Source organism: Mesoplodon mirus (assembly GCF_964341445.2).
Source record: "Mesoplodon mirus genome assembly, chromosome: 1".
In the NCBI taxonomy this organism is placed as follows: Eukaryota; Metazoa; Chordata; class Mammalia; order Artiodactyla; family Ziphiidae; genus Mesoplodon; species Mesoplodon mirus.
Window position 1 is genome coordinate 111508393 of NC_138976.1, and position 72089 is coordinate 111580481.

Consider the following 72089-nt stretch of genomic DNA (forward strand, 5'->3'; position numbering starts at 1 on the left):
CCATGGGCACTATCACCGATAACACTGTCACCATAAGTACTGTCTGCATGGGCACTGTCACCAAGGGCACGGCCAACATGTGACCTGTAACCATTGTCAGTGTCACTGTGAGAAGTGTCACCATGGGAATTAACAACATAGGCACTCTCATCATGAGCACTGTCACCATGAGCACTGACACCACGAGCACTGTCACCCAGGGCAGTGCCACCATGAGCACTGTCACCACAACTGTTGCTATGAGAATTGTAACCATGGGCAATTTCTCAATGAGTAATATCACCATGTGTATTTTCACCTTGGGCACTCTCAAAGTAAACAGTATTACCATGAGCACTTTCACTGTGAACACTGTCACCATGGGCACTGGCACAATGTGGTGTGTCACCATGAGCCATGTCACCATGGGAAATGTCACCGTGAGAAGTGTCACCATAGGCAATGTCACCATGGGCAATGTCAGCATGGGAACTACCATTTTGAGCACTGTCACCATGGGTTCTACAACCATGAGTACTGTCACCATGAGTAATTTAACCATTGGCAGTATGACCATGTGCACTGTCACCATGGGCACTATCACCATGACAACTCTCAGCGTGAGCACTGTCACTGTTGGAAATGGCATTGTGTGCAATTCCACCATGGGCAATGTCACCATGGACATTATCGCTGTGAGCACTGTCAATATGAGCACGTCAACATGAGCCCTGTCACCATGGGCAATGTCACTGTGAGAAGTGTCACTATAGGCAATGTCACCGTGGGCACTGTCACCATGGTCACTGCCACCACTGTCACTGTCATTTTGAGCACTGTCACCATGGGTACTGCAACCATGAGTGCTGTCACCATGAGCACTGTCACCATTGCAAGTATCACCATGTGCACTGTAACCATGGGCACTATCACAATGAGAACTGTCAGCATGGGCACTGTCACTCTTGGCAATGTCACCATGGGCACTATCACTTTGAGCACTGTCAACATGAGCACGTCACCATGGGCACTGTCAACATGGGTACTATCTCGAAGGTCAATGTCACCATGAGCATTGTCAGGATGGGCAACTTCACCGTGAGCACTGTCACCAATGGCACTATCACCATGAGCAATGTCACTGTGGGCCGTGTCACCAGGGGCACTATCACCATGGTTAATGTTATCATTGGCAATTTCCCCGTGAGCACTGTCACCCTGGGCACTGTCATCATGGGCACGGTCACCGTGAGCACTATCTCCATGAGCACAGCCACTGTGAACACCATCACCATAATCACTGGCCTCATCGGTACTGTCACCATGACCACTGCCACAATGAGCACTGTCAGCATGGGCACATCCCCCATGAGCACTGTCACTATGAGAACTGCTACCATGGGTATTTTCACCATGTGTACTGTCACCCTGTGTATTGTCACCATTTGCACTGTCACCATGAGGACTATTACCGTGAGCGCTATCACCGTGAGATCTCTCACCATGGTCACTGTCACCATGGCACCTTGCACAATGGGGGCTGTCAACATGAGTGCTGGCACCATTGGCACTATCACTGTGAGCATTCTCACTGTGGTCAGTGTCACCATGGGCACTGTCACCATGAGCACTGTCACCATAGGCAATATCACCATGGTCAGTGTCACCATGAGCACTGTCAACATGGGCACTCATACAGTGGGCACTGTCACTGTGAGCACTGTCACCTTGGGTACTGCCACCATGAGTGCTGTCACCATGAGCACTGTCACCATTGTGAGTATCACAATGTGCACTGTCACCATGGGCACTGGCACAATGTCGTGTGTCACCTTGAGCAATGTCACCATGGGAAATGTCACCGTGAGATGTGTCACCACAGGCAATGTCACCATGGGCAATGTCACCATGGGAAATGCCATTTTGCACACTGTCACCATGGGTACTGCAACCATGAGTACTGTCACCATTGGCATTATGACCATGTGCACTGTCACCATGGGCACTATCACCATGACAACCCTCAGCGTGAGCACTGTCACTGTGGGAACTGGCATTGTGTGCAATTCCACCATGGGCAATGTCACCATGGGCACTATCACTGTGAGCACTGTCAATATAAGCACGTCAACATGAGCCTTGTCACCATGGGCAATGTCACCATGAGAAGTGTCACTATAGGCGATGTCACCGTGGGCACTGTCACCATGGTCACTGCCACCACTGTCACTGTCATTTTGAGCACTGTCACCATGGGTATTGCAACCATGAGCACTGTCACCATGAGCACTGTCACCATTGCGATTATCACCATGTGTACTGTCACCATGGGCACTATCACAATGAGAACTGTCAGCGAGGCCACTGTCACTGTTGGCAAGGGCACCGTGGGCACTTCCACCATGGGCAATGTCACCATGGGCACTATCACTGTGAGCACTGTCAACATGAGCACGTCACCATGGGCACTGTCAACATGGGTACTATCTCGAAGGGCAATGTCACCATGAGCATTGTCAGGAAGGGCAATTTCACCATGAGCACTGTCACCAAAGGCACTATCACCATGAGCAATGTCACTGTGGGCCGTGTCACCAGGGGCACTATCACCATGGTTAATGTTCTCATTGGCACTTTCCCCGTGAGCACTGTCACCCTGGGCACTGTCATCATGGGCACGGTCACCGTGAGCACTATCTCCATGAGCACAGCCACTGTGAACACCATCACCATAATCACTGGCCTCATCGGTACTGTCACCATGAGCACTGCCACAATGAGCACTGTCAGCATGGGCACTTCCCCCATGAGCACTGTCACTATGAGAACTGCTACCATGGGTATTTTCACCATGTGTACTGTCACCCTCTGTATTGTCACCATTTGCACTGTCACCATCAGGACTATTACCTTGAGTGCTATCACCGTGAGATCTCTCACCATGGTCACTGTCACCATGGCACCTTGCACAATGCGTGCTGTCAACATGAGTGCTGTCGCCATTGGCACTATCACCGTGAGCATTCTCACTGTGGTCAGAGTCAACATGGGCTCTGTCACCATGAGCACTGTCACCATAGGCAATGTCACCGTGGTCAGTGTCACCATGAGCAATGTCTCCATGGGCACTCCTACAGTGGGCACTGTCACTGTGCGAACTGTCACCATGGTTACTGCCACTATGAGCAGTGTCTCTGTGAGTACTGTCAGCATGGGTTTTTACCGTGAGCACTGTCACCATGAGCCCTGTCACCATTTTTCAGTGCCACCATGTGCACTACCACCATGTGCACTCTCACCATGGGCACTATCACCGATAACACTGTCACCATAAGTACTGTCTGCATGGGCACTGTCACCAAGGGCACGGCCAACATGTGACCTGTAACCATTGTCAGTGTCACTGTGAGAAGTGTCACCATGGGAATTAACAACATAGGCACTCTCATCATGAGCACTGTCACCATGAGCACTGACACCACGAGCACTGTCACCCAGGGCAGTGCCACCATGAGCACTGTCACCACAACTGTTGCTATGAGAATTGTAACCATGGGCAATTTCTCAATGAGTAATGTCACCATGTGTATTTTCACCTTGGGCACTCTCAAAGTAAACAGTATTACCATGAGCACTTTCACTGTGAACACTGTCACCATGGGCACTGGCACAATGTGGTGTGTCACCATGAGCCATGTCACCATGGGAAATGTCACCGTGAGAAGTGTCACCATAGGCAATGTCACCATGGGCAATGTCACCATGGGAACTACCATTTTGAGCACTGTCACCATGGGTACTACAACCATGAGTACTGTCACCATGAGTAATTTAACCATTGGCAGTATGACCATGTGCACTGTCACCATGGGCACTATCACCATGACAACTCTCAGCGTGAGCACTGTCACTGTTGGAAATGGCATTGTGTGCAATTCCACCATGGGCAATGTCACCATGGACATTATCGCTGTGAGCACTGTCAATATGAGCACGTCAACATGAGCCCTGTCACCATGGGCAATGTCACTGTGAGAAGTGTCACTATAGGCAATGTCACCGTGGGCACTGTCACCATGGTCACTGCCACCACTGTCACTGTCATTTTGAGCACTGTCACCATGGGTACTGCAACCATGAGCGCTGTCACCATGAGCACTGTCACCATTGCAAGTATCACCATGTGCACTGTCACCATGGGCACTATCACAATGAGAACTGTCAGCATGGGCACTGTCACTCTTGGCAATGTCACCATGGGCACTATCACTTTGAGCACTGTCAACATGAGCACGTCACCATGGGCACTGTCAACATGGGTACTATCTCGAAGGTCAATGTCACCATGAGCATTGTCAGGATGGGCAACTTCACCGTGAGCACTGTCACCAATGGCACTATCACCATGAGTAATGTCACTGTGGGCCGTGTCACCAGGGGCACTATCACCATGGTTAATGTTATCATTGGCACTTTCCCCGTGAGCACTGTCACCCTGGGCACTGTCATCATGGGCACGGTCACCGTGAGCACTATCTCCATGAGCACAGCCACTGTGAACACCATCACCATAATCACTGGCCTCATCGGTACTGTCACCATGAGCACTGCCACAATGAGCACTGTCAGCATGGGCACATCCCCCATGAGCACTGTCACTATGAGAACTGCTACCATGGGTATTTTCACCATGTGTACTGTCACCCTGTGTATTGTCACCATTTGCACTGTCACCATGAGGACTATTACCGTGAGCGCTATCACCGTGAGATCTCTCACCATGGTCACTGTCACCATGGCACCTTGCACAATGGGGGCTGTGAACATGAGTGCTGGCACCATTGGCACTATCACCGTGAGCATTCTCACTGTGGTCAGTGTCACCATGGGCACTGTCACCATGAGCACTGTCACCATAGGCAATGTCACCATGGTCAGTGTCACCATGAGCACTGTCAACATGGGCACTCATACAGTGGGCACTGTCACTGTGAGCACTGTCACCTTGGGTACTGCCACCATGAGCGCTGTCACCATGAGCACTGTCACCATTGTGAGTATCACAATGTGCACTGTCACCATGGGCACTGGCACAATGTCGTGTGTCACCTTGAGCAATGTCACCATGGGAAATGTCAACGTGAGATGTGTCACCATAGGCAATGTCACCATGGGCAATGTCACCATGGGAAATGCCATTTTGCACACTGTCACCATGGGTACTGCAACCATGAGTACTGTCACCATTGGCAGTATGACCATGTGCACTGTCACCATGGGCACTATCACCATGACAACTCTCAGCGTGAGCACTGTCACTGTGGGAACTGGCATTGTGTGCAATTCCACCATGGGCAATGTCACCATGGGCACTATCACTGTGAGCACTGTCAATATGAGCACGTCAACATGAGCCCTGTCACCATTGGCAATGTCACCGTGAGAAGTGTCACTATAGGCGATGTCACCATGGGCACTGTCACCATGGTCACTGCCACCACTGTCACTGTCATTTTGAGCAGTCATCATGGGTACTGCCACCATGAGCGCTGTCACCATGAGCACTGTCACCATTGCAAGTATCACCATGTGCACTGTCACCATGGGCACTATCACAATGAGAACTGTCAGCATGGGCACTGTCACTCTTGGGAATGTCACCATGGGCACTATCACTTTGAGCACTGTCAACATGAGCACATCAACATGGGCACTGTCAACATGGGTACTATCTCGAAGGTCAATGTCACCATGAGCATTGTCAGGATGGGCAACTTCACCGTGAGCACTGTCACCAATGGCACTATCACCATGAGTAATGTCACTGTGGGCCGTGTCACCAGGGGCACTATCACCATGGTTAATGTTATCATTGGCACTTTCCCCGTGAGCACTGTCACCCTGGGCACTGTCATCATGGGCACGGTCACCGTGAGCACTATCTCCATGAGAACAGCCACTGTGAACACCATCACCATAATCACTGGCCTCATCGGTACTGTCACCATGAGCACTGCCACAATGAGCACTGTCAGCATGGGTACTTCCCCCATGAGCACTGTCACTATGAGAACTGCTAGCATGGGTATTTTCACCATGAGTACTGTCACCCTCTGTATTGTCACCATTTGCACTGTCACCATCAGGACTATTACCGTGAGTGCTATCACCGTGAGATCTCTCACCATGGTCACTGTCACCATGGCACCTTGCACAATGCGTGCTGTCAACATGAGTGCTGTCACCATTGGCACTATCACCGTGAGCATTCTCACTGTGGTCAGAGTCAACATGGGCTCTGTCACCATGAGCACTGTCACCATAGGCAATGTCACCGTGGTCAGTGTCACCATGAGCAATGTCTCCATGGGCACTCCTACAGTGGGCACTGTCACTGTGCGAACTGTCACCATGGTTACTGCCACTATGAGCAGTGTCTCTGTGAGTACTGTCAGCATGGGTTTTTACCGTGAGCACTGTCACCATGAGCCCTGTCACCATTTTTCAGTGCCACCATGTGCACTACCACCATGTGCACTCTCACCATGGGCACTATCACCGATAACACTGTCACCATAAGTACTGTCTGCATGGGCACTGTCACCAAGGGCACGGCCAACATGTGACCTGTAACCATTGTCAGTGTCACTGTGAGAAGTGTCACCATGGGAATTAACAACATAGGCACTCTCATCATGAGCACTGTCACCATGAGCACTGACACCACGAGCACTGTCACCCAGGGCAGTGCCACCATGAGCACTGTCACCATAACTGTTGCTATGAGAATTGTAACCATGGGCAATTTCTCAATGAGTAATGTCACCATGTGTATTTTCACCTTGGGCACTCTCAAAGTAAACAGTATTACCATGGGCACTTTCACTGTGAACACTGTCACCATGGGCACTGGCACAATGTGGTGTGTCACCATGAGCCATGTCACCATGGGAAATGTCACCGTGAGAAGTGTCACCATAGGCAATGTCACCATGGGCAATGTCACCATGGGAACTGCCATTTTGAGCACTGTCACCATGGGTACTGCAACCATGAGTACTGTCACCATGAGTAATTTAACCATTGGCAGTATGACCATGTGCACTGTCACCATGGGCACTATCACCATGACAACTCTCAGCATGAGCACTGTCACTGTTGGAAATGGCATTGTGTGCAATTCCACCATGGGCAATGTCACCATGGACATTATCGCTGTGAGCACTGTCAATATGAGCACGTCAACATGAGCCCTGTCACCATGGGCAATGTCACTGTGAGAAGTGTCACTATAGGCAATGTCACCGTGGGCACTGTCACCATGGTCACTGCCACCACTGTCACTGTCATTTTGAGCACTGTCACCATGGGTACTGCAACCATGAGCGCTGTCACCATGAGCACTGTCACCATTGCAAGTATCACCATGTGCACTGTCACCATGGGCACTATCACAATGAGAACTGTCAGCATGGGCACTGTCACTCTTGGCAATGTCACCATGGGCACTATCACTTTGAGCACTGTCAACATGAGCACGTCACCATGGGCACTGTCAACATGGGTACTCTCTCGAAGGTCAATGTCACCATGAGCATTGTCAGGATGGGCAACTTCACCGTGAGCACTGTCACCAATGGCACTATCACCATGAGCAATGTCACTGTGGGCCGTGTCACCAGGGGCACTATCACCATGGTTAATGTTATCATTGGCACTTTCCCCGTGAGCACTGTCACCCTGGGCACTGTCATCATGGGCACGGTCACCGTGAGCACTATCTCCATGAGCACAGCCACTGTGAACACCATCACCATAATCACTGGCCTCATCGGTACTGTCACCATGAGCACTGCCACAATGAGCACTGTCAGCATGGGCACATCCCCCATGAGCACTGTCACTATGAGAACTGCTACCATGGGTATTTTCACCATGTGTACTGTCACCCTGTGTATTGTCACCATTTGCACTGTCACCATGAGGACTATTACCGTGAGCGCTATCACCGTGAGATCTCTCACCATGGTCACTGTCACCATGGCACCTTGCACAATGGGGGCTGTCAACATGAGTGCTGGCACCATTGGCACTATCACCGTGAGCATTCTCACTGTGGTCAGTGTCACCATGGGCACTGTCACCATGAGCACTGTCACCATAGGCAATGTCACCATGGTCAGTGTCACCATGAGCACTGTCAACATGGGCACTCATACAGTGGGCACTGTCACTGTGAGCACTGTCACCTTGGGTACTGCCACCATGAGCGCTGTCACCATGAGCACTGTCACCATTGTGAGTATCACAATGTGCACTGTCACCATGGGCACTGGCACAATGTCGTGTGTCACCTTGAGCAATGTCACCATGGGAAATGTCACCGTGAGATGTGTCACCATAGGCAATGTCACCATGGGAAATGCCATTTTGCACACTGTCACCATGGGTACTGCAACCATGAGTACTGTCACCATTGGCAGTATGACCATGTGCACTGTCACCATGGGCACTATCACCATGACAACTCTCAGCGTGAGCACTGTCACTGTGGGAACTGGCATTGTGTGCAATTCCACCATGGGCAATGTCACCATGGGCACTATCACTGTGAGCACTGTCAATATAAGCACGTCAACATGAGACCTGTCACCATTGGCAATGTCACCGTGAGAAGTGTCACTATAGGCGATGTCACCGTGGGCACTGTCACCATGGTCACTGCCACCACTGTCACTGTCATTTTGAGCACTGTCACCATGGGTATTGCAACCATGAGTACTGTCACCATGAGCACTGTCACCATTGCGATTATCACCATGTGTACTGTCACCATGGGCACTATCACAATGAGAACTGTCAGCGTGGGCACTGTCACTGTTGGCAAGGGCACCGTGGGCACTTCCACCATGGGCAATGTCACCATGGGCACTATCACTGTGAGCACTGTCAACATGAGCACGTCACCATGGGCACTGTCAACATGGGTACTATCTCGAAGGGCAATGTCACCATGAGCATTGTCAGGAAGGGCAATTTCACCATGAGCACTGTCACCAAAGGCACTATCACCATGAGCAATGTCACTGTGGGCCGTGTCACCAGGGGCACTATCACCATGGTTAATGTTATCATTGGCACTTTCCCCGTGAGCACTGTCACCCTGGGCAATGTCATCATGGGCACGGTCACCGTGAGCACTATCTCCATGAGCACAGCCACTGTGAACACCATCACCATAATCACTGGCCTCATCGGTACTGTCACCATGAGCACTGCCACAATGAGCACTGTCAGCATGGGCACTTCCCCCATGAGCACTGTCACTATGAGAACTGCTAGCATGGGTATTTTCACCATGAGTACTGTCACCCTCTGTATTGTCACCATTTGCACTGTCACCATCAGGACTATTACCGTGAGTGCTATCACCGTGAGATCTCTCACCATGGTCACTGTCACCATGGCACCTTGCACAATGCGTGCTGTCAACATGAGTGCTGTCACCATTGGCACTATCACCGTGAGCATTCTCACTGTGGTCAGAGTCAACATGGGCTCTGTCACCATGAGCACTGTCACCATAGGCAATGTCACCGTGGTCAGTGTCACCATGAGCAATGTCTCCATGGGCACTCCTACAGTGGGCACTGTCACTGTGCGAACTGTCACCATGGTTACTGCCACTATGAGCAGTGTCTCTGTGAGTACTGTCAGCATGGGTTTTTACCATGAGCACTGTCACCATGAGCCCTGTCACCATTTTCCATTGCCACCATGTGCACTACCACCATGTGCACTCTCACCATGGGCACTATCACCGATAACACTGTCACCATAAGTACTGTCTGCATGGGCACTGTCACCAAGGGCACAGCCAACATGTGACCTGTAACCATTGTCAGTGTCACTGTGAGAAGTGTCACCATGGGAATTAACAACATAGGCACTCTCATCATGAGCACTGTCACCATGAGCACTGACACCACGAGCACTGTCACCCAGGGCAGTGCCACCATGAGCACTGTCACCATAACTGTTACTATGAGAATTGTAACCATGGGCAATTTCTCAATGAATAATGTCACCATGTGTATTTTCACCTTGGGCACTCTCAAAGTAAACAGTATTACCATGAGCACTTTCACTGTGAACACTGTCACCATGGGCACTGGCACAATGTGGTGTGTCACCATGAGCCATGTCACCATGGGCAATGTCACCGTGAGAAGTGTCACCATAGGCAATGTCACCATGTGCAATGTCACCATGGGAACTGCCATTTTGAGCACTGTCACCATGGGTACTGCAACCATGAGTACTGTCACCATGAGTAATTTAACCATTGGCAGTATGACCATGTGCACTGTCACCATGGGCACTATCACCATGACAACTCTCAGCGTGAGCACTGTCACTGTTGGAAATGGCATTGTGTGCAATTCCACCATGGGCAATGTCACCATGGACATTATCGCTGTGAGCACTGTCAATATGAGCACGTCAACATGAGCCCTGTCACCATGGGCAATGTCACTGTGAGAAGTGTCACTATAGGCAATGTCACCGTGGGCACTGTCACCATGGTCACTGCCACCACTGTCACTGTCATTTTGAGCACTGTCACCATGGGTACTGCAACCATGAGCGCTGTCACCATGAGCAATGTCACCATTGCAAGTGTCACCATGTGCACTGTCACCATGGGCACTATCACAATGAGAACTGTCAGCATGGGCACTGTCACTCTTGGCAATGTCACCATGGGCACTATCACTTTGAGCACTGTCAACATGAGCACGTCACCATGGGCACTGTCAACATGGGTACTATCTCGAAGGTCAATGTCACCATGAGCATTGTCAGGATGGGCAACTTCACCGTGAGCACTGTCACCAATGGCACTATCACCATGAGCAATGTCACCGTGGGCCGTGTCACCAGGGGCACTATCACCATGGTTAATGTTATCATTGGCACTTTCCCCGTGAGCACTGTCACCCTGGGCAAAGTCATCATGGGCACGGTCACCGTGAGCACTGTCTCCATGAGCACAGCCACTGTGAACACCATCACCATAATCACTGGCCTCATCGGTAATGTCACCATCAGCACTGCCACAATGAGCACTGTCAGCATGGGTACTTCCCCCATGAGCACTGTCACTATGAGAACTGCTAGCATGGGTATTTTCACCATGAGTACTGTCACCCTCTGTATTGTCACCATTTGCACTGTCACCATCAGGACTATTACCGTGAGTGCTATCACCGTGAGATCTCTCACCATGGTCACTGTCACCATGGCACCTTGCACAATGCGTGCTGTCAACATGAGTGCTGTCACCATTGGCACTATCACCGTGAGCATTCTCACTGTGGTCAGAGTCAACATGGGCTCTGTCACCATGAGCACTGTCACCATAGGCAATGTCACCGTGGTCAGTGTCACCATGAGCAATGTCTCCATGGGCACTCCTACAGTGGGCACTGTCACTGTGCGAACTGTCACCATGGATACTGCCACTATAAGCAGTGTCTCTGTGAGTTCTGTCAGCATGGGTTTTTACCATGAGCACTGTCACCATGAGCCCTGTCACCATTTTTCAGTGCCACCATGTGCACTACCACCATGTGCACTCTCACCATGGGCACTATCACCGATAACACTGTCACCATAAGTACTGTCTGCATGGGCACTGTCACCAAGGGCACGGCCAACATGTGACCTGTAACCATTGTCAGTGTCACTGTGAGAAGTGTCACCATGGGAATTAACAACATAGGCACTCTCATCTTGAGCACTGTCACCATGAGCACTGACACCACGAGCACTGTCAGCCAGGGCAGTGCCACCATGAGCACTGTCACCATAACTGTTGCTATGAGAATTGTAACCATGGGCAATTTCTCAATGAGTAATGTCACCATGTGTATTTTCACCTTGGGCACTCTCAAAGTAAACAGTGTTACCATGAGCACTTTCACTGTGAACACTGTCACCATGGGCACTGGCACAATGTGGTGTGTCACCATGAGCCATGTCACCATGGGAAATGTCACCGTGAGAAGTGTCACCATAGGCAATGTCACCATGGGCAATGTCACCATGGGAACTGCCATTTTGAGCACTGTCACCATGGGTACTGCAACCATGAGTACTGTCACCATGAGTAATTTAACCATTGGCAGTATGACCATGTGCACTGTCACCATGGGCACTATCACCATGACAACTCTCAGCGTGAGCACTGTCACTGTTGGAAATGGCATTGTGTGCAATTCCACCATGGGCAATGTCACCATGGACATTATCGCTGTGAGCACTGTCAATATGAGCACGTCAGCATGAGCCCTGTCACCATGGGCAATGTCACTGTGAGAAGTGTCACTATAGGCAATGTCACCGTGGGCACTGTCACCATGGTCACTGCCACCACTGTCACTGTCATTTTGAGCACTGTCACCATGGGTACTGCAACCATGAGTGCTGTCACCATGAGCACTGTCACCATTGCAAGTATCACCATGTGCACTGTCACCATGGGCACTATCACAATGAGAACTGTCAGCATGGGCACTGTCACTCTTGGCAATGTCACCATGGGCACTATCACTTTGAGCACTGTCAACATGAGCACGTCACCATGGGCACTGTCAACATGGGTACTATCTCGAAGGTCAATATCACCATGAGCATTGTCAGGATGGGCAACTTCACCGTGAGCACTGTCACCAATGGCACTATCACCATGAGCAATGTCACTGTGGGCCGTGTCACCAGGGGCACTATCACCATGGTTAATGTTATCATTGGCACTTTCCCCGTGAGCACTGTCACCCTGGGCACTGTCATCATGGGCACGGTCACCGTGAGCACTATCTCCATGAGCACAGCCACTGTGAACACCATCACCATAATCACTGGCCTCATCGGTACTGTCACCATGAGCACTGCCACAATGAGCACTGTCAGCATGGGCACATCCCCCATGAGCACTGTCACTATGAGAACTGCTACCATGGGTATTTTCACCATGTGTACTGTCACCCTGTGTATTGTCACCATTTGCACTGTCACCATGAGGACTATTACCATGAGCGCTATCACCGTGAGATCTCTCACCATGGTCACTGTCACCATGGCACCTTGCACAATAGGGGCTGTCAACATGAGTGCTGGCACCATTGGCACTATCACCGTGAGCATTCTCACTGTGGTCAGTGTCACCATGGGCACTGTCACCTTGAGCACTGTCACCATAGGCAATGTCACCATGGTCAGTGTCACCATGAGCACTGTCAACATGGGCACTCATACAGTGGGCACTGTCACTGTGAGCACTGTCACCTTGGGTACTGCCACCATGAGCGCTGTCACGATGAGCACTGTCACCATTGCGTGTATCACAATGTGCACTGTCACCATGGGCACTGGCACAATGTCGTGTGTCACCTTGAGCAATGTCACCATGGGAAATGTCACCGTGAGATGTGTCACCATAGGCAATGTCACCATGGGAAATGCCATTTTGCACACTGTCACCATGGGTAATGCAACCATGAGTACTGTCACCATTGGTAGTATGACCATGTGCACTGTCACCATGGGCACTATCACCATGACAACTCTCAGCGTGAGCACTGTCACTGTGGGAACTGGCATTGTGTGCAATTCCACCATGGGCAATGTCACCATGGGCACTATCACTGTGAGCACTGTCAATATAAGCACGTCAACATGAGCCCTGTCACCATTGGCAATGTCACCGTGAGAAGTGTCACTATAGGCGATGTCACCGTGGGCAATGTCACCATGGTCACTGCCACCACTGTCACTGTCATTTTGAGCACTGTCACCATGGGTATTGCAACCATGAGCACTGTCACCATGAGAAATGTCACCATTGCGATTATCACCATGTGTACTGTCACCATGGGCACTATCACAATGAGAACTGTCAGCGTGGGCACTGTCACTGTTGGCAAGGGCACCGTGGGCACTTCCACCATGGGCAATGTCACCATGGGCACTATCACTGTGAGCACTGTCAACATGAGCACTTCACCATGGGCACTGTCAACATGGGTACTATCTCGAAGGGCAATGTCACCATGAGCATTGTCAGGAAGGGCAATTTCACCATGAGCACTGTCACCAAAGGCACTATCACCATGAGCAATGTCACTGTGGGCCGTGTCACCAGGGGCACTATCACCATGGTTAATGTTATCATTGGCAGTTTCCCCGTGAACACTGTCAACCTGGGCACTGTCATCATGGGCACGGTCACCGTGAGCACTATCTCCATGAGCACAGCCACTGTGAACACCATCACCATAATCACTGGCCTCATCGGTACTGTCACCATGAGCACTGCCACAATGAGCACTGTCATCATGGGCACTTCCCCCATGAGCACTGTCACTATGAGAACTGCTAGCATGGGTATTTTCACCATGAGTACTCTCACCCTCTGTATTGTCACCATTTGCACTGTCACCATCAGGACTATTACCGTGAGTGCTATCACCGTGAGATCTCTCACCATGGTCACTGTCACCATGGCACCTTGCACAATGCGTGCTGTCAACATGAGTGCTGTCACCATTGGCACTATCACCGTGAGCATTCTCACTGTGGTCAGAGTCAACATGGGCTCTGTCACCATGAGCACTGTCACCATAGGCAATGTCACCGTGGTCAGTGTCACCATGAGCAATGTCTCCATGGGCACTCCTACAGTGGGCACTGTCACTGTGCGAACTGTCACCATGGTTACTGCCACTATGAGCAGTGTCTCTGTGAGTACTGTCAGCATGGGTTTTTACCGTGAGCACTGTCACCATGAGCCCTGTCACCATTTTTCAGTGCCACCATGTGCACTACCACCATGTGCACTCTCACCATGGGCACTATCACCGATAACACTGTCACCATAAGTACTGTCTGCATGGGCACTGTCACCAAGGGCACGGCCAACATGTGACCTGTAACCATTGTCAGTGTCACTGTGAGAAGTGTCACCATGGGAATTAACAACATAGGCACTCTCATCATGAGCACTGTCACCCTGAGCACTGACACCACGAGCACTGTCACCCAGGGCAGTGCCACCATGAGCACTGTCACCACAACTGTTGCTATGAGAATTGTAACCATGGGCAATTTCTCAATGAGTAATGTCACCATGTGTATTTTCACCTTGGGCACTCTCAAAGTACACAGTATTACCATGAGCACTTTCACTGTGAACACTGTCACCATGGGCACTGGCACAATGTGGTGTGTCACCATGAGCCATGTCACCATGGGAAATGTCACCGTGAGAAGTGTCACCATAGGCAATGTCACCATGGGCAATGTCACCATGGGAACTGCCATTTTGAGCACTGTCACCATGGGTACTGCAACCATGAGTACTGTCACCATGAGTAATTTAACCATTGGCAGTATGACCATGTGCACTGTCACCATGGGCACTATCACCATGACAACTCTCAGCGTGAGCACTGTCACTGTTGGAAATGGCATTGTGTGCAATTCCACCATGGGCAATGTCACCATGGACATTATCGCTGTGAGCACTGTCAATATGAGCACGTCAACATGAGCCCTGTCACCATGGGCAATGTCACTGTGAGAAGTGTCACTATAGGCAATGTCACCGTGGGCACTGTCACCATGGTCACTGCCACCACTGTCACTGTCATTTTGAGCACTGTCACCATGGGTACTGCAACCATGAGCGCTGTCACCATGAGCACTGTCACCATTGCAAGTATCACCATGTGCACTGTCACCATGGGCACTATCACAATGAGAACTGTCAGCATGGGCACTGTCACTCTTGGCAATGTCACCATGGGCACTATCACTTTGAGCACTGTCAACATGAGCACGTCACCATGGGCACTGTCAACATGGGTACTCTCTCGAAGGTCAATGTCACCATGAGCATTGTCAGGATGGGCAACTTCACCGTGAGCACTGTCACCAATGGCACTATCACCATGAGCAATGTCACTGTGGGCCGTGTCACCAGGGGCACTATCACCATGGTTAATGTTATCATTGGCAATTTCCCCGTGAGCACTGTCACCCTGGGCACTGTCATCATGGGCACGGTCACCGTGAGCACTATCTCCATGAGCACAGCCACTGTGAACACCATCACCATAATCACTGGCCTCATCGGTACTGTCACCATGAGCACTGCCACAATGAGCACTGTCAGCATGGGCACATCCCCCATGAGCACTGTCACTATGAGAACTGCTACCATGGGTATTTTCACCATGTGTACTGTCACCCTGTGTATTCTCACCATTTGCACTGTCACCATGAGGACTATTACCGTGAGCGCTATCACCATGAGATCTCTCACCATGGTCACTGTCACCATGGCACCTTGCACAATGCGTGCTGTCAACATGAGTGCTGGCACCATTGGCACTATCACTGTGAGCATTCTCACTGTGGTCAGTGTCACCATGGGCACTCTCACCATGAGCACTGTCACCATAGGTAATGTCACCATGGTCAGTGTCACCATGAGCACTGTCAACATGGGCACTCATACAGTGGGCACTGTCACTGTGAGCACTGTCACCTTGGGTACTGCCACCATGAGCGCTGTCACCATGAGCACTGTCACCATTGTGAGTATCACAATGTGCACTGTCACCATGGGCACTGGCACAATGTCGTGTGTCACCTTGAGCAATGTCACCATGGGAAATGTCACCGTGAGATGTGTCACCATAGGCAATGTCACCATGGGCAATGTCACCATGGGAACTACCATTTTGAGCACTGTCACCCTGGGCACTGTCATCATGGGCACGGTCACCGTGAGCACTATCTCCATGAGCACAGCCACTGTGAACACCATCACCATAATCACTGGCCTCATCGGTACTGTCACCATGAGCACTGCCACAATGAGCACTGTCAGCATGGGCACATCCCCCATGAGCACTGTCACTATGAGAACTGCTACCATGGGTATTTTCACCATGTGTACTGTCACCCTGTGTATTGTCACCATTTGCACTGTCACCATGAGGACTATTACCGTGAGCGCTATCACCGTGAGATCTCTCACCATGGTCACTGTCACCATGGCACCTTGCACAATGGGGGCTGTCAACATGAGTGCTGGCACCATTGGCACTATCACCGTGAGCATTCTCACTGTGGTCAGTGTCACCATGGGCACTGTCACCATGAGCACTGTCACCATAGGCAATGTCACCATGGTCAGTGTCACCATGAGCACTGTCAACATGGGCACTCATACAGTGGGCACTGTCACTGTGAGCACTGTCACCTTGGGTACTGCCACCATGAGCGCTGTCACCATGAGCACTGTCACCATTGTGAGTATCACAATGTGCACTGTCACCATGGGCACTGGCACAATGTCGTGTGTCACCTTGAGCAATGTCACCATGGGAAATGTCACCGTGAGATGTGTCACCATAGGCAATGTCACCATGGGCAATGTCACCATGGGAAATGCCATTTTGCACACTGTCACCATGGGTACTGCAACCATGAGTACTGTCACCATTGGCAGTATGACCATGTGCACTGTCACCATGGGCACTATCACCATGACAACTCTCAGCGTGAGCACTGTCACTGTGGGAACTGGCATTGTGTGCAATTCCACCATGGGCAATGTCACCATGGGCACTATCACTGTGAGCACTGTCAATATGAGCACGTCAACATGAGCCCTGTCACCATTGGCAATGTCACCGTGAGAAGTGTCACTATAGGCGATGTCACCATGGGCACTGTCACCATGGTCACTGCCACCACTCTCACTGTCATTTTGAGCAGTCATCATGGGTACTGCCACCATGAGCGCTGTCACCATGAGCACTGTCACCATTGCAAGTATCACCATGTGCACTGTCACCATGGGCACTATCACAATGAGAACTGTCAGCATGGGCACTGTCACTCTTGGCAATGTCACCATGGGCACTATCACTTTGAGCACTGTCAACATGAGCACATCACCATGGGCACTGTCAACATGGGTACTATCTCGAAGGTCAATGTCACCATGAGCATTGTCAGGATGGGCAACTTCACCGTGAGCACTGTCACTAATGGCACTATCACCATGAGTAATGTCACTGTGGGCCGTGTCACCAGGGGCACTATCACCATGGTTAATGTTATCATTGGCACTTTCCCCGTGAGCACTGTCACCCTGGGCACTGTCATCATGGGCACGGTCACCGTGAGCACTATCTCCATGAGAACAGCCACTGTGAACACCATCACCATAATCACTGGCCTCATCGGTACTGTCACCATGAGCACTGCCACAATGAGCACTGTCAGCATGGGTACTTCCCCCATGAGCACTGTCACTATGAGAACTGCTAGCATGGGTATTTTCACCATGAGTACTGTCACCCTCTGTATTGTCACCATTTGCACTGTCACCATCAGGACTATTACCGTGAGTGCTATCACCGTGAGATCTCTCACCATGGTCACTGTCACCATGGCACCTTGCACAATGCGTGCTGTCAACATGAGTGCTGTCACCATTGGCACTCTCACGGTGAGCATTCTCACTGTGGTCAGAGTCAACATGGGCTCTGTCACCATGAGCACTGTCACCATAGGCAATGTCACCGTGGTCAGTGTCACCATGAGCAATGTCTCCATGGGCACTCCTACAGTGGGCACTGTCACTGTGCGAACTGTCACCATGGTTACTGCCACTATGAGCAGTGTCTCTGTGAGTACTGTCAGCATGGGTTTTTACCGTGAGCACTGTCACCATGAGCCCTGTCACCATTTTTCAGTGCCACCATGTGCACTACCACCATGTGCACTCTCACCATGGGCACTATCACCGATAACACTGTCACCATAAGTACTGTCTGCATGGGCACTGTCACCAAGGGCACGGCCAACATGTGACCTGTAACCATTGTCAGTGTCACTGTGAGAAGTGTCACCATGGGAATTAACAACATAGGCACTCTCATCATGAGCACTGTCACCATGAGCACTGACACCACGAGCACTGTCACCCAGGGCAGTGCCACCATGAGCACTGTCACCATAACTCTTGCTATGAGAATTGTAACCATGGGCAATTTCTCAATGAGTAATGTCACCATGTGTATTTTCACCTTGGGCACTCTCAAAGTAAACAGTATTACCATGAGCACTTTCACTGTGAACACTGTCACCATGGGCACTGGCACAATGTGGTGTGTCACCATGAGCCATGTCACCATGGGAAATGTCACCGTGAGAAGTGTCACCATAGGCAATGTCACCATGGGCAATGTCACCATGGGAACTGCCATTTTGAGCACTGTCACCATGGGTACTGCAACCATGAGTACTGTCACCATGAGTAATTTAACCATTGGCAGTATGACCATGTGCACTGTCACCATGGGCACTATCACCATGACAACTCTCAGCGTGAGCACTGTCACTGTTGGAAATGGCATTGTGTGCAATTCCACCATGGGCAATGTCACCATGGACATTATCGCTGTGAGCACTGTCAATATGAGCACGTCAACATGAGCCCTGTCACCATGGGCAATGTCACTGTGAGAAGTGTCACTATAGGCAATGTCACCGTGGGCACTGTCACCATGGTCACTGCCACCACTGTCACTGTCATTTTGAGCACTGTCACCATGGGTACTGCAACCATGAGCGCTGTCACCATGAGCACTGTCACCATTGCAAGTATCACCATGTGCACTGTCACCATGGGCACTATCACAATGAGAACTGTCAGCATGGGCACTGTCACTCTTGGCAATGTCACCATGGGCACTATCACTTTGAGCACTGTCAACATGAGCACGTCACCATGGGCACTGTCAACATGGGTACTATCTCGAAGGTCAATGTCACCATGAGCATTGTCAGGATGGGCAACTTCACCGTGAGCACTGTCACCAATGGCACTATCACCATGAGCAATGTCACTGTGGGCCGTGTCACCAGGGGCACTATCACCATGGTTAATGTTATCATTGGCAATTTCCCCGTGAGCACTGTCACCCTGGGCACTGTCATCATGGGCACGGTCACCGTGAGCACTATCTCCATGAGCACAGCCACTGTGAACACCATCACCATAATCACTGGCCTCATCGGTACTGTCACCATGAGCACTGCCACAATGAGCACTGTCAGCATGGGCACATCCCCCATGAGCACTGTCACTATGAGAACTGCTACCATGGGTATTTTCACCATGTGTACTGTCACCCTGTGTATTCTCACCATTTGCACTGTCACCATGAGGACTATTACCGTGAGCGCTATCACCATGAGATCTCTCACCATGGTCACTGTCACCATGGCACCTTGCACAATGCGTGCTGTCAACATGAGTGCTGGCACCATTGGCACTATCACTGTGAGCATTCTCACTGTGGTCAGTGTCACCATGGGCACTCTCACCATGAGCACTGTCACCATAGGTAATGTCACCATGGTCAGTGTCACCATGAGCACTGTCAACATGGGCACTCATACAGTGGGCACTGTCACTGTGAGCACTGTCACCTTGGGTACTGCCACCATGAGCGCTGTCACCATGAGCACTGTCACCATTGTGAGTATCACAATGTGCACTGTCACCATGGGCACTGGCACAATGTCGTGTGTCACCTTGAGCAATGTCACCATGGGAAATGTCACCGTGAGATGTGTCACCATAGGCAATGTCACCATGGGCAATGTCACCATGGGAACTACCATTTTGAGCACTGTCACCCTGGGCACTGTCATCATGGGCACGGTCACCGTGAGCACTATCTCCATGAGCACAGCCACTGTGAACACCATCACCATAATCACTGGCCTCATCGGTACTGTCACCATGAGCACTGCCACAATGAGCACTGTCAGCATGGGCACATCCCCCATGAGCACTGTCACTATGAGAACTGCTACCATGGGTATTTTCACCATGTGTACTGTCACCCTGTGTATTGTCACCATTTGCACTGTCACCATGAGGACTATTACCGTGAGCGCTATCACCGTGAGATCTCTCACCATGGTCACTGTCACCATGGCACCTTGCACAATGGGGGCTGTCAACATGAGTGCTGGCACCATTGGCACTATCACCGTGAGCATTCTCACTGTGGTCAGTGTCACCATGGGCACTGTCACCATGAGCACTGTCACCATAGGCAATGTCACCATGGTCAGTGTCACCATGAGCACTGTCAACATGGGCACTCATACAGTGGGCACTGTCACTGTGAGCACTGTCACCTTGGGTACTGCCACCATGAGTGCTGTCACCATGAGCACTGTCACCATTGTGAGTATCACAATGTGCACTGTCACCATGGGCACTGGCACAATGTCGTGTGTCACCTTGAGCAATGTCACCATGGGAAATGTCACCGTGAGATGTGTCACCATAGGCAATGTCACCATGGGCAATGTCACCATGGGAAATGCCATTTTGCACACTGTCACCATGGGTACTGCAACCATGAGTACTGTCACCATTGGCAGTATGACCATGTGCACTGTCACCATGGGCACTATCACCATGACAACTCTCAGCGTGAGCACTGTCACTGTGGGAACTGGCATTGTGTGCAATTCCACCATGGGCAATGTCACCATGGGCACTATCACTGTGAGCACTGTCAATATGAGCACGTCAACATGAGCCCTGTCACCATTGGCAATGTCACCGTGAGAAGTGTCACTATAGGCGATGTCACCATGGGCACTGTCACCATGGTCACTGCCACCACTCTCACTGTCATTTTGAGCAGTCATCATGGGTACTGCCACCATGAGCGCTGTCACCATGAGCACTGTCACCATTGCAAGTATCACCATGTGCACTGTCACCATGGGCACTATCACAATGAGAACTGTCAGCATGGGCACTGTCACTCTTGGCAATGTCACCATGGGCACTATCACTTTGAGCACTGTCAACATGAGCACATCACCATGGGCACTGTCAACATGGGTACTATCTCGAAGGTCAATGTCACCATGAGCATTGTCAGGATGGGCAACTTCACCGTGAGCACTGTCACTAATGGCACTATCACCATGAGTAATGTCACTGTGGGCCGTGTCACCAGGGGCACTATCACCATGGTTAATGTTATCATTGGCACTTTCCCCGTGAGCACTGTCACCCTGGGCACTGTCATCATGGGCACGGTCACCGTGAGCACTATCTCCATGAGCACAGCCACTGTGAACACCATCACCATAATCACTGGCCTCATCGGTACTGTCACCATGAGCACTGCCACAATGAGCACTGTCAGCATGGGTACTTCCCCCATGAGCACTGTCACTATGAGAACTGCTAGCATGGGTATTTTCACCATGAGTACTGTCACCCTCTGTATTGTCACCATTTGCACTGTCACCATCAGGACTATTACCGTGAGTGCTATCACCGTGAGATCTCTCACCATGGTCACTGTCACCATGGCACCTTGCACAATGCGTGCTGTCAACATGAGTGCTGTCACCATTGGCACTCTCACCGTGAGCATTCTCACTGTGGTCAGAGTCAACATGGGCTCTGTCACCATGAGCACTGTCACCATAGGCAATGTCACCGTGGTCAGTGTCACCATGAGCAATGTCTCCATGGGCACTCCTACAGTGGGCACTGTCACTGTGCGAACTGTCACCATGGTTACTGCCACTATGAGCAGTGTCTCTGTGAGTACTGTCAGCATGGGTTTTTACCGTGAGCACTGTCACCATGAGCCCTGTCACCATTTTTCAGTGCCACCATGTGCACTACCACCATGTGCACTCTCACCATGGGCACTATCACCGATAACACTGTCACCATAAGTACTGTCTGCATGGGCACTGTCACCAAGGGCACGGCCAACATGTGACCTGTAACCATTGTCAGTGTCACTGTGAGAAGTGTCACCATGGGAATTAACAACATAGGCACTCTCATCATGAGCACTGTCACCATGAGAACTGACACCACGAGCACTGTCACCCAGGGCAGTGCCACCATGAGCACTGTCACCATAACTGTTGCTATGAGAATTGTAACCATGGGCAATTTCTCAATGAGTAATGTCACCATGTGTATTTTCACCTTGGGCACTCTCAAAGTAAACAGTATTACCATGAGCACTTTCACTGTGAACACTGTCACCATGGGCACTGGCACAATGTGGTGTGTCACCATGAGCCATGACACCATGGGCAATGTCACCGTGAGAAGTGTCACCATAGGCAATGTCACCATGTGCAATGTCACCATGGGAACTGCCAATTTGAGCACTGTCACCATGGGTACTGCAACCATGAGTACTGTCACCATGAGTAATTTAACCATTGGCAGTATGACCATGTGCACTGTCACCATGGGCACTATCACCATGACAACTCTCAGCGTGAGCACTGTCACTGTTGGAAATGGCATTGTGTGCAATTCCACCATGGGCAATGTCACCATGGACATTATCGCTGTGAGCACTGTCAATATGAGCATGTCAACATGAGCCCTGTCACCATGGGCAATGTCACTGTGAGAAGTGTCACTATAGGCAATGTCACCGTGGGCACTGTCACCATGGTCACTGCCACCACTGTCACTGTCATTTTGAGCACTGTCACCATGGGTACTGCAACCATGAGCGCTGTCACCATGAGCACTGTCACCATTGCAAGTATCACCATGTGCACTGTCACCATGGGCACTATCACAATGAGAACTGTCAGCATGGGCACTGTCACTCTTGGCAATGTCACCATGGGCACTATCACTTTGAGCACTGTCAACATGAGCACGTCACCATGGGCACTGTCAACATGGGTACTCTCTCGAAGGTCAATGTCACCATGAGCATTGTCAGGATGGGCAACTTCACCGTGAGCACTGTCACCAATGGCACTATCCCCATGAGCAATGTCACTGTGGGCCGTGTCACCAGGGGCACTATCACCATGGTTAATGTTATCATTGGCACTTTCCCCGTGAGCACTGTCACCCTGGGCACTGTCATCATGGGCACGGTCACCGTGAGCACTATCTCCATGAGCACAGCCACTGTGAACACCATCACCATAATCACTGGCCTCATCGGTACTGTCACCATGAGCACTGCCACAATGAGCACTGTCAGCATGGGCACATCCCCCATGAGCACTGTCACTATGAGAACTGCTACCATGGGTATTTTCACCATGTGTACTGTCACCCTGTGTATTGTCACCATTTGCACTGTCACCATGAGGACTATTACCGTGACCGCTATCACCGTGAGATCTCTCACCATGGTCACTGTCACCATGGCACCTTGCACAATGGGGGCTGTCAACATGAGTGCTGTCACCATTGGCACTATCACCGTGAGCATTCTCACTGTGCTCAGTGTCACCATGGGCACTGTCACCATGAGCACTGTCACCATAGGCAATGTCACCATGGTCAGTGTCACCATGAGCACTGTCAACATGGGCACTCATACAGTGGGCACTGTCACTGTGAGCACTGTCACCTTGGGTACTGCCACCATGAGCGCTGTCACCATGAGCACTGTCACCATTGCGAGTATCACAATGTGCACTGTCACCATGGGCACTGGCACAATGTCGTGTGTCACCTTGAGCAATGTCACCATGGGAAATGTCACCGTGAGATGTGTCACCATAGGCAATGTCACCATGGGAAATGCCATTTTGCACACTGTCACCATGGGTACTGCAACCATGAGTACTGTCACCATTGGCAGTATGACCATGTGCACTGTCACCATGGGCACTATCACCATGACAACTCTCAGCGTGAGCACTGTCACTGTGGGAACTGGCATTGTGTGCAATTCCACCATGGGCAATGTCACCATGGGCACTATCACTGTGAGCACTGTCAATATAAGCACGTCAACATGAGCCCTGTCACCATTGGCAATGTCACCGTGAGAAGTGTCACTATAGGCGATGTCACCGTGGGCACTGTCACCATGGTCACTGCCACCACTGTCACTGTCATTTTGAGCACTGTCACCATGGGTATTGCAACCATGAGCACTGTCACCATGAGCACTGTCACCATTGCGATTATCACCATGTGTACTGTCACCATGGGCACTATCACAATGAGAACTGTCAGCGTGGGCACTGTCACTGTTGGCAAGGGCACCGTGGGCACTTCCACCATGGGCAATGTCACCATGGGCACTATCACTGTGAGCACTGTCAACATGAGCACGTCACCATGGGCACTGTCAACATGGGTACTATCTCGAAGGGCAATGTCACCATGAGCATTGTCAGGAAGGGCAATTTCACCATGAGCACTGTCACCAAAGGCACTATCACCATGAGCAATGTCACTGTGGGCCGTGTCACCAGGGGCACTATCACCATGGTTAATGTTATCATTGGCACTTTCCCCGTGAGCACTGTCACCCTGGGCAATGTCATCATGGGCACGGTCACCGTGAGCACTATCTCCATGAGCACAGCCACAGTGAACACCATCACCATAATCACTGGCCTCATCGGTACTGTCACCATGAGCACTGCCACAATGAGCACTGTCAGCATGGGTACTTCCCCCATGAGCACTGTCACTATGAGAACTGCTAGCATGGGTATTTTCACCATGAGTACTGTCACCCTCTGTATTGTCACCATTTGCACTGTCACCATCAGGACTATTACCGTGAGTGCTATCACCGTGAGATCTCTCACCATGGTCACTGTCACCATGGCACCTTGCACAATGCGTGCTGTCAACATGAGTGCTGTCACCATTGGCACTCTCACCGTGAGCATTCTCACTGTGGTCAGAGTCAACATGGGCTCTGTCACCATGAGCACTGTCACCATAGGCAATGTCACCGTGGTCAGTGTCACCATGAGCAATGTCTCCATGGGCACTCCTACAGTGGGCACTGTCACTGTGCGAACTGTCACCATGGTTACTGCCACTATGAGCAGTGTCTCTGTGAGTACTGTCAGCATGGGTTTTTACCGTGAGCACTGTCACCATGAGCCCTGTCACCATTTTTCAGTGCCACCATGTGCACTACCACCATGTGCACTCTCACCATGGGCACTATCACCGATAACACTGTCACCATAAGTACTGTCTGCATGGGCACTGTCACCAAGGGCACGGCCAACATGTGACCTGTAACCATTGTCAGTGTCACTGTGAGAAGTGTCACCATGGGAATTAACAACATAGGCACTCTCATCATGAGCACTGTCACCATGAGAACTGACACCACGAGCACTGTCACCCAGGGCAGTGCCACCATGAGCACTGTCACCATAACTGTTGCTATGAGAATTGTAACCATGGGCAATTTCTCAATGAGTAATGTCACCATGTGTATTTTCACCTTGGGCACTCTCAAAGTAAACAGTATTACCATGAGCACTTTCACTGTGAACACTGTCACCATGGGCACTGGCACAATGTGGTGTGTCACCATGAGCCATGACACCATGGGCAATGTCACCGTGAGAAGTGTCACCATAGGCAATGTCACCATGTGCAATGTCACCATGGGAACTGCCAATTTGAGCACTGTCACCATGGGTACTGCAACCATGAGTACTGTCACCATGAGTAATTTAACCATTGGCAGTATGACCATGTGCACTGTCACCATGGGCACTATCACCATGACAACTCTCAGCGTGAGCACTGTCACTGTTGGAAATGGCATTGTGTGCAATTCCACCATGGGCAATGTCACCATGGACATTATCGCTGTGAGCACTGTCAATATGAGCATGTCAACATGAGCCCTGTCACCATGGGCAATGTCACTGTGAGAAGTGTCACTATAGGCAATGTCACCGTGGGCACTGTCACCATGGTCACTGCCACCACTGTCACTGTCATTTTGAGCACTGTCACCATGGGTACTGCAACCATGAGCGCTGTCACCATGAGCACTGTCACCATTGCAAGTATCACCATGTGCACTGTCACCATGGGCACTATCACAATGAGAACTGTCAGCATGGGCACTGTCACTCTTGGCAATGTCACCATGGGCACTATCACTTTGAGCACTGTCAACATGAGCACGTCACCATGGGCACTGTCAACATGGGTACTCTCTCGAAGGTCAATGTCACCATGAGCATTGTCAGGATGGGCAACTTCACCGTGAGCACTGTCACCAATGGCACTATCCCCATGAGCAATGTCACTGTGGGCCGTGTCACCAGGGGCACTATCACCATGGTTAATGTTATCATTGGCACTTTCCCCGTGAGCACTGTCACCCTGGGCACTGTCATCATGGGCACGGTCACCGTGAGCACTATCTCCATGAGCACAGCCACTGTGAACACCATCACCATAATCACTGGCCTCATCGGTACTGTCACCATGAGCACTGCCACAATGAGCACTGTCAGCATGGGCACATCCCCCATGAGCACTGTCACTATGAGAACTGCTACCATGGGTATTTTCACCATGTGTACTGTCACCCTGTGTATTGTCACCATTTGCACTGTCACCATGAGGACTATTACCGTGACCGCTATCACCGTGAGATCTCTCACCATGGTCACTGTCACCATGGCACCTTGCACAATGGGGGCTGTCAACATGAGTGCTGTCACCATTGGCACTATCACCGTGAGCATTCTCACTGTGCTCAGTGTCACCATGGGCACTGTCACCATGAGCACTGTCACCATAGGCAATGTCACCATGGTCAGTGTCACCATGAGCACTGTCAACATGGGCACTCATACAGTGGGCACTGTCACTGTGAGCACTGTCACCTTGGGTACTGCCACCATGAGCGCTGTCACCATGAGCACTGTCACCATTGCGAGTATCACAATGTGCACTGTCACCATGGGCACTGGCACAATGTCGTGTGTCACCTTGAGCAATGTCACCATGGGAAATGTCACCGTGAGATGTGTCACCATAGGCAATGTCACCATGGGAAATGCCATTTTGCACACTGTCACCATGGGTACTGCAACCATGAGTACTGTCACCATTGGCAGTATGACCATGTGCACTGTCACCATGGGCACTATCACCATGACAACTCTCAGCGTGAGCACTGTCACTGTGGGAACTGGCATTGTGTGCAATTCCACCATGGGCAATGTCACCATGGGCACTATCACTGTGAGCACTGTCAATATAAGCACGTCAACATGAGCCCTGTCACCATTGGCAATGTCACCGTGAGAAGTGTCACTATAGGCGATGTCACCGTGGGCACTGTCACCATGGTCACTGCCACCACTGTCACTGTCATTTTGAGCACTGTCACCATGGGTATTGCAACCATGAGCACTGTCACCATGAGCACTGTCACCATTGCGATTATCACCATGTGTACTGTCACCATGGGCACTATCACAATGAGAACTGTCAGCGTGGGCACTGTCACTGTTGGCAAGGGCACCGTGGGCACTTCCACCATGGGCAATGTCACCATGGGCACTATCACTGTGAGCACTGTCAACATGAGCACGTCACCATGGGCACTGTCAACATGGGTACTATCTCGAAGGGCAATGTCACCATGAGCATTGTCAGGAAGGGCAATTTCACCATGAGCACTGTCACCAAAGGCACTATCACCATGAGCAATGTCACTGTGGGCCGTGTCACCAGGGGCACTATCACCATGGTTAATGTTATCATTGGCACTTTCCCCGTGAGCACTGTCACCCTGGGCAATGTCATCATGGGCACGGTCACCGTGAGCACTATCTCCATGAGCACAGCCACAGTGAACACCATCACCATAATCACTGGCCTCATCGGTACTGTCACCATGAGCACTGCCACAATGAGCACTGTCAGCATGGGCACTTCCCCCATGAGCACTGTCACTATGAGAACTGCTAGCATGGGTATTTTCACCATGAATACTGTCACCCTCTGTATTGTCACCATTTGCACTGTCACCATCAGGACTATTACCGTGAGTGCTATCACCGTGAGATCTCTCACCATGGTCACTGTCACCATGGCACCTTGCACAATGCGTGCTGTCAACATGAGTGCTGTCACCATTGGCACTATCACCGTGAGCATTCTCACTGTGGTCAGAGTCAACATGGGCTCTGTCACCATGAGCACTGTCACCATAGGCAATGTCACCGTGGTCAGTGTCACCATGAGCAATGTCTCCATGGGCACTCCTACAGTGGGCACTGTCACTGTGCGAACTGTCACCATGGTTACTGCCACTATGAGCAGTGTCTCTGTGAGTACTGTCAGCATGGGTTTTTACCATGAGCACTGTCACCATGAGCCCTGTCACCATTTTCCATTGCCACCATGTGCACTACCACCATGTGCACTCTCACCATGGGCACTATCACCGATAACACTGTCACCATAAGTACTGTCTGCATGGGCACTGTCACCAAGGGCACGGCCAACATGTGACCTGTAACCATTGTCAGTGTCACTGTGAGAAGTGTCACCATGGGAATTAACAACATAGGCACTCTCATCATGAGCACTGTCACCATGAGCACTGACACCACGAGCATTGTCACCCAGGGCAGTGCCACCATGAGCACTGTCACCATAACTGTTGCTATGAGAATTGTAACCATGGGCAATTTCTCAATGAATAATGTCACCATGTGTATTTTCACCTTGGGCACTCTCAAAGTAAACAGTATTACCATGAGCACTTTCACTGTGAACACTGTCACCATGGGCACTGGCACAATGTGGTGTGTCACCATGAGCCATGTCACCATGGGAAATGTCACCGTGAGAAGTGTCACCATAGGCAATGTCACCATGGGCAATGTCACCATGGGAACTGCCATTTTGAGCACTGTCACCATGGGTACTGCAACCATGAGTACTGTCACCATGAGTAATTTAACCATTGGCAGTATGACCATGTGCACTGTCACCATGGGCACTATCACCATGACAACTCTCAGCGTGAGCACTGTCACTGTTGGAAATGGCATTGTGTGCAATTCCACCATGGGCAATGTCACCATGGACATTATCGCTGTGAGCACTGTCAATATGAGCACGTCAACATGAGCCCTGTCACCATGGGCAATGTCACTGTGAGAAGTGTCACTATAGGCAATGTCACCGTGGGCACTGTCACCATGGTCACTGCCACCACTGTCACTGTCATTTTGAGCACTGTCACCATGGGTACTGCAACCATGAGCGCTGTCACCATGAGCAATGTCACCATTGCAAGTGTCACCATGTGCACTGTCACCATGGGCACTATCACAATGAGAACTGTCAGCATGGGCACTGTCACTCTTGGCAATGTCACCATGGGCACTATCACTTTGAGCACTGTCAACATGAGCACGTCACCATGGGCACTGTCAACATGGGTACTATCTCGAAGGTCAATGTCACCATGAGCATTGTCAGGATGGGCAACTTCACCGTGAGCACTGTCACCAATGGCACTATCACCATGAGCAATGTCACTGTGGGCCGTGTCACCAGGGGCACTATCACCATGGTTAATGTTATCATTGGCACTTTCCCCGTGAGCACTGTCACCCTGGGCACTGTCATCATGGGCACGGTCACCGTGAGCACTATCTCCATGAGCACAGCCACTGTGAACACCATCACCATAATCACTGGCCTCATCGGTACTGTCACCATGAGCACTGCCACAATGAGCACTGTCAGCATGGGCACATCCCCCATGAGCACTGTCACTATGAGAACTGCTACCATGGGTATTTTCACCATGTGTACTGTCACCCTGTGTATTCTCACCATTTGCACTGTCACCATGAGGACTATTACCATGAGCGCTATCACCGTGAGATCTCTCACCATGGTCACTGTCACCATGGCACCTTGCACAATAGGGGCTGTCAACATGAGTGCTGGCACCATTGGCACTATCACCGTGAGCATTCTCACTGTGGTCAGTGTCACCATGGGCACTGTCACCATGAGCACTGTCACCATAGGCAATGTCACCATGGTCAGTGTCACCATGAGCACTGTCAACATGGGCACTCATACAGTGGGCACTGTCACTGTGAGCACTGTCACCTTGGGTACTGCCACCATGAGCGCTGTCACGATGAGCACTGTCACCATTGCGTGTATCACAATGTGCACTGTCACCATGGGCACTGGCACAATGTCGTGTGTCACCTTGAGCAATGTCACCATGGGAAATGTCACCGTGAGATGTGTCACCATAGGCAATGTCACCATGGGAAATGCCATTTTGCACACTGTCACCATGGGTAATGCAACCATGAGTACTGTCACCATTGGTAGTATGACCATGTGCACTGTCACCATGGGCACTATCACCATGACAACTCTCAGCGTGAGCACTGTCACTGTGGGAACTGGCATTGTGTGCAATTCCACCATGGGCAATGTCACCATGGGCACTATCACTGTGAGCACTGTCAATATAAGCACGTCAACCTGAGCCCTGTCACCATTGGCAATGTCACCGTGAGAAGTGTCACTATAGGCGATGTCACCGTGGGCACTGTCACCATGGTCACTGCCACCACTGTCACTGTCATTTTGAGCACTGTCACCATGGGTATTGCAACCATGAGCACTGTCACCATGAGAAATGTCACCATTGCGATTATCACCATGTGTACTGTCACCATGGGCACTATCACAATGAGAACTGTCAGCGTGGGCACTGTCACTGTTGGCAAGGGCACCGTGGGCACTTCCACCATGGGCAATGTCACCATGGGCACTATCACTGTGAGCACTGTCAACATGAGCACGTCACCATGGGCACTGTCAACATGGGTACTCTCTCGAAGGGCAATGTCACCATGAGCATTGTCAGGAAGGGCAACTTCACCGTGAGCACTGTCACCAAAGGCACTATCACCATGAGCAATGTCACTGTGGGCCGTGTCACCAGGGGCACTATCACCATGGTTAATGTTATCATTGGCACTTTCCCCGTGAGCACTGTCACCCTGGGCACTGTCATCATGGGCACGGTCACCGTGAGCACTATCTCCATGAGCACAGCCACTGTGAACACCATCACCATAATCACTGGCCTCATCGGTACTGTCACCATGAGCACTGCCACAATGAGCACTGTCAGCATGGGCACATCCCCCATGAGCACTGTCACTATGAGAACTGCTACCATGGGTATTTTCACCATGTGTACTGTCACCCTGTGTATTGTCACCATTTGCACTGTCACCATGAGGACTATTACCGTGACCGCTATCACCGTGAGATCTCTCACCATGGTCACTGTCACCATGGCACCTTGCACAATGGGGGCTGTCAACATGAGTGCTGTCACCATTGGCACTATCACCGTGAGCATTCTCACTGTGCTCAGTGTCACCATGGGCACTGTCACCATGAGCACTGTCACCATAGGCAATGTCACCATGGTCAGTGTCACCATGAGCACTGTCAACATGGGCACTCATACAGTGGGCACTGTCACTGTGAGCACTGTCACCTTGGGTACTGCCACCATGAGCGCTGTCACCATGAGCACTGTCACCATTGCGAGTATCACAATGTGCACTGTCACCATGGGCACTGGCACAATGTCGTGTGTCACCTTGAGCAATGTCACCATGGGAAATGTCACCGTGAGATGTGTCACCATAGGCAATGTCACCATGGGAAATGCCATTTTGCACACTGTCACCATGGGTACTGCAACCATGAGTACTGTCACCATTGGCAGTATGACCATGTGCACTGTCACCATGGGCACTATCACCATGACAACTCTCAGCGTGAGCACTGTCACTGTGGGAACTGGCATTGTGTGCAATTCCACCATGGGCAATGTCACCATGGGCACTATCACTGTGAGCACTGTCAATATAAGCATGTCAACATGAGCCCTGTCACCATTGGCAATGTCACCGTGAGAAGTGTCACTATAGGCGATGTCACCGTGGGCACTGTCACCATGGTCACTGCCACCACTGTCACTGTCATTTTGAGCACTGTCACCATGGGTATTGCAACCATGAGCACTGTCACCATGAGCACTGTCACCATTGCGATTATCACCATGTGTACTGTCACCATGGGCACTATCACAATGAGAACTGTCAGCGTGGGCACTGTCACTGTTGGCAAGGGCACCGTGGGCACTTCCACCATGGGCAATGTCACCATGGGCACTATCACTGTGAGCACTGTCAACATGAGCACGTCACCATGGGCACTGTCAACATGGGTACTATCTCGAAGGGCAATGTCACCATGAGCATTGTCAGGAAGGGCAATTTCACCATGAGCACTGTCACCAAAGGCACTATCACCATGAGCAATGTCACTGTGGGCCGTGTCACCAGGGGCACTATCACCATGGTTAATGTTATCATTGGCACTTTCCCCGTGAGCACTGTCACCCTGGGCAATGTCATCATGGGCACGGTCACCGTGAGCACTATCTCCATGAGCACAGCCACAGTGAACACCATCACCATAATCACTGGCCTCATCGGTACTGTCACCATGAGCACTGCCACAATGAGCACTGTCAGCATGGGCACTTCCCCCATGAGCACTGTCACTATGAGAACTGCTAGCATGGGTATTTTCACCATGAATACTGTCACCCTCTGTATTGTCACCATTTGCACTGTCACCATCAGGACTATTACCGTGAGTGCTATCACCGTGAGATCTCTCACCATGGTCACTGTCACCATGGCACCTTGCACAATGCGTGCTGTCAACATGAGTGCTGTCACCATTGGCACTATCACCGTGAGCATTCTCACTGTGGTCAGAGTCAACATGGGCTCTGTCACCATGAGCACTGTCACCATAGGCAATGTCACCGTGGTCAGTGTCACCATGAGCAATGTCTCCATGGGCACTCCTACAGTGGGCACTGTCACTGTGCGAACTGTCACCATGGTTACTGCCACTATGAGCAGTGTCTCTGTGAGTACTGTCAGCATGGGTTTTTACCATGAGCACTGTCACCATGAGCCCTGTCACCATTTTCCATTGCCACCATGTGCACTACCACCATGTGCACTCTCACCATGGGCACTATCACCGATAACACTGTCACCATAAGTACTGTCTGCATGGGCACTGTCACCAAGGGCACGGCCAACATGTGACCTGTAACCATTGTCAGTGTCACTGTGAGAAGTGTCACCATGGGAATTAACAACATAGGCACTCTCATCATGAGCACTGTCACCATGAGCACTGACACCACGAGCATTGTCACCCAGGGCAGTGCCACCATGAGCACTGTCACCATAACTGTTGCTATGAGAATTGTAACCATGGGCAATTTCTCAATGAATAATGTCACCATGTGTATTTTCACCTTGGGCACTCTCAAAGTAAACAGTATTACCATGAGCACTTTCACTGTGAACACTGTCACCATGGGCACTGGCACAATGTGGTGTGTCACCATGAGCCATGTCACCATGGGCAATGTCACCGTGAGAAGTGTCACCATAGGCAATGTCACCATGTGCAATGTCACCATGGGAACTGCCATTTTGAGCACTGTCACCATGGGTACTGCAACCATGAGTACTGTCACCATGAGTAATTTAACCATTGGCAGTATGACCATGTGCACTGTCACCATGGGCACTATCACCATGACAACTCTCAGCGTGAGCACTGTCACTGTTGGAAATGGCATTGTGTGCAATTCCACCATGGGCAATGTCACCATGGACATTATCGCTGTGAGCACTGTCAATATGAGCACGTCAACATGAGCCCTGTCACCATGGGCAATGTCACTGTGAGAAGTGTCACTATAGGCAATGTCACCGTGGGCACTGTCACCATGGTCACTGCCACCACTGTCACTGTCATTTTGAGCACTGTCACCATGGGTACTGCAACCATGAGCGCTGTCACCATGAGCAATGTCACCATTGCAAGTGTCACCATGTGCACTGTCACCATGGGCACTATCACAATGAGAACTGTCAGCATGGGCACTGTCACTCTTGGCAATGTCACCATGGGCACTATCACTTTGAGCACTGTCAACATGAGCACGTCACCATGGGCACTGTCAACATGGGTACTATCTCGAAGGTCAATGTCACCATGAGCATTGTCAGGATGGGCAACTTCACCGTGAGCACTGTCACCAATGGCACTATCACCATGAGCAATGTCACTGTGGGCCGTGTCACCAGGGGCACTATCACCATGGTTAATGTTATCATTGGCACTTTCCCCGTGAGCACTGTCACCCTGGGCACTGTCATCATGGGCACGGTCACCGTGAGCACTATCTCCATGAGCACAGCCACTGTGAACACCATCACCATAATCACTGGCCTCATCGGTACTGTCACCATGAGCACTGCCACAATGAGCACTGTCAGCATGGGCACATCCCCCATGAGCACTGTCACTATGAGAACTGCTACCATGGGTATTTTCACCATGTGTACTGTCACCCTGTGTATTCTCACCATTTGCACTGTCACCATGAGGACTATTACCATGAGCGCTATCACCGTGAGATCTCTCACCATGGTCACTGTCACCATGGCACCTTGCACAATAGGGGCTGTCAACATGAGTGCTGGCACCATTGGCACTATCACCGTGAGCATTCTCACTGTGGTCAGTGTCACCATGGGCACTGTCACCATGAGCACTGTCACCATAGGCAATGTCACCATGGTCAGTGTCACCATGAGCACTGTCAACATGGGCACTCATACAGTGGGCACTGTCACTGTGAGCACTGTCACCTTGGGTACTGCCACCATGAGCGCTGTCACGATGAGCACTGTCACCATTGCGTGTATCACAATGTGCACTGTCACCATGGGCACTGGCACAATGTCGTGTGTCACCTTGAGCAATGTCACCATGGGAAATGTCACCGTGAGATGTGTCACCATAGGCAATGTCACCATGGGAAATGCCATTTTGCACACTGTCACCATGGGTAATGCAACCATGAGTACTGTCACCATTGGTAGTATGACCATGTGCACTGTCACCATGGGCACTATCACCATGACAACTCTCAGCGTGAGCACTGTCACTGTGGGAACTGGCATTGTGTGCAATTCCACCATGGGCAATGTCACCATGGGCACTATCACTGTGAGCACTGTCAATATAAGCACGTCAACATGAGCCCTGTCACCATTGGCAATGTCACCGTGAGAAGTGTCACTATAGGCGATGTCACCGTGGGCACTGTCACCATGGTCACTGCCACCACTGTCACTGTCATTTTGAGCACTGTCACCATGGGTATTGCAACCATGAGCACTGTCACCATGAGAAATGTCACCATTGCGATTATCACCATGTGTACTGTCACCATGGGCACTATCACAATGAGAACTGTCAGCGTGGGCACTGTCACTGTTGGCAAGGGCACCGTGGGCACTTCCACCATGGGCAATGTCACCATGGGCACTATCACTGTGAGCACTGTCAACATGAGCACGTCACCATGGGCACTGTCAACATGGGTACTATCTCGAAGGGCAATGTCACCATGAGCATTGTCAGGAAGGGCAATTTCACCATGAGCACTGTCACCAAAGGCACTATCACCATGAGCAATGTCACTGTGGGCCGTGTCACCAGGGGCACTATCACCATGGTTAATGTTATCATTGGCACTTTCCCCGTGAACACTGTCAACCTGGGCACTGTCATCATGGGCACGGTCACCGTGAGCACTATCTCCATGAGCACAGCCACTGTGAACACCATCACCATAATCACTGGCCTCATCGGTACTGTCACCATGAGCACTGCCACAATGAGCACTGTCATCATGGGCACTTCCCCCATGAGCACTGTCACTATGAGAACTGCTAGCATGGGTATTTTCACCATGAGTACTGTCACCCTCTGTATTGTCACCATTTGCACTGTCACCATCAGGACTATTACCGTGAGTGCTATCACCGTGAGATCTCTCACCATGGTCACTGTCACCATGGCACCTTGCACAATGCGTGCTGTCAACATGAGTGCTGTCACCATTGGCACTATCACCGTGAGCATTCTCACTGTGGTCAGAGTCAACATGGGCTCTGTCACCATGAGCACTGTCACCATAGGCAATGTCACCGTGGTCAGTGTCACCATGAGCAATGTCTCCATGGGCACTCCTACAGTGGGCACTGTCACTGTGCGAACTGTCACCATGGTTACTGCCACTATGAGCAGTGTCTCTGTGAGTACTGTCAGCATGGGTTTTTACCGTGAGCACTGTCACCATGAGCCCTGTCACCATTTTTCAGTGCCACCATGTGCACTACCACCATGTGCACTCTCACCATGGGCACTATCACCGATAACACTGTCACCATAAGTACTGTCTGCATGGGCACTGTCACCAAGGGCACGGCCAACATGTGACCTGTAACCATTGTCAGTGTCACTGTGAGAAGTGTCACCATGGGAATTAACAACATAGGCACTCTCATCATGAGCACTGTCACCCTGAGCACTGACACCACGAGCACTGTCACCCAGGGCAGTGCCACCATGAGCACTGTCACCACAACTGTTGCTATGAGAATTGTAACCATGGGCAATTTCTCAATGAGTAATGTCACCATGTGTATTTTCACCTTGGGCACTCTCAAAGTACACAGTATTACCATGAGCACTTTCACTGTGAACACTGTCACCATGGGCACTGGCACAATGTGGTGTGTCACCATGAGCCATGTCACCATGGGCAATGTCACCGTGAGAAGTGTCACCATAGGCAATGTCACCATGGGCAATGTCACCATGGGAACTGCCATTTTGAGCACTGTCACCATGGGTACTGCAACCATGAGTACTGTCACCATGAGTAATTTAACCATTGGCAGTATGACCATGTGCACTGTCACCATGGGCACTATCACCATGACAACTCTCAGCGTGAGCACTGTCACTGTTGGAAATGGCATTGTGTGCAATTCCACCATGGGCAATGTCACCATGGACATTATCGCTGTGAGCACTGTCAATATGAGCACGTCAACATGAGCCCTGTCACCATGGGCAATGTCACTGTGAGAAGTGTCACTATAGGCAATGTCACCGTGGGCACTGTCACCATGGTCACTGCCACCACTGTCACTGTCATTTTGAGCACTGTCACCATGGGTACTGCAACCATGAGCGCTGTCACCATGAGCACTGTCACCATTGCAAGTATCACCATGTGCACTGTCACCATGGGCACTATCACAATGAGAACTGTCAGCATGGGCACTGTCACTCTTGGCAATGTCACCATGGGCACTATCACTTTGAGCACTGTCAACATGAGCACGTCACCATGGGCACTGTCAACATGGGTACTATCTCGAAGGTCAATGTCACCATGAGCATTGTCAGGATGGGCAACTTCACCGTGAGCACTGTCACCAATGGCACTATCACCATGAGCAATGTCACTGTGGGCCGTGTCACCAGGGGCACTATCACCATGGTTAATGTTATCATTGGCAATTTCCCCGTGAGCACTGTCACCCTGGGCACTGTCATCATGGGCACGGTCACCGTGAGCACTATCTCCATGAGCACAGCCACTGTGAACACCATCACCATAATCACTGGCCTCATCGGTACTGTCACCATGAGCACTGCCACAATGAGCACTGTCAGCATGGGCACATCCCCCATGAGCACTGTCACTATGAGAACTGCTACCATGGGTATTTTCACCATGTGTACTGTCACCCTGTGTATTGTCACCATTTGCACTGTCACCATGAGGACTATTACCATGAGCGCTATCACCGTGAGATCTCTCACCATGGTCACTGTCACCATGGCACCTTGCACAATAGGGGCTGTCAACATGAGTGCTGGCACCATTGGCACTATCACCGTGAGCATTCTCACTGTGGTCAGTGTCACCATGGGCACTGTCACCATGAGCACTGTCACCATAGGCAATGTCACCATGGTCAGTGTCACCATGAGCACTGTCAACATGGGCACTCATACAGTGGGCACTGTCACTGTGAGCACTGTCACCTTGGGTACTGCCACCATGAGCGCTGTCACCATGAGCACTGTCACCATTGTTAGTATCACAATGTGCACTGTCACCATGGGCACTGGCACAATGTCGTGTGTCACCTTGAGCAATGTCACCATGGGAAATGTCACCGTGAGATGTGTCACCATAGGCAATGTCACCATGGGCAATGTCACCATGGGAAATGCCATTTTGCACACTGTCACCATGGGTACTGCAACCATGAGTACTGTCACCATTGGCAGTATGACCATGTGCACTGTCACCATGGGCACTATCACCATGACAACCCTCAGCGTGAGCACTGTCACTGTGGGAACTGGCATTGTGTGCAATTCCACCATGGGCAATGTCACCATGGGCACTATCACTGTGAGCACTGTCAATATAAGCACGTCAACATGAGCCCTGTCACCATGGGCAATGTCACCGTGAGAAGTGTCACTATAGGCGATGTCACCGTGGGCACTGTCACCATGGTCACTGCCACCACTGTCACTGTCATTTTGAGCACTGTCACCATGGGTATTGCAACCATGAGCACTGTCACCATGAGCACTGTCACCATTGCGAGTATCACCATGTGTACTGTCACCATGGGCACTATCACAATGAGAACTGTCAGCGTGGGCACTGTCACTGTTGGCAAGGGCACCGTGGGCACTTCCACCATGGGCAATGTCACCATGGGCACTATCACTTTGAGCACAGTCAACATGAGCACGTCACCATGGGCACTGTCAACATGGGTACTATCTCGAAGGTCAATGTCACCATGAGCATTGTCAGGATGGGCAACTTCACCGTGAGCACTGTCACCAATGGCACTATCACCATGAGCAATGTCACTGTGGGCCGTGTCACCAGGGGCACTATCACCATGGTTAATGTTATCATTGGCAATTTCCCCGTGAGCACTGTCACCCTGGGCACTGTCATCATGGGCACGGTCACCGTGAGCTCTATCTCCATGAGCACAGCCACTGTGAACACCATCACCATAATCACTGGCCTCATCGGTACTGTCACCATGAGCACTGCCACAATGAGCACTGTCAGCATGGGCACATCCCCCATGAGCACTGTCACTATGAGAACTGCTACCATGGGTATTTTCACCATGTGTACTGTCACCCTGTGTATTCTCACCATTTGCACTGTCACCATGAGGACTATTACCGTGAGCGCTATCACCATGAGATCTCTCACCATGGTCACTGTCACCATGGCACCTTGCACAATGCGTGCTGTCAACATGAGTGCTGGCACCATTGGCACTATCACTGTGAGCATTCTCACTGTGGTCAGTGTCACCATGGGCACTCTCACCATGAGCACTGTCACCATAGGCAATGTCACCATGGTCAGTGTCACCATGAGCACTGTCAACATGGGCACTCATACAGTGGGCACTGTCACTGTGAGCACTGTCACTTTGGGTAATGCCACCATGAGCGCTGTCACCATGAGCACTGTCACCATTGTGAGTATCACAATGTGCACTGTCACCATGGGCACTGGCACAATGTCGTGTGTCACCTTGAGCAATGTCACCATGGGAAATGTCACCGTGAGATGTGTCACCATAGGCAATGTCACCATGGGCAATGTCACCATGGGAAATGCCATTTTGCACACTGTCACCATGGGTACTGCAACCATGAGTACTGTCACCATTGGCAGTATGACCATGTGCACTGTCACCATGGGCACTATCACCATGACAACCCTCAGCGTGAGCACTGTCACTGTGGGAACTGGCATTGTGTGCAATTCCACCATGGGCAATGTCACCATGGGCACTATCACTGTGAGCACTGTCAATATAAGCACGTCAACATGAGCCCTGTCACCATGGGCAATGTCACCGTGAGAAGTGTCACTATAGGCGATGTCACCGTGGGCACTGTCACCATGGTCACTGCCACCACTGTCACTGTCATTTTGAGCACTGTCACCATGGGTATTGCAACCATGAGCACTGTCACCATGAGCACTGTCACCATTGCGAGTATCACCATGTGTACTGTCACCATGGGCACTATCACAATGAGAACTGTCAGCGTGGGCACTGTCACTGTTGGCAAGGGCACCGTGGGCACTTCCACCATGGGCAATGTCACCATGGGCACTATCACTTTGAGCACTGTCAACATGAGCACCTCACCATGGGCACTGTCAACATGGGTACTATCTCGAAGGTCAATGTCACCATGAGCATTGTCAGGATGGGCAACTTCACCGTGAGCACTGTCACCAATGGCACTATCACCATGAGCAATGTCACTGTGGGCCGTGTCACCAGGGGCACTATCACCATGGTTAATGTTATCATTGGCAATTTCCCCGTGAGCACTGTCACCCTGGGCACTGTCATCATGGGCACGGTCACCGTGAGCTCTATCTCCATGAGCACAGCCACTGTGAACACCATCACCATAATCACTGGCATCATCGGTACTGTCACCATGAGCACTGCCACAATGAGCACTGTCAGCATGGGCACATCCCCCATGAGCACTGTCACTATGAGAACTGCTACCATGGGTATTTTCACCATGTGTACTGTCACCCTGTGTATTCTCACCATTTGCACTGTCACCATGAGGACTATTACCGTGAGCGCTATCACCATGAGATCTCTCACCATGGTCACTGTCACCATGGCAACTTGCACAATGCGTGCTGTCAACATGAGTGCTGGCACCATTGGCACTATCACTGTGAGCATTCTCACTGTGGTCAGTGTCACCATGGGCACTCTCACCATGAGCACTGTCACCATAGGCAATGTCACCATGGTCAGTGTCACCATGAGCACTGTCAACATGGGCACTCATACAGTGGGCACTGTCACTGTGAGCACTGTCACCTTGGGTACTGCCACCATGAGCGCTGTCACCATGAGCACTGTCACCATTGTGAGTATCACAATGTGCACTGTCACCATGGGCACTGGCACAATGTCGTGTGTCACCTTGAGCAATGTCACCATGGGAAATGTCACCGTGAGATGTGTCACCATAGGCAATGTCACCATGGGCAATGTCACCATGGGAAATGCCATTTTGCACACTGTCACCATGGGTACTGCAACCATGAGTACTGTCACCATTGGCAGTATGACCATGTGCACTGTCACCATGGGCACTATCACCATGACAACCCTCAGCGTGAGCACTGTCACTGTGGGAACTGGCATTGTGTGCAATTCCACCATGGGCAATGTCACCATGGGCACTATCACTGTGAGCACTGTCAATATAAGCACGTCAACATGAGCCCTGTCACCATGGGCAATGTCACCGTGAGAAGTGTCACTATAGGCGATGTCACCGTGGGCACTGTCACCATGGTCACTGCCACCACTGTCACTGTCATTTTGAGCACTGTCACCATGGGTATTGCAACCATGAGCACTGTCACCATGAGCACTGTCACCATTGCGATTATCACCATGTGTACTGTCACCATGGGCACTATCACAATGAGAACTGTCAGCGTGGGCACTGTCACTGTTGGCAAGGGCACCGTGGGCACTTCCACCATGGGCAATGTCACCATGGGCACTATCACTTTGAGCACTGTCAACATGAGCACGTCACCATGGGCACTGTCAACATGGGTACTATCTCGAAGGTCAATGTCACCATGAGCATTGTCAGGATGGGCAACTTCACCGTGAGCACTGTCACCAATGGCACTATCACCATGAGTAATGTCACTGTGGGCCGTGTCACCAGGGGCACTATCACCATGGTTAATGTTATCATTGGCACTTTCCCCGTGAGCACTGTCACCCTGGGCACTGTCATCATGGGCACGGTCACCGTGAGCACTATCTCCATGAGCACAGCCACTGTGAACACCATCACCATAATCACTGGCCTCATCGGTACTGTCACCATGAGCACTGCCACAATGAGCACTGTCAGCATGGGCACTTCCCCAGTGAGCACTGTCACTATGAGAACTGCTAGCATGGGTATTTTCACCATGAGTACTGTCACCCTCTGTATTGTCACCATTTGCACTGTCACCATCAGGACTATTACCGTGAGTGCTATCACCGTGAGATCTCTCACCATGGTCACTGTCACCATGGCACCTTGCACAATGCGTGCTGTCAACATGAGTGCTGTCACCATTGGCACTATCACCGTGAGCATTCTCACTGTGGTCAGAGTCAACATGGGCTCTGTCACCATGAGCACTGTCACCATAGGCAATGTCACCGTGGTCAGTGTCACCATGAGCAATGTCTCCATGGGCACTCCTACAGTGGGCACTGTCACTGTGCGAACTGTCACCATGGTTACTGCCACTATGAGCAGTGTCTCTGTGAGTACTGTCAGCATGGGTTTTTACCGTGAGCACTGTCACCATGAGCCCTGTCACCATTTTTCAGTGCCACCATGTGCACTACCACCATGTGCACTCTCACCATGGGCACTATCACCGATAACACTGTCACCATAAGTACTGTCTGCATGGGCACTGTCACCAAGGGCACGGCCAACATGTGACCTGTAACCATTGTCAGTGTCACTGTGAGAAGTGTCACCATGGGAATTAACAACATAGGCACTCTCATCATGAGCACTGTCACCATGAGCACTGACACCACGAGCACTGTCACCCAGGGCAGTGCCACCATGAGCACTGTCACCACAACTGTTGCTATGAGAATTGTAACCATGGGCAATTTCTCAATGAGTAATGTCGCCATGTGTATTTTCACCTTGGGCACTCTCAAAGTAAACAGTATTACCATGAGCACTTTCACTGTGAACACTGTCACCATGGGCACTGGCACAATGTGGTGTGTCACCATGAGCCATGTCACCATGGGAAATGTCACCGTGAGAAGTGTCACCATAGGCAATGTCACCATGGGCAATGTCACCATGGGAACTACCATTTTGAGCACTGTCACCATGGGTACTACAACCATGAGTACTGTCACCATGAGTAATTTAACCATTGGCAGTATGACCATGTGCACTGTCACCATGGGCACTATCACCATGACAACTCTCAGCGTGAGCACTGTCACTGTTGGAAATGGCATTGTGTGCAATTCCACCATGGGCAATGTCACCATGGACATTATCGCTGTGAGCACTGTCAATATGAGCACGTCAACATGAGCCCTGTCACCATGGGCAATGTCACTGTGAGAAGTGTCACTATAGGCAATGTCACCGTGGGCACTGTCACCATGGTCACTGCCACCACTGTCACTGTCATTTTGAGCACTGTCACCATGGGTACTGCAACCATGAGTGCTGTCACCATGAGTACTGTCACCATTGCAAGTATCACCATGTGCACTGTCACCATGGGCACTATCACAATGAGAACTGTCAGCATGGGCACTGTCACTCTTGGCAATGTCACCATGGGCACTATCACTTTGAGCATTGTCAACATGAGCACGTCACCATGGGCACTGTCAACATGGGTACTATCTCGAAGGTCAATGTCACCATGAGCATTGTCATGATGGGCAACTTCACCGTGAGCACTGTCACCAATGGCACTATCACCATGAGCAATGTCACTGTAGGCCGTGTCACCAGGGGCACTATCACCATGGTTAATGTTATCATTGGCAATTTCCCCGTGAGCACTGTCACCCTGGGCACTGTCATCATGGGCACGGTCACCGTGAGCACTATCTCCATGAGCACAGCCACTGTGAACACCATCACCATAATCACTGGCCTCATCGGTACTGTCACCATGAGCACTGCCACAATGAGCACTGTCAGCATGGGTACTTCCCCCATGAGCACTGTCACTATGAGAACTGCTACCATGGGTATTTTCACCATGTGTACTGTCACCCTGTGTATTGTCCCCATTTGCACTGTCACCATGAGGACTATTACCATGAGCGCTATCACCGTGAGATCTCTCACCATGGTCACTGTCACCATGGCACCTTGCACAATAGGGGCTGTCAACATGAGTGCTGGCACCATTGGCACTATCACCGTGAGCATTCTCACTGTGGTCAGTGTCACCATGGGCACTGTCACCATGAGCACTGTCACCATAGGCAATGTCACCATGGTCAGTGTCACCATGAGCACTGTCAACATGGGCACTCATACAGTGGGCACTGTCACTGTGAGCACTGTCAACTTGGGTACTGCCACCATGAGCGCTGTCACGATGAGCACTGTCACCATTGCGTGTATCACAATGTGCACTGTCACCATGGGCACTGGCACAATGTCGTGTGTCACCTTGAGCAATGTCACCATGGGAAATGTCACCGTGAGATGTGTCACCATAGGCAATGTCACCATGGGCAATGTCACCATGGGAAATGCCATTTTGCACACTGTCACCATGGGTACTGCAACCATGAGTACTGTCACCATTGGCAGTATGACCATGTGCACTGTCACCATGGGCACTATCACCATGACAACCCTCAGCGTGAGCACTGTCACTGTGGGAACTGGCATTGTGTGCAATTCCACCATGGGCTATGTCACCATGGGCACTATCACTGTGAGCACTGTCAATATAAGCACGTCAACATGAGCCCTGTCACCATGGGCAATGTCACCGTGAGAAGTGTCACTATAGGCGATGTCACCGTGGGCACTGTCACCATGGTCACTGCCACCACTGTCACTGTCATTTTGAGCACTGTCACCATGGGTATTGCAACCATGAGCACTGTCACCATGAGCACTGTCACCATTGCGAGTATCACCATGTGTACTGTCACCATGGGCACTATCACAATGAGAACTGTCAGCGTGGGAACTGTCACTGTTGGCAAGGGCACCGTGGGCACTTCCACCATGGGCAATGTCACCATGGGCACTATCACTTTGAGCACTGTCAACATGAGCACGTCACCATGGGCACTGTCAACATGGGTACTATCTCGAAGGTCAATGTCACCATGAGCATTGTCAGGATGGGCAACTTCACCGTGAGCACTGTCACCAATGGCACTATCACCATGAGTAATGTCACTGTGGGCCGTGTCACCAGGGGCACTATCACCATGGTTAATGTTATCATTGGCACTTTCCCCGTGAGCACTGTCACCCTGGGCACTGTCATCATGGGCACGGTCACCGTGAGCACTATCTCCATGAGCACAGCCACTGTGAACACCATCACCATAATCACTGGCCTCATCGGTACTGTCACCATGAGCACTGCCACAATGAGCACTGTCAGCATGGGCACTTCCCCAGTGAGCACTGTCACTATGAGAACTGCTAGCATGGGTATTTTCACCATGAGTACTGTCACCCTCTGTATTGTCACCATTTGCACTGTCACCATCAGGACTATTACCGTGAGTGCTATCACCGTGAGATCTCTCACCATGGTCACTGTCACCATGGCACCTTGCACAATGCGTGCTGTCAACATGAGTGCTGTCACCATTGGCACTCTCACCGTGAGCATTCTCACTGTGGTCAGAGTCAACATGGGCTCTGTCACCATGAGCACTGTCACCATAGGCAATGTCACCGTGGTCAGTGTCACCATGAGCAATGTCTCCATGGGCACTCCTACAGTGGGCACTGTCACTGTGCGAACTGTCACCATGGTTACTGCCACTATGAGCAGTGTCTCTGTGAGTACTGTCAGCATGGGTTTTTACCGTGAGCACTGTCACCATGAGCCCTGTCACCATTTTTCAGTGCCACCGTGTGCACTACCACCATGTGCACTCTCACCATGGGCACTATCACCGATAACACTGTCACCATAAGTACTGTCTGCATGGGCACTGTCACCAAGGGCACGGCCAACATGTGACCTGTAACCATTGTCAGTGTCACTGTGAGAAGTGTCACCATGGGAATTAACAACATAGGCACTCTCATCATGAGCACTGTCACCCTGAGCACTGACACCACGAGCACTGTCACCCAGGGCAGTGCCACCATGAGCACTGTCACCACAACTGTTGCTATGAGAATTGTAACCATGGGCAATTTCTCAATGAGTAATGTCACCATGTGTATTTTCACCTTGGGCACTCTCAAAGTAAACAGTATTACCATGAGCACTTTCACTGTGAACACTGTCACCATGGGCACTGGCACAATGTGGTGTGTCACCATGAGCCATGTCACCATGGGAAATGTCACCGTGAGAAGTGTCACCATAGGCAATGTCACCATGGGCAATATCACCATGGGAACTGCCATTTTGAGCACTGTCACCATGGGTACTGCAACCATGAGTACTGTCACCATGAGTAATTTAACCATTGGCAGTATGACCATGTGCACTGTCACCATGGGCACTATCACCATGACAACTCTCAGCGTGAGCACTGTCACTGTTGGAAATGGCATTGTGTGCAATTCCACCATGGGCAATGTCACCATGGACATTATCGCTGTGAGCACTGTCAATATGAGCACGTCAACATGAGCCCTGTCACCATGGGCAATGTCACTGTGAGAAGTGTCACTATAGGCAATGTCACCGTGGGCACTGTCACCATGGTCACTGCCACCACTGTCACTGTCATTTTGAGCACTGTCACCATGGGTACTGCAACCATGAGCGCTGTCACCATGAGCACTGTCACCATTGCAAGTATCACCATGTGCACTGTCACCATGGGCACTATCACAATGAGAACTGTCAGCATGGGCACTGTCACTCTTGGCAATGTCACCATGGGCACTATCACTTTGAGCACTGTCAACATGAGCACGTCACCATGGGCACTGTCAACATGGGTACTATCTCGAAGGTCAATGTCACCATGAGCATTGTCAGGATGGGCAACTTCACCGTGAGCACTGTCACCAATGGCACTATCACCATGAGTAATGTCACTGTGGGCCGTGTCACCAGGGGCACTATCACCATGGTTAATGTTATCATTGGCACTTTCCCCGTGAGCACTGTCACCCTGGGCACTGTCATCATGGGCACGGTCACCGTGAGCACTATCTCCATGAGCACAGCCACAGTGAACACCATCACCATAATCACTGGCCTCATCGGTACTGTCACCATGAGCACTGCCACAATGAGCACTGTCAGCATGGGCACTTCCCCAGTGAGCACTGTCACTATGAGAACTGCTAGCATGGGTATTTTCACCATGAGTACTGTCACCCTCTGTATTGTCACCATTTGCACTGTCACCATCAGGACTATTACCGTGAGTGCTATCACCGTGAGATCTCTCACCATGGTCACTGTCACCATGGCACCTTGCACAATGCGTGCTGTCAACATGAGTGCTGTCACCATTGGCACTATCACCGTGAACATTCTCACTGTGGTCAGAGTCAACATGGGCTCTGTCACCATGAGCACTGTCACCATAGGCAATGTCACCGTGGTCAGTGTCACCATGAGCAATGTCTCCATGGGCACTCCTACAGTGGGCACTGTCACTGTGCGAACTGTCACCATGGTTACTGCCACTATGAGCAGTGTCTCTGTGAGTACTGTCAGCATGGGTTTTTACCGTGAGCACTGTCACCATGAGCCCTGTCACCATTTTTCAGTGCCACCATGTGCACTACCACCATGTGCACTCTCACCATGGGCACTATCACCGATAACACTGTCACCATAAGTACTGTCTGCATGGGCACTGTCACCAAGGGCACGGCCAACATGTGACCTGTAACCATTGTCAGTGTCACTGTGAGAAGTGTCACCATGGGAATTAACAACATAGGCACTCTCATCATGAGCACTGTCACCATGAGCACTGACACCACGAGCACTGTCACCCAGGGCAGTGCCACCATGAGCACTGTCACCACAACTGTTGCTATGAGAATTGTAACCATGGGCAATTTCTCAATGAGTAATGTCGCCATGTGTATTTTCACCTTGGGCACTCTCAAAGTAAACAGTATTACCATGAGCACTTTCACTGTGAACACTGTCACCATGGGCACTGGCACAATGTGGTGTGTCACCATGAGCCATGTCACCATGGGAAATGTCACCGTGAGAAGTGTCACCATAGGCAATGTCACCATGGGCAATGTCACCATGGGAACTACCATTTTGAGCACTGTCACCATGGGTACTACAACCATGAGTACTGTCACCATGAGTAATTTAACCATTGGCAGTATGACCATGTGCACTGTCACCATGGGCACTATCACCATGACAACTCTCAGCGTGAGCACTGTCACTGTTGGAAATGGCATTGTGTGCAATTCCACCATGGGCAATGTCACCATGGACATTATCGCTGTGAGCACTGTCAATATGAGCACGTCAACATGAGCCCTGTCACCATGGGCAATGTCAGTGTGAGAAGTGTCACTATAGGCAATGTCACCGTGGGCACTGTCACCATGGTCACTGCCACCACTGTCACTGTCATTTTGAGCACTGTCACCATGGGTACTGCAACCATGAGTGCTGTCACCATGAGCACTGTCACCATTGCAAGTATCACCATGTGCACTGTCACCATGGGCACTATCACAATGAGAACTGTCAGCATGGGCACTGTCACTCTTGGCAATGTCACCATGGGCACTATCACTTTGAGCACTGTCAACATGAGCACGTCACCATGGGCACTGTCAACATGGGTACTATCTCGAAGGTCAATGTCACCATGAGCATTGTCAGGATGGGCAACTTCACCGTGAGCACTGTCACCAATGGCACTATCACCATGAGCAATGTCACTGTGGGCCGTGTCACCAGGGGCACTATCACCATGGTTAATGTTATCATTGGCAATTTCCCCGTGAGCACTGTCACCCTGGGCACTGTCATCATGGGCACGGTCACCGTGAGCACTATCTCCATGAGCACAGCCACTGTGAACACCATCACCATAATCACTGGCCTCATCGGTACTGGCACCATGAGCACTGCCACAATGAGCACTGTCAGCATGGGCACATCCCCCATGAGCACTGTCACTATGAGAACTGCTACCATGGGTATTTTCACCATGTGTACTGTCACCCTGTGTATTGTCACCATTTGCACTGTCACCATGAGGACTATTACCGTGAGCGCTATCACCGTGAGATCTCTCACCATGGTCACTGTCACCATGGCACCTTGCCCAATGTGTGCTGTCAACATGAGTGCTGGCACCATTGGCACTATCACTGTGAGCATTCTCACTGTGGTCAGTGTCACCATGGGCACTCTCACCATGAGCACTGTCACCATAGGCAATGTCACCATGGTCAGTGTCACCATGAGCACTGTCAACATGGGCACTCATACAGTGGGCACTGTCACTGTGAGCACTGTCACCTTGGGTACTGCCACCATGAGCGCTGTCACCATGAGCACTGTCACCATTGTGAGTATCACAATGTGCACTGTCACCATGGGCACTGGCACAATGTCGTGTGCCACCTTGAGCAATGTCACCATGGGAAATGTCACCGTGAGATGTGTCACCATAGGCAATGTCACCATGGGCAATATCACTATGGGAAATGCCATTTTGCACACTGTCACCATGGGTACTGCAACCATGAGTACTGTCACCATTGGCAGTATGACCATGTGCACTGTCACCATGGGCACTATCACCATGACAACTCTCAGCGTGAGCACTGTCACTGTGGGAACTGGCATTGTGTGCAATTCCACCATGGGCAATGTCACCATGGGCACTATCACTGTGAGCACTGTCAATATGAGCACGTCAACATGAGCCCTGTCACCATTGGCAATGTCACCGTGAGAAGTGTCACTATAGGCGATGTCACCATGGGCACTGTCACCATGGTCACTGCCACCACTGTCACTGTCATTTTGAGCAGTCACCATGGGTACTAAAACCATGAGCACTGTCACCATGAGCACTGTCACCATTGCAAGTATCACCATGTGCACTGTCACCATGGGAACTATCACAATGAGAACTGTCAGCATGGGCACTGTCACTCTTGGCAATGTCACCATGGGCACTATCACTTTGAGCACTGTCAACATGAGCACATCACCATGGGCACTGTCAACATGGGTACTATCTCGAAGGTCAATGTCACCATGAGCATTGTCAGGATGGGCAACTTCACCGTGAGCACTGTCACCAATGGCACTATCACCATGAGTAATGTCACTGTGGGCCGTGTCACCAGGGGCACTATCACCATGGTTAATGTTATCATTGGCACTTTCCCCGTGAGCACTGTCACCCTGGGCACTGTCATCATGGGCACGGTCACCGTGAGCACTATCTCCATGAGCACAGCCACTGTGAACACCATCACCATAATCACTGGCCTCATCGGTACTGTCACCATGAGCACTGCCACAATGAGCACTGTCAGCATGGGTACTTCCCCCATGAGCACTGTCACTATGAGGACTGCTAGCATGGGTATTTTCACCATGAGTACTGTCACCCTCTGTATTGTCACCATTTGCACTGTCACCATCAGGACTATTACCGTGAGTGCTATCACCGTGAGATCTCTCACCATGGTCACTGTCACCATGGCACCTTGCACAATGCGTGCTGTCAACATGAGTGCTGTCACCATTGGCACTCTCACCGTGAGCATTCTCACTGTGGTCAGAGTCAACATGGGCTCTGTCACCATGAGCACTGTCACCATAGGCAATGTCACCGTGGTCAGTGTCACCATGAGCAATGTCTCCATGGGCACTCCTACAGTGGGCACTGTCACTGTGCGAACTGTCACCATGGTTACTGCCACTATGAGCAGTGTCTCTGTGAGTACTGTCAGCATGGGTTTTTACCATGAGCACTGTCACCATGAGCCCTGTCACCATTTTCCAGTGCCACCATGTGCACTACCACCATGTGCACTCTCACCATGGGCACTATCACCGATAACACTGTCACCATAAGTACTGTCTGCATGTGCACTGTCACCAAGGGCACGGCCAACATGTGACCTGTAACCATTGTCAGTGTCACTGTGAGAAGTGTCACCATGGGAATTAACAACATAGGCACTCTCATCATGAGCACTGTCACCATGAGCACTGACACCACGAGCACTGTCAGCCAGGGCAGTGCCACCATGAGCACTGTCACCATAACTGTTGCTATGAGAATTGTAACCATGGGCAATTTCTCAATGAGTAATGTCACCATGTGTATTTTCACCTTGGGCACTCTCAAAGTAAACAGTATTACCATGAGCACTTTCACTGTGAACACTGTCACCATGGGCACTGGCACAATGTGGTGTGTCACCATGAGCCATGTCACCATGGGCAATGTCACCGTGAGAAGTGTCACCATAGGCAATGTCACCATGGGCAATGTCACCATGGGAACTGCCATTTTGAGCACTGTCACCATGGCTACTACAACCATGAGTACTGTCAGCATGAGTAATTTAACCATTGGCAGTATGACCATGTGCACTGTCACCATGGGCACTATCACCATGACAACTCTCAGCGTGAGCACTGTCACTGTTGGAAATGGCATTGTGTGCAATTCCACCATGGGCAATGTCACCATGGACATTATCGCTGTGAGCACTGTCAATATGAGCACGTCAACATGAGCCCTGTCACCATGGGCAATGTCACTGTGAGAAGTGTCACTATAGGCAAAGTCACCGTGGGCACTGTCACCATGGTCACTGCCACCACTGTCACTGTCATTTTGAGCACTGTCACCATGGGTACTGCAACCATGAGCGCTGTCACCATGAGCACTGTCACCATTGCAAGTATCACCATGTGCACTGTCACCATGGGCACTATCACAATGAGAACTGTCAGCATGGGCACTGTCACTCTTGGCAATGTCACCATGGGCACTATCACTTTGAGCACTGTCAACATGAGCACGTCACCATGGGCACTGTCAACATGGGTACTATCTCGAAGGTCAATGTCACCATGAGCATTGTCAGGATGGGCAACTTCACCGTGAGCACTGTCACCAATGGCACTATCACCATGAGCAATGTCACTGTGGGCCGTGTCACCAGGGGCACTATCACCATGGTTAATGTTATCATTGGCACTTTCCCCGTGAGCACTGTCACCCTGGGCACTGTCATCATGGGCACGGTCACCGTGAGCACTATCTCCATGAGCACAGCCACTGTGAACACCATCACCATAATCACTGGCCTCATCGGTACTGTCACCATGAGCACTGCCACAATGAGCACTGTCAGCATGGGCACATCCCCCATGAGCACTGTCACTATGAGAACTGCTAGCATGGGTATTTTCACCATGTGTACTGTCACCCTGTGTATTGTCACCATTTGCACTGTCACCATGAGGACTATTACCGTGAGCGCTATCACCGTGAGATCTCTCACCATGGTCACTGTCACCATGGCACCTTGCACAATGTGTGCTGTCAACATGAGGGCTGGCACCATTGGCACTATCACTGTGAGCATTCTCACTGTGGTCAGTGTCACCATGGGCACTCTCACCATGAGCACTGTCACCATAGGCAATGTCACCATGGTCAGTGTCACCATGAGCACTGTCAACATGGGCACTCATACAGTGGGCACTGTCACTGTGAGCACTGTCACCTTGGGTACTGCCACCATGAGCGCTGTCACCATGAGCACTGTCACCATTGTGAGTATCACAATGTGCACTGTCACCATGGGCACTGGCACAATGTCGTGTGTCACCTTGAGCAATGTCACCATGGGAAATGTCACCGTGAGATGTGTCACCATAGGCAATGTCACCATGGGCAATGTCACTATGGGAAATGCCATTTTGCACACTGTCACCATGGGTACTGCAACCATGAGTACTGTCACCATTGGCAGTATGACCATGTGCACTGTCACCATGGGCACTATCACCATGACAACTCTCAGCGTGAGCACTGTCACTGTGGGAACTGGCATTGTGTGCAATTCCACCATGGGCAATGTCACCATGGGCACTATCACTGTGAGCACTGTCAATATGAGCACGTCAACATGAGCCCTGTCACCATTGGCAATGTCACCGTGAGAAGTGTCACTATAGGCGATGTCACCATGGGCACTGTCACCATGGTCACTGCCACCACTGTCACTGTCATTTTGAGCAGTCACCATGGGTACTAAAACCATGAGCGCTGTCACCATGAGCACTGTCACCATTGCAAGTATCACCATGTGCACTGTCACCATGGGAACTATCACAATGAGAACTGTCAGCATGGGCACTGTCACTCTTGGCAATGTCACCATGGGCACTATCACTTTGAGCACTGTCAACATGAGCACATCACCATGGGCACTGTCAACATGGGTACTATCTCGAAGGTCAATGTCACCATGAGCATTGTCAGGATGGGCAACTTCACCGTGAGCACTGTCACCAATGGCACTATCACCATGAGTAATGTCACTGTGGGCCGTGTCACCAGGGGCACTATCACCATGGTTAATGTTATCATTGGCACTTTCCCCGTGAGCACTGTCACCCTGGGCACTGTCATCATGGGCACGGTCACCGTGAGCACTATCTCCATGAGCACAGCCACTGTGAACACCATCACCATAATCACTGGCCTCATCGGTACTGTCACCATGAGCACTGCCACAATGAGCACTGTCAGCATGGGTACTTCCCCCATGAGCACTGTCACTATGAGAACTGCTAGCATGGGTATTTTCACCATGAGTACTGTCACCCTCTGTATTGTCACCATTTGCACTGTCACCATCAGGACTATTACCGTGAGTGCTATCACCGTGAGATCTCTCACCATGGTCACTGTCACCATGGCACCTTGCACAATGCGTGCTGTCAACATGAGTGCTGTCACCATTGGCACTCTCACCGTGAGCATTCTCACTGTGGTCAGAGTCAACATGGGCTCTGTCACCATGAGCACTGTCACCATAGGCAATGTCACCGTGGTCAGTGTCACCATGAGCAATGTCTCCATGGGCACTCCTACAGTGGGCACTGTCACTGTGCGAACTGTCACCATGGTTACTGCCACTATGAGCAGTGTCTCTGTGAGTACTGTCAGCATGGGTTTTTACCATGAGCACTGTCACCATGAGCCCTGTCACCATTTTCCAGTGCCACCATGTGCACTACCACCATGTGCACTCTCACCATGGGCACTATCACCGATAACACTGTCACCATAAGTACTGTCTGCATGGGCACTGTCACCAAGGGCACGGCCAACATGTGACCTGTAACCATTGTCAGTGTCACTGTGAGAAGTGTCACCATGGGAATTAACAACATAGGCACTCTCATCATGAGCACTGTCACCATGAGCACTGACACCACGAGCACTGTCAGCCAGGGCAGTGCCACCATGAGCACTGTCACCATAACTGTTGCTATGAGAATTGTAACCATGGGCAATTTCTCAATGAGTAATGTCACCATGTGTATTTTCACCTTGGGCACTCTCAAAGTAAACAGTATTACCATGAGCACTTTCACTGTGAACACTGTCACCATGGGCACTGGCACAATGTGGTGTGTCACCATGAGCCATGTCACCATGGGCAATGTCACCGTGAGAAGTGTCACCATAGGCAATGTCACCATGGGCAATGTCACCATGGGAACTGCCATTTTGAGCACTGTCACCATGGCTACTGCAACCATGAGTACTGTCAGCATGAGTAATTTAACCATTGGCAGTATGACCATGTGCACTGTCACCATGGGCACTATCACCATGACAACTCTCAGCGTGAGCACTGTCACTGTGGGAACTGGCATTGTGTGCAATTCCACCATGGGCAATGTCACCATGGGCACTATCACTGTGAGCACTGTCAATATAAGCACGTCAACATGAGCCCTGTCACCATGGGCAATGTCACCGTGAGAAGTGTCACTATAGGCGATGTCACCGTGGGCACTGTCACCATGGTCACTGCCACCACTGTCACTGTCATTTTGAGCACTGTCACCATGGGTATTGCAACCATGAGCACTGTCACCATTGCGATTATCACCATGCGTACTGTCACCATGGGCACTATCACAATGAGAACTGTCAGCGTGGGCACTGTCACTGTTGGCAAGGGCACCGTGGGCACTTCCACCATGGGCAATGTCACCATGGGCACTATCACTGTGAGCACTGTCAACATGAGCACGTCACCATGGGCACTGTCAACATGGGTACTATCTCGAAGGGCAATGTCACCATGAGCATTGTCAGGAAGGGCAATTTCACCGTGAGCACTGTCACCAAAGGCACTATCACCATGAGTAATGTCACTGTGTGCCGTGTCACCAGGGGCACTATCACCATGGTTAATGTTATCATTGGCACTTTCCCCGTGAGCACTGTCACCCTGGGCACTGTCATCATGGGCACGGTCACCGTGAGCACTATCTCCATGAGCACAGCCACTGTGAACACCATCACCATAATCACTGGCCTCATCGGTACTGTCACCATGAGCACTGCCACAATGAGCACTGTCAGCATGGGCACTTCCCCAGTTAGCACTGTCACTATGAGAACTGCTAGCATGGGTATTTTCACCATGAGTACTGTCACCCTGTGTATTGTCACCATTTGCACTGTCACCATCAGGACTATTACCGTGAGTGCTATCACCGTGAGATCTCTCACCATGGTCACTGTCACCATGGCACCTTGCACAATGCGTGCTGTCAACATGAGTGCTGTCACCATTGGCACTATCACCGTGAGCATTCTCACTGTGGTCAGAGTCAACATGGGCTCTGTCACCATGAGCACTGTCACCATAGGCAATGTCACCGTGGTCAGTGTCACCATGAGCAATGTCTCCATGGGCACTCCTACAGTGGGCACTGTCACTGTGCGAACTGTCACCATGGTTACTGCCACTATGAGCAGTGTCTCTGTGAGTACTGTCAGCATGGGTTTTTACCGTGAGCACTGTCACCATGAGCCCTGTCACCATTTTTCAGTGCCACCGTGTGCACTACCACCATGTGCACTCTCACCATGGGCACTATCACCGATAACACTGTCACCATAAGTACTGTCTGCATGGGCACTGTCACCAAGGGCACGGCCAACATGTGACCTGTAACCATTGTCAGTGTCACTGTGAGAAGTGTCACCATGGGAATTAACAACATAGGCACTCTCATCATGAGCACTGTCACCATGAGCACTGACACCACGAGCACTGTCACCCAGGGCAGTGCCAACATGAGCACTGTCACCACAACTGTTGCTATGAGAATTGTAACCATGGGCAATTTCTCAATGAGTAATGTCACCATGTGTATTTTCACCTTGGGCACTCTCAAATTAAACAGTATTATCATGAGCACTTTCACTGTGAACACTGTCACCATGGGCACTGGCAGAATGTGGTGTGTCACCATGAGCCATGTCACCATGGGAAATGTCACCGTGAGAAGTGTCACCATAGGCAATGTCACCATGGGCAATGTCACCATGGGAACTGCCATTTTCAGCACTGTCACCATGGGTACTGCAACCATGAGTACTGTCACCATCAGTAATTTAACCATTGGCAGTATGACCATGTGCACTGTCACCATGGGCACTATCACCATGAAAACTCTCAGCGTGAGCACTGTCACTGTTGGAAATGGCATTGTGTGCAATTCCACCATGGGCAATGTCACCATGGACATTATCGCTGTGAGCACTGTCAATATGAGCACGTCAACATGAGCCCTGTCACCATGGGCAATGTCACTGTGAGAAGTGTCACTATAGGCAATGTCACCGTGGGCACTGTCACCATGGTCACTGCCACCACTGTCACTGTCATTTTGAGCACTGTCACCATGGGTACTGCAACCATGAGCGCTGTCACCATGAGCACTGTCACCATTGCAAGTATCACCATGTGCACTGTCACCATGGGCACTATCACAATGAGAACTGTCAGCATGGGCACTGTCACTCTTGGCAATGTCACCATGGGCACTATCACTTTGAGCACTGTCAACATGAGCACGTCACCATGGGCACTGTCAACATGGGTACTATCTCGAAGGTCAATGTCACCATGAGCATTGTCAGGATGGGCAACTTCACCGTGAGCACTGTCACCAATGGCACTATCACCATGAGCAATGTCACTGTGGGCCGTGTCACCAGGGGCACTATCACCATGGTTAATGTTATCATTGGCAATTTCCCCGTGAGCACTGTCACCCTGGGCACTGTCATCATGGGCACGGTCACCGTGAGCACTATCTCCATGAGCACAGCCACTGTGAACACCATCACCATAATCACTGGCCTCATCGGTACTGTCACCATGAGCACTGCCACAATGAGCACTGTCAGCATGGGCACATCCCCCATGAGCACTGTCACTATGAGAACTGCTACCATGGGTATTTTCACCATGTGTACTGTCACCCTGTGTATTGTCACCATTTGCACTGTCACCATGAGGACTATTACCGTGAGCGCTATCACCGTGAGATCTCTCACCATGGTCACTGTCACCATGGCACCTTGCACAATGTGTGCTGTCAACATGAGTGCTGGCACCATTGGCACTATCACTGTGAGCATTCTCACTGTGGTCAGTGTCACCATGGGCACTCTCACCATGAGCACTGTCACCATAGGCAATGTCACCATGGTCAGTGTCACCATGAGCACTGTCAACATGGGCACTCATACAGTGGGCACTGTCACTGTGAGCACTGTCACCTTGGGTACTGCCACCATGAGCGCTGTCACCATGAGCACTGTCACCATTGTGAGTATCACAATGTGCACTGTCACCATGGGCACTGGCACAATGTCGTGTGTCACCTTGAGCAATGTCACCATGGGAAATGTCACCGTGAGATGTGTCACCATAGGCAATGTCACCATGGGCAATGTCACTATGGGAAATGCCATTTTGCACACTGTCACCATGGGTACTGCAACCATGAGTACTGTCACCATTGGCAGTATGACCATGTGCACTGTCACCATGGGCACTATCACCATGACAACTCTCAGCGTGAGCACTGTCACTGTGGGAACTGGCATTGTGTGCAATTCCACCATGGGCAATGTCACCATGGGCACTATCACTGTGAGCACTGTCAATATGAGCACGTCAACATGAGCCCTGTCACCATTGGCAATGTCACCGTGAGAAGTGTCACTATAGGCGATGTCACCATGGGCACTGTCACCATGGTCACTGCCACCACTGTCACTGTCATTTTGAGCAGTCACCATGGGTACTAAAACCATGAGCACTGTCACCATGAGCACTGTCACCATTGCAAGTATCACCATGTGCACTGTCACCATGGGAACTATCACAATGAGAACTGTCAGCATGGGCACTGTCACTCTTGGCAATGTCACCATGGGCACTATCACTTTGAGCACTGTCAACATGAGCACATCACCATGGGCACTGTCAACATGGGTACTATCTCGAAGGTCAATGTCACCATGAGCATTGTCAGGATGGGCAACTTCACCGTGAGCACTGTCACCAATGGCACTATCACCATGAGTAATGTCACTGTGGGCCGTGTCACCAGGGGCACTATCACCATGGTTAATGTTATCATTGGCACTTTCCCCGTGAGCACTGTCACCCTGGGCACTGTCATCATGGGCACGGTCACCGTGAGCACTATCTCCATGAGCACAGCCACTGTGAACACCATCACCATAATCACTGGCCTCATCGGTACTGTCACCATGAGCACTGCCACAATGAGCACTGTCAGCATGGGTACTTCCCCCATGAGCACTGTCACTATGAGAACTGCTAGCATGGGTATTTTCACCATGAGTACTGTCACCCTCTGTATTGTCACCATTTGCACTGTCACCATCAGGACTATTACCGTGAGTGCTATCACCGTGAGATCTCTCACCATGGTCACTGTCACCATGGCACCTTGCACAATGCGTGCTGTCAACATGAGTGCTGTCACCATTGGCACTCTCACCGTGAGCATTCTCACTGTGGTCAGAGTCAACATGGGCTCTGTCACCATGAGCACTGTCACCATAGGCAATGTCACCGTGGTCAGTGTCACCATGAGCAATGTCTCCATGGGCACTCCTACAGTGGGCACTGTCACTGTGCGAACTGTCACCATGGTTACTGCCACTATGAGCAGTGTCTCTGTGAGTACTGTCAGCATGGGTTTTTACCATGAGCACTGTCACCATGAGCCCTGTCACCATTTTCCAGTGCCACCATGTGCACTACCACCATGTGCACTCTCACCATGGGCACTATCACCGATAACACTGTCACCATAAGTACTGTCTGCATGGGCACTGTCACCAAGGGCACGGCCAACATGTGACCTGTAACCATTGTCAGTGTCACTGTGAGAAGTGTCACCATGGGAATTAACAACATAGGCACTCTCATCATGAGCACTGTCACCATGAGCACTGACACCACGAGCACTGTCAGCCAGGGCAGTGCCACCATGAGCACTGTCACCATAACTGTTGCTATGAGAATTGTAACCATGGGCAATTTCTCAATGAGTAATGTCACCATGTGTATTTTCACCTTGGGCACTCTCAAAGTAAACAGTATTACCATGAGCACTTTCACTGTGAACACTGTCACCATGGGCACTGGCACAATGTGGTGTGTCACCATGAGCCATGTCACCATGGGCAATGTCACCGTGAGAAGTGTCACCATAGGCAATGTCACCATGGGCAATGTCACCATGGGAACTGCCATTTTGAGCACTGTCACCATGGCTACTGCAACCATGAGTACTGTCACCATCAGTAATTTAACCATTGGCAGTATGACCATGTGCACTGTCACCATGGGCACTATCACCATGACAACTCTCAGCGTGAGCACTGTCACTGTTGGAAATGGCATTGTGTGCAATTCCACCATGGGCAATGTCACCATGGACATTATCGCTGTGAGCACTGTCAATATGAGCACGTCAACATGAGCCCTGTCACCATGGGCAATGTCACTGTGAGAAGTGTCACTATAGGCAAAGTCACCGTGGGCACTGTCACCATGGTCACTGCCACCACTGTCACTGTCATTTTGAGCACTGTCACCATGGGTACTGCAACCATGAGCGCTGTCACCATGAGCACTGTCACCATTGCAAGTATCACCATGTGCACTGTCACCATGGGCACTATCACAATGAGAACTGTCAGCATGGGCACTGTCACTCTTGGCAATGTCACCATGGGCACTATCACTTTGAGCACTGTCAACATGAGCACGTCACCATGGGCACTGTCAACATGGGTACTATCTCGAAGGTCAATGTCACCATGAGCATTGTCAGGATGGGCAACTTCACCGTGAGCACTGTCACCAATGGCACTATCACCATGAGCAATGTCACTGTGGGCCGTGTCACCAGGGGCACTATCACCATGGTTAATGTTATCATTGGCAATTTCCCCGTGAGCACTGTCACCCTGGGCACTGTCATCATGGGCACGGTCACCGTGAGCACTATCTCCATGAGCACAGCCACTGTGAACACCATCACCATAATCACTGGCCTCATCGGTACTGTCACCATGAGCACTGCCACAATGAGCACTGTCAGCATGGGCACATCCCCCATGAGCACTGTCACTATGAGAACTGCTACCATGGGTATTTTTACCATGTGTACTGTCACCCTGTGTATTGTCACCATTTGCACTGTCACCATGAGGACTATTACCGTGAGCGCTATCACCGTGAGATCTCTCACCATGGTCACTGTCACCATGGCACCTTGCACAATGTGTGCTGTCAACATGAGTGCTGGCACCATTGGCACTATCACTGTGAGCATTCTCACTGTGGTCAGTGTCACCATGGGCACTCTCACCATGAGCACTGTCACCATAGGCAATGTCACCATGGTCAGTGTCACCATGAGCACTGTCAACATGGGCACTCATACAGTGGGCACTGTCACTGTGAGCACTGTCACCTTGGGTACTGCCACCATGAGCGCTGTCACCATGAGCACTGTCACCATTGTGAGTATCACAATGTGCACTGTCACCATGGGCACTGGCACAATGTCGTGTGTCACCTTGAGCAATGTCACCATGGGAAATGTCACCGTGAGATGTGTCACCATAGGCAATGTCACCATGGGCAATGTCACCATGGGAAATGCCATTTTGCACACTGTCACCATGGGTACTGCAACCATGAGTACTGTCACCATTGGCAGTATGATCATGTGCACTGTCACCATGGGCACTATCACCATGACAACTCTCAGCGTGAGCACTGTCACTGTGGGAACTGGCATTGTGTGCAATTCCACCATGGGCAATGTCACCATGGGCACTATCACTGTGAGCACTGTCAATATAAGCACGTCAACATGAGCCCTGTCACCATGGGCAATGTCACCGTGAGAAGTGTCACTATAGGTGATGTCACCGTGGGCACTGTCACCATGGTCACTGCCACCACTGTCACTGTCATTTTGAGCACTGTCACCATGGGTATTGCAACCATGAGCACTGTCACCATGAGCACTGTCACCATTGCGATTATCACCATGTGTACTGTCACCATGGGCACTATCACAATGAGAACTGTCAGTGTGGGCACTGTCACTGTTGGCAAGGGCACCGTGGGCACTTCCACCATGGGCAATGTCACCATGGGCACTATCACTGTGAGCACTGTCAACATGAGCACGTCACCATGGGCACTGTCAACATGGGAACTATCTCGAAGGGCAATGTCACCATGAGCATTGTCAGGAAGGGCAATTTCACCATGAGCACTGTCACCAAAGGCACTATCACCATGAGCAATGTCACTGTGGGCCGTGTCACCAGGGGCACTATCACCATGGTTAATGTTATCATTGGCACTTTCCCCGTGAGCACTGTCACCCTGGGCACTGTCATCATGGGCACGGTCACCGTGAGCACTATCTCCATGAGCACAGCCACTGTGAACACCATCACCATAATCACTGGCCTCATCGGTACTGTCACCATGAGCACTGCCACAATGAGCACTGTCAGCATGGGCACTTCCCCCATGAGCACTGTCACTATGAGAACTGCTAGCATGGGTATTTTCACCATGAGTACTGTCACCCTCTGTATTGTCACCATTTGCACTGTCACCATCAGGACTATTACCGTGAGTGCTATCACCGTGAGATCTCTCACCATGGTCACTGTCACCATGGCACCTTGCACAATGCGTGCTGTCAACATGAGTGCTGTCACCATTGGCACTCTCACCGTGAGCATTCTCACTGTGGTCAGAGTCAACATGGGCTCTGTCACCATGAGCACTGTCACCATAGGCAATGTCACCGTGGTCAGTGTCACCATGAGCAATGTCTCCATGGGCACTCCTACAGTGGGCACTGTCACTGTGCGAACTGTCACCATGGTTACTGCCACTATGAGCAGTGTCTCTGTGAGTACTGTCAGCATGGGTTTTTACCGTGAGCACTGTCACCATGAGCCCTGTCACCATTTTTCAGTGCCACCATGTGCACTACCACCATGTGCACTCTCACCATGGGCACTATCACCGATAACACTGTCACCATAAGTACTGTCTGCATGGGCACTGTCACCAAGGGCACGGCCAACATGTGACCTGTAACCATTGTCAGTGTCACTGTGAGAAGTGTCACCATGGGAATTAACAACATAGGCACTCTCATCATGAGCACTGTCACCATGAGCACTGACACCACGAGCACTGTCACCCAGGGCAGTGCCACCATGAGCACTGTCACCACAACTGTTGCTATGAGAATTGTAACCATGGGCAATTTCTCAATGAGTAATGTCACCATGTGTATTTTCACCTTGGGCACTCTCAAAGTAAACAGTATTACCATGAGCACTTTCACTGTGAACACTGTCACCATGGGCACTGGCACAATGTGGTGTGTCACCATGAGCCATGTTACCATGGGCAATGTCACCGTGAGAAGTGTCACCATAGGCAATGTCACCATGTGCAATGTCACCATGGGAACTGCCATTTTGAGCACTGTCACCATGGGTACTGCAACCATGAGTACTGTCACCATCAGTAATTTAACCATTGGCAGTATGACCATGTGCACTGTCACCATGGGCACTATCACCATGACAACTCTCAGCGTGAGCACTGTCACTGTTGGAAATGGCATTGTGTGCAATTCCACCATGGGCAATGTCACCATGGACATTATCGCTGTGAGCACTGTCAATATGAGCACGTCAACATGAGCCCTGTCACCATGGGCAATGTCACTGTGAGAAGTGTCACTATAGGCAATGTCACCGTGGGCACTGTCACCATGGTCACTGCCACCACTGTCACTGTCATTTTGAGCACTGTCACCATGGGTACTGCAACCATGAGTGCTGTCACCATGAGCGCTGTCACCATGAGCACTGTCACCATTGCAAGTATCACCATGTGCACTGTCACCATGGGCACTATCACAATGAGAACTGTCAGCATGGGCACTGTCACTCTTGGCAATGTCACCATGGGCACTATCACTTTGAGCACTGTCAACATGAGCACGTCACCATGGGCACTGTCAACATGGGTACTATCTCGAAGGTCAATGTCACCATGAGCATTGTCAGGATGGGCAACTTCACCGTGAGCACTGTCACCAATGGCACTATCACCATGAGCAATGTCACTGTGGGCCGTGTCACCAGGGGCACTATCACCATGGTTAATGTTATCATTGGCACTTTCCCCGTGAGCACTGTCACCCTGGGCACTGTCATCATGGGCACAGTCACCGTGAGCACTATCTCCATGAGCACAGCCACTGTGAACACCATCACCATAATCACTGGCCTCATCGGTACTGTCACCATGAGCACTGCCACAATGAGCACTGTCAGCATGGGCACATCCCCCATGAGCACTGTCACTATGAGAACTGCTACCATGGGTATTTTCACCATGTGTACTGTCACCCTGTGTATTCTCACAATTTGCACTGTCACCATGAGGACTATTACCGTGAGCGCTATCACCATGAGATCTCTCACCATGGTCACTGTCACCATGGCACCTTGCACAATGCGTGCTGTCAACATGAGTGCTGGCACCATTGGCACTATCACCGTGAGCATTCTCACTGTGGTCAGTGTCACCATGGGCACTCTCACCATGAGCACTGTCACCATAGGCAATGTCACCATGGTCAGTGTCACCATGAGCACTGTCAACATGGGCACTCATACAGTGGGCACTGTCACTTTGAGCACTGTCACCTTGGGTACTGCCACCATGAGCGCTGTCACCATGAGCACTGTCACCATTGTGAGTATCACAATGTGCACTGTCACCATGGGCACTGGCACAATGTCGTGTGTCACCTTGAGCAATGTCACCATGGGAAATGTCACCGTGAGATGTGTCACCATAGGCAATGTCACCATGGGCAATGTCACCATGGGAAATGCCATTTTGCACACTGTCACCATGGGTACTGCAACCATGAGTACTGTCACCATTGGCAGTATGACCATGTGCACTGTCACCATGGGCACTATCACCATGACAACCCTCAGCGTGAGCACTGTCACTGTGGGAACTGGCATTGTGTGCAATTCCACCATGGGCAATGTCACCATGGGCACTATCACTGTGAGCACTGTCAATATAAGCACGTCAACATGAGCCCTGTCACCATGGGCAATGTCACCGTGAGAAGTGTCACTATAGGCGATGTCACCGTGGGGACTGTCACCATGGTCACTGCCACCACTGTCACTGTCATTTTGAGCACTGTCACCATGGGTATTGCAACCATGAGCACTGTCACCATGAGCACTGTCACCATTGCGATTATCACCATGTGTACTGTCACCATGGGCACTATCACAATGAGAACTGTCAGCGTGGGCACTGTCACTGTTGGCAAGGGCACCGTGGGCACTTCCACCATGGGCAATGTCACCATGGGCACTATCACTTTGAGCACTGTCAACATGAGCACGTCACCATGGGCACTGTCAACATGGGTACTATCTCGAAGGTCAATGTCACCATGAGCATTGTCAGGATGGGCAACTTCACCGTGAGCACTGTCACCAATGGCACTATCACCATGAGTAATGTCACTGTGGGCCGTGTCACCAGGGGCACTATCACCATGGTTAATGTTATCATTGGCACTTTCCCCGTGAGCACTGTCACCCTGGGCACTGTCATCATGGGCACGGTCACCGTGAGCACTATCTCCATGAGCACAGCCACTGTGAACACCATCACCATAATCACTGGCCTCATCGGTACTGTCACCATGAGCACTGCCACAATGAGCACTGTCAGCATGGGCACTTCCCCAGTGAGCACTGTCACTATGAGAACTGCTAGCATGGGTATTTTCACCATGAGTACTGTCACCCTCTGTATTGTCACCATTTGCACTGTCACCATCAGGACTATTACCGTGAGTGCTATCACCGTGAGATCTCTCACCATGGTCACTGTCACCATGGCACCTTGCACAATGCGTGCTGTCAACATGAGTGCTGTCACCATTGGCACTATCACCGTGAGCATTCTCACTGTGGTCAGAGTCAACATGGGCTCTGTCACCATGAGCACTGTCACCATAGGCAATGTCACCGTGGTCAGTGTCACCATGAGCAATGTCTCCATGGGCACTCCTACAGTGGGCACTGTCACTGTGCGAACTGTCACCATGGTTACTGCCACTATGAGCAGTGTCTCTGTGAGTACTGTCAGCATGGGTTTTTACCGTGAGCACTGTCACCATGAGCCCTGTCACCATTTTTCAGTGCCACCGTGTGCACTACCACCATGTGCACTCTCACCATGGGCACTATCACCGATAACACTGTCACCATAAGTACTGTCTGCATGGGCACTGTCACCAAGGGCACGGCCAACATGTGACCTGTAACCATTGTCAGTGTCACTGTGAGAAGTGTCACCATGGGAATTAACAACATAGGCACTCTCATCATGAGCACTGTCACCATGAGCACTGACACCACGAGCACTGTCACCCAGGGCAGTGCCACCATGAGCACTGTCACCACAACTGTTGCTATGAGAATTGTAACCATGGGCAATTTCTCAATGAGTAATGTCACCATGTGTATTTTCACCTTGGGCACTCTCAAAGTAAACATTATTACCATGAGCACTTTCACTGTGAACACTGTCACCATGGGCACTGGCACAAGGTGGTGTGTCACCATGAGCCATGTCACCATGGGAAATGTCACCGTGAGAAGTGTCACCATAGGCAATGTCACCATGGGCAATGTCACCATGGGAACTGCCATTTTGAGCACTGTCACCATGGGTACTGCAACCATGAGTACTGTCACCATGAGTAATTTAACCATTGGCAGTATGACCATGTGCACTGTCACCATGGGCACTATCACCATGACAACTCTCAGCGTGAGCACTGTCACTGTTGGAAATGGCATTGTGTGCAATTCCACCATGGGCAATGTCACCATGGACATTATCGCTGTGAGCACTGTCAATATGAGCACGTCAACATGAGCCCTGTCACCATGGGCAATGTCACTGTGAGAAGTGTCACTATAGGCAATGTCACCGTGGGCACTGTCACCATGGTCACTGCCACCACTGTCACTGTCATTTTGAGCACTGTCACCATGGGTACTGCAACCATGAGCGCTGTCACCATGAGCACTGTCACCATTGCAAGTATCACCATGTGCACTGTCACCATGGGCACTATCACAATGAGAACTGTCAGCATGGGCACTGTCACTCTTGGCAATGTCACCATGGGCACTATCACTTTGAGCACTGTCAACATGAGCACGTCACCATGGGCACTGTCAACATGGGTACTATCTCGAAGGTCAATGTCACCATGAGCATTGTCAGGATGGGCAACTTCACCGTGAGCACTGTCACCAATGGCACTATCACCATGAGCAATGTCACTGTGGGCCGTGTCACCAGGGGCACTATCACCATGGTTAATGTTATCATTGGCAATTTCCCCGTGAGCACTGTCACCCTGGGCACTGTCATCATGGGCACGGTCACCGTGAGCACTATCTCCATGAGCACAGCCACTGTGAACACCATCACCATAATCACTGGCCTCATCGGTACTGTCACCATGAGCACTGCCACAATGAGCACTGTCAGCATGGGCACATCCCCCATGAGCACTGTCACTATGAGAACTGCTACCATGGGTATTTTCACCATGTGTACTGTCACCCTGTGTATTGTCACCATTTGCACTGTCACCATGAGGACTATTACCGTGAGCGCTATCACCGTGAGATCTCTCACCATGGTCACTGTCACCATGGCACCTTGCACAATGGGGGCTGTCAACATGAGTGCTGGCACCATTGGCACTATCACTGTGAGCATTCTCACTGTGGTCAGTGTCACCATGGGCACTCTCACCATGAGCACTGTCACCATAGGCAATGTCACCATGGTCAGTGTCACCATGAGCACTGTCAACATGGGCACTCATACAGTGGGCACTGTCACTGTGAGCACTGTCACCTTGGGTACTGCCACCATGAGCGCTGTCACCATGAGCACTGTCACCATTGTGAGTATCACAATGTGCACTGTCACCATGGGCACTGGCACAATGTCGTGTGTCACCTTGAGCAATGTCACCATGGGAAATGTCACCGTGAGATTTGTCACCATGGGCAATGTCACCATGGGAAATGCCATTTTGCACACTGTCACCATGGGTACTGCAACCATGAGTACTGTCACCATTGGCAGTATGACCATGTGCACTGTCACCATGGGCACTATCACCATGACAACCCTCAGCGTGAGCACTGTCACTGTGGGAACTGGCATTGTGTGCAATTCCACCATGGGCAATGTCACCATGGGCACTATCACTGTGAGCACTGTCAATATAAGCACGTCAACATGAGCCCTGTCACCACGGGCAATGTCACCGTGAGAAGTGTCACTATAGGCGATGTCACCGTGGGCACTGTCACCATGGTCACTGCCACCACTGTCACTGTCATTTTGAGCACTGTCACCATGGGTATTGCAACCATGAGCACTGTCACCATGAGCACTGTCACCACAACTGTTGCTATGAGAATTGTAACCATGGGCAATTTCTCAATGAGTAATGTCACCATGTGTATTTTCACCTTGGGCACTCTCAAAGTAAACAGTATTACCATGAGCACTTTCACTGTGAACACTGTCACCATGGGCACTGGCACAATGTGGTGTGTCACCATGAGCCATGTCACCATGGGAAATGTCACCGTGAGAAGTGTCACCATAGGCAATGTCACCATGGGCAATGTCACCATGGGAACTGCCATTTTGAGCACTGTCACCATGGGTACTGCAACCATGAGTACTGTCACCATGAGTAATTTAACCATTGGCAGTATGACCATGTGCACTGTCACCATGGGCACTATCACCATGACAACTCTCAGCGTGAGCACTGTCACTGTTGGAAATGGCATTGTGTGCAATTCCACCATGGGCAATGTCACCATGGACATTATCGCTGTGAGCACTGTCAATATGAGCACGTCAACATGAGCCCTGTCACCATGGGCAATGTCACTGTGAGAAGTGTCACTATAGGCAATGTCACCGTGGGCACTGTCACCATGGTCACTGCCACCACTGTCACTGTCATTTTGAGCACTGTCACCATGGGTACTGCAACCATGAGCGCTGTCACCATGAGCACTGTCACCATTGCAAGTATCACCATGTGCACTGTCACCATGGGCACTATCACAATGAGAACTGTCAGCATGGGCACTGTCACTCTTGGCAATGTCACCATGGGCACTATCACTTTGAGCACTGTCAACATGAGCACGTCACCATGGGCACTGTCAACATGGGTACTATCTCGAAGGTCAATGTCACCATGAGCATTGTCAGGATGGGCAACTTCACCGTGAGCACTGTCACCAATGGCACTATCACCATGAGCAATGTCACTGTGGGCCGTGTCACCAGGGGCACTATCACCATGGTTAATGTTATCATTGGCAATTTCCCCGTGAGCACTGTCACCCTGGGCACTGTCATCATGGGCACGGTCACCGTGAGCACTATCTCCATGAGCACAGCCACTGTGAACACCATCACCATAATCACTGGCCTCATCGGTACTGTCACCATGAGCACTGCCACAATGAGCACTGTCAGCATGGGCACATCCCCCATGAGCACTGTCACTATGAGAACTGCTACCATGGGTATTTTCACCATGTGTACTGTCACCCTGTGTATTGTCACCATTTGCACTGTCACCATGAGGACTATTACCGTGAGCGCTATCACCGTGAGATCTCTCACCATGGTCACTGTCACCATGGCACCTTGCACAATGGGGGCTGTCAACATGAGTGCTGGCACCATTGGCACTATCACTGTGAGCATTCTCACTGTGGTCAGTGTCACCATGGGCACTCTCACCATGAGCACTGTCACCATAGGCAATGTCACCATGGTCAGTGTCACCATGAGCACTGTCAACATGGGCACTCATACAGTGGGCACTGTCACTGTGAGCACTGTCACCTTGGGTACTGCCACCATGAGCGCTGTCACCATGAGCACTGTCACCATTGTGAGTATCACAATGTGCACTGTCACCATGGGCACTGGCACAATGTCGTGTGTCACCTTGAGCAATGTCACCATGGGAAATGTCACCGTGAGATTTGTCACCATAGGCAATGTCACCATGGGCAATGTCACCATGGGAAATGCCATTTTGCACACTGTCACCATGGGTACTGCAACCATGAGTACTGTCACCATTGGCAGTATGACCATGTGCACTGTCACCATGGGCACTATCACCATGACAACCCTCAGCGTGAGCACTGTCACTGTGGGAACTGGCATTGTGTGCAATTCCACCATGGGCAATGTCACCATGGGCACTATCACTGTGAGCACTGTCAATATAAGCACGTCAACATGAGCCCTGTCACCACGGGCAATGTCACCGTGAGAAGTGTCACTATAGGCGATGTCACCGTGGGCACTGTCACCATGGTCACTGCCACCACTGTCACTGTCATTTTGAGCACTGTCACCATGGGTATTGCAACCATGAGCACTGTCACCATGAGCACTGTCACCATTGCGATTATCACCATGTGTACTGTCACCATGGGCACTATCACAATGAGAACTGTCAGCGTGGGCACTGTCACTGTTGGCAAGGGCACCGTGGGCACTTCCACCATGGGCAATGTCACCATGGGCACTATCACTTTGAGCACTGTCAACATGAGCACGTCACCATGGGCACTGTCAACATGGGTACTATCTCGAAGGTCAATGTCACCATGAGCATTGTCAGGATGGGCAACTTCACCGTGAGCACTGTCACCAATGGCACTATCACCATGAGTAATGTCACTGTGGGCCGTGTCACCAGGGGCACTATCACCATGGTTAATGTTATCATTGGCACTTTCCCCGTGAGCACTGTCACCCTGGGCACTGTCATCATGGGCACGGTCACCGTGAGCACTATCTCCATGAGCACAGCCACTGTGAACACCATCACCATAATCACTGGCCTCATCGGTACTGTCACCATGAGCACTGCCACAATGAGCACTGTCAGCATGGGCACTTCCCCAGTGAGCACTGTCACTATGAGAACTGCTAGCATGGGTATTTTCACCATGAGTACTGTCACCCTCTGTATTGTCACCATTTGCACTGTCACCATCAGGAGTATTACCGTGAGTGCTATCACCGTGAGATCTCTCACCATGGTCACTGTCACCATGGCACCTTGCACAATGCGTGCTGTCAACATGAGTGCTGTCACCATTGGCACTATCACCGTGAGCATTCTCACTGTGGTCAGAGTCAACATGGGCTCTGTCACCATGAGCACTGTCACCATAGGCAATGTCACCGTGGTCAGTGTCACCATGAGCAATGTCTCCATGGGCACTCCTACAGTGGGCACTGTCACTGTGCGAACTGTCACCATGGTTACTGCCACTATGAGCAGTGTCTCTGTGAGTACTGTCAGCATGGGTTTTTACCGTGAGCACTGTCACCATGAGCCCTGTCACCATTTTTCAGTGCCACCATGTGCACTACCACCATGTGCACTCTCACCATGGGCACTATCACCGATAACACTGTCACCATAAGTACTGTCTGCATGGGCACTGTCACCAAG